The following is a 71516-nucleotide window of genomic DNA, read 5'->3' as shown; positions in this document are numbered from 1 at the left end:
TTCACAGGACCACCCGTTGCAGTGTTGTGACTTGTACCGTGAAACTTTTTTTTCTCATGATTGACAAGACATCTTTTTGGACGTTTAGGACGGGCACTTCTGCCGGGAAGAAGTAATCCGGGGATAATCCCCAGCTAACAATTCGCTATTATGCGGATATTATGGTCGTCTTAGGGAGTCAAGAAGTCACTGGGAATTTAGTCTGGGAAAATTTATCAGTTCTAGGTGAGTGCGGAGTGACAGGGAATGGACGTTATTTTTTTTACTAATTCCGAATAAATGAACAGGAAGTGGAGCACATAGTGGAGGATACAAATAGGGAATCGTCTATATTCCCTCCAACATTTGATCACCAACGAATAGTGAGTAATTAAGGGTGCTGAGTGAATTTGGCGATGACCTTGAAAATTGACATTCACCAACAAAGTGATAATTTTTTTAATTAATAGTATTAGATAGATAGTGAACATCGGTGACAATTTTAAAATTTTAGAACTTATGGATATCGAGAAATTAAATAAACAAAATCAGTCTTATACACGGCCTCTTATGGAGTTTTGATTAAATTGAACGTTTCAACCCCCTAGGAACTCAAGAAAAATTTGAAAAAATTTGAAGATGTGGGGAATGATGTGTTCAATGTGATGGCGACAAAAAACAATGGGGTACCGGGGTGAATAACAGAGATATTTCAACCCCCCGTACCCATTTGATCCCATGCTTTCTCGAGGTTCGTCACGCGAAATAGAGGATTTTCCGCATTTATTTTCTCGATGTCTAGTTCCGGTTGCGAGTTTGAAATTTCGTCGGATGGATGAATACATATTTCTCCAATGATGGAGGGAAAGAAAAAATTTGTTTTGAATCTTTTTTCAAATTCACTTGGCACCCTTAAGACGTTTGGCCGCTGCGTCATCTTGCGGTGGCGTCCCTGTACTGCGCGGTTCTTCTAACCTTTCCAAATCACATCTGATAAGCGATGAATAGCAAAGGAAATAAATACATAAATAATATAATTAGATTAGCGTCGACATCTACTCGAATTAAAATTGCTTCAGGTCCAGTTTAAGTACGATCGGAACTTGATCCAGTTTTTGTAAGGTTTAACTGATCAGGTGATTTCTGATGAAAATCTGACCAAGTTTTGATCTAACCAGTTGGCCGTATTAAATTTTGATCTGGTTGAAAAACAGCCTTCTTTAGTATTTTCACGATTTTTTTCACGGTTTTTGACGATTATTCACTAGATTTTTAATTTTTGACAAGTTTGGAAATCTGCATAATGCCTCGACATCTCACGGCATAAGGGGATTTTACTATAGTCAATTTCATTGTGGTAATTCTGGATAAATATAGATAATAATTTGGTTTGTTGTAATTTTCGAGTTGTCCAAATAACGCCCTGATGAGGAGAACATTAAGTTCTCGAAACGTTGGCGATTGGAATAATAAAGCTTTTTTCTTTTTTCACCTACATTGAATTAATATTGCTGATATTGACCGCATAACGGTCCAGTGGAGGAGGAATGAGTTAAATAAGTTTTGATCTATAGAACGGATCTCATCCCAACTACTGCAGACGAGTTTAGGTCAAGTTCTGGTCAGGTAGGCACGATCAGGTGACGCCCGATGAGCATTTGACCAAGTTTTGATCCAGTAGATCGGATCCCAAAATTTGGGGGCGGGCTCAAAGAGTTCTGATCAGGTAAACATGATCTCAATCTGAGGTCAGGCTGCCTAAACCCAACTTGATTCGATTGGGATTCGATGCACTTGGTTTTCATTTGAACGGGGTCAATTGGAGAAAAAATGATAAGATTCGGATCCGGTTCGTCTGATCTTAATTTGAACAAACGTTTTCCGAGAATCAAATTTTCAATATTAATTCTCAATTTACTTATCAAACATCTTCAATTAAATGCACGGAGGAAGGGAGGGATGACACCAGAAATATATATCGTACAAGTATCAAACTTACAGACAAATTATCTTGAGAAAAAAATTCATCAAGCTTCCACCTGTTCGTTAGTGTTATGATTATTGGAATTATTATTCTCCTAATGAAATGGATCAAATTTTAGCTAAACAAATGTTCTCTTGGAATATATGCGCACATCCGCGAGATCATGAATAATTTCGAAGTCAACAAATACTCCGATACAGATCGTATAGGCAAAACAGTTCACTGAATCATACGTCTAGGTATAGACGTGCAATTCTTAATTCGGAATGAATTCCTGAATTATTATTGTGAATTAAGAAAAATGATTCGAATTTCAGTCCACTTGTGTGGTAAAAAAAATTAGAAATGTTGAATATTTCCAGTAATTATGTTGGAAAATTCTAATACAAATGAACTCACACACGAGAATAGTAATTTTATAATCCCAATGTCGTAATTTCCGTATATATTCCAGTAAAACTCCAAATATTTATGCAAAAATGTATACCAAATACCAATTCTACTACTGAATTTGTAATTTTACTACACATTGATGTAGCAAAAGTGTAGTCATTTTACAAACTTTTTTAATAGTCTAGGGCATAGGATTATAGTAATCGTGGTCTCCAGTTCGATCCCCAGTATATGCAAAAATCATAAAAAAATTTCAGCGTTAATGACGATAGAGATTCATTAAGAGAGGCAATCTACATCCAAAAAATTTAATTATATTTCTTTTTGAATTAATTATCATTCAATAATTATTATTGATTCCGATGGACAGGCCATTCGGTTTGAATACGTTTGGCTTGATCAAATCCACAACCGTTGTGCCTGATCAAGTCTTGTCTTGATTAACAACCACGTTACATGACTGATCAGGACTTGATCCAGTTATCATATTACTTTCTGATCAATCCTCAGGCCTGACCTGATCCAGTCTTGACCGGCACCTGACCAAAATTTTCACTCGGTTAGTGAACCAACAGAAATATCAATATACGACTCATCACCTGAACAAAACAAATTGCGGAATTTAATTTTCTCCGACCAAGAAAGGAATGATTGTCCAAGATAAAGAGAAGAGATTGCTATCGCCAATAACGGACGGATATCACTTTATTATCCATTTTCCAATCGCCACGATTGCATCTCTTGCGCAGTCTTCGGTCTTCTCCGGTATCGACTTATATATGAAAATTAATGTCGATTCCAAGAGTTTTCAAACCGCCTGCACCGGCATGGGTTTTCTGTGGTTTCCCCATGCTACTTCTATGTTATATAGAAGTGCGAACGCGGTACAGTGTAGAATCCACAGCCGCATGCATAGGGTTGGATAGAGTGCCGAATGGGACCCGAAAAAGGGACTCCGAGGCCGTAAAAAAAAAAAAAGAGTTTTTAATAATGTGAATGACCATCTGAGAATTTTTGTAAGTAGGTGTTGATTCTTTTTCTCTCGTCACCCCCTCCTCTCTTTGGAAAGCAGAGAGAAATTTTAACATGGATATGTATATAGGGGTTGGCATTGTGTAATAACCGGTAGCTCGGCTCACATTGATTCATACGTACCTCAGTGGCATTGGCCTGCAGTTGGGCACAGAGCACACACCAATCGAGAGAGACTGCCGGCAAATGATCGATGGCTCCATTGTGACACCAATTCCCCACCTTCTTCTGCTAACCCCCAGTCACGGCCCCTTGTGGACCCTTTTTCCGTGCTACCCTCTCCCTCAGCTCCGGATGTCGCGTGTGTGCGCGGGCATACAAAGTTGGAGGAAAAGATAGTGCCTGACACCATTTCCGAAAATGCCTGGAATTATGGAAAATTCATCCGAGGAAGATCGATTGGGTTTTCTCGTCTGCCATAATAATTTTCATGCTGTTTTTTTATGGGGATTAACTCAAGTTTTCGTCGATGTTGGGGTGACACTTTCTTAATTGAATTTATGGTGGAATTATGTTTTCCTCTCGCTTGAAATGTCTCGATGACCATTGAGAAATCATCGGGACGCGCTGGACCAAAAATGAAAGATTGTTTATGACGAAAAAAACGTTTTTTTATTCATGTCTCCACGATAATTTTTAAAACTTTATCATTTGTTTGAGTAAGCAGCTTGAGGCTTCTAGTTTTTGAATGAGAGTGTGCGCCGTGAAGTGCTCCTATCCTCAAAAATCCATATCTTGAGAACTACCTTTCGTAGAAATTTGAGGTGAAAATCATTTTATTTGTTATGAAATTCCCTAAATTTGTCAGACTGGATGTCTCGGTAAATTCTCAACCCTAGATTGGTCACCCTATGAGGGAAACCCCGCTGCGCGCCGTTTTTCTTTAATTACAATTGGCTACCGAACCTGAAAAATTACAAAAAAGATTGACTTTGCCAATTGAAGTGTCTAAAAAATTATAGTAGTTCTTAGAACAACATATTTCCCAAATTCCTCAAGAAAACAAATTATTTCGAACAGGTGAATTATTTTTTCCCATGTTAGATGAAATTGCCCGTGACGCGACGTTGCCGGAAACTCGCTAAACGCGCGCGGGCAGTGTAGAGTAAATTCGGCAACGCTGAAGCCTAAATAACACGGCAGCGGATCTCCGCCGATGTGACCACGTTGCAGGGTTGCGTTTGGTGACCAACTAGGGTTAAGAGTTTTCGAGATATTTCCATTGACCGCGACTAGGGCATTGGTAGCGACAGCGGTAGTGACTTATTCACTTGGTAATGTTATCCGTGAATGCATGGTACAAATGATTGTGGGCATCGCATTTCTTTCAAGAAATCTTCATTTATCCAATTCCCATATATTATTCCGGATTCCAAAATATACGATCTCGGATTCCGTAATACAGATATTCCTGAAAAATAAAATGAATAAATAAATAATTTTTTTTCCGTGCATATATTATATATGAATAATGAAATATGCTGAATAAAAACTTGATACAAAAAAAAATAAAGCTAGTCCGATAATAAGAGTTGAGATGTTCACACATCGCTTAAAGTATTTGCATTACTTAGAATATTCAGTGATGAACAAGAAGTTGAAGGAATTCAAACAGAAATAAAATTAATATTAATTTTTCTTTTCATTTCTCACTGCATTATTATGAAGTTGGTACCAGCCGGTCCGCATGATTCTGACACGTCCATTCATTAACACTTAATAACCCAACCGACGTGTTCGCACGAGTAACGAGCCTGTCATAATTATCGCTCCAACTTTATTACCCCCGGTTATACTTCTGACATGGCACTGACACAACTCCATTCCATTGAGGGATTAATCCACCCCTTTCTTGAAATTCACTTCCGTTTATTTGTAATTTGTATCAATCAACCAACATAGGATTATCCAAAACAAATCTGTTTATTCTGAAAGTCCATTCAACAATCATATTTTTCATCCACTATAATTATTATCATCCTTAATTGACAACCATTATCATAATTAATCCTCAATTAGCTATCATAATAGATAATAGGAATTAATTAGGGGAGACTAGGGAAAAGTGGAACGTTTTTGATTCACTTTAATTGTTTGATTGTTGGGGTTTAACGTCGCATCAACAGCTAGGTTATTAGTGACGAGCTCTCGACTCTTTCTTGCTGTCAGAGCTCACGACTATTTACTCTGTAACTTGTAGGTTACGATGTTATGACAGTATTTCAAGTGAATGATCAGAATGCAATCACACATGATTCATGAGTCATGAGCTCTAACGGCAAGAAAGAGTCGAGACTAGAGATGCGAAATGACCGTCATTTTTGTGATTGTGTCATATGAACAAAAAATGACAGTCTTGTGTCGGTCATATGACGTCCCGAAATTTCTAATGGCAAATAATGGTCACAATTTTTGTGACCGTCACAACGAATTTTTGACCGTCAAAAGAGGAAAATAGTAATTTCCGTTACCAAACCATCGATATAGGTGCAAAAAGACCGTCGTAAATATATTGCTTTTTGTGAGGATCATATAATTTCTACATAATTGGCATCGTTTATTCGTTCCATTTATTATTGATTATCAATTATTGTTTATTATAAGGCTCTTATGGAAGACTCGAAATGAATGTGTACAACTGTACAACAGCTTTTTTTAATTACAAAATTATGAAAAATGTGCTTACATATATATTTTTACCTATTCATGAGAGAATGATTACACTTTTTATCTTTGGAACAATATAAACGAAGTCAAGAGTTCTAGTTAATTAGAAAAAAAATAGATGAACAAAAAAGTGTTTCATCTGTATAGATGCAAAATGGCCGTCACAGTTTTTCGGGCAATTATGACCGTCATGGAAAAATTTTTTGTGACCGGACCGGCGGTCATTGGGGCCTCGTCATGTGACCGTCAATTTCTTCATGGTGATTCTTAATGGTGTGCTTATATTATTTGACTAAAACAAATAATCCAGAAATAATTCGCCGGTGCCAGGTTGCGAACCCAGGACCTCTGGCTTTGTAGGCGGACACCTTTTTTTTCTTAAGATTGTTTTTATTACTTAATAAATACTATTTACATATTTACATTTATTAAAAATTAGTTTAAAAAAAAAAATAAACTAATGGCCAATTTTCGGCTCTTGAGTTTAAACAGTATCGTGAGAATTATTTCTCTATTGGAATAATTACGAAACTATATTTATTAGCGAATCAAATGTATTATTATTACGGACTTTGTTTGGTTGAGATTATTATGCCCAAAATAAAAGTTTCTTATGATAAGTTGGTTTCATTGTTTTTTTTAAAATAGGCATTACGATATAAAAAAAGGCATTACGATATTGTAGGCGGACACCTTACCGACTCGGCCATACACACCTGACTTCTTTAACTGTTGATATATTTACTTTTAAACAGAGATATTGGGGTTTTGAGTCGATGACATGCGTTCCACTTTGCCCCACCTTTCCCTATATTCTGACAATTTTTATCACGCGGGTAGTGACTTCGAGTTGCACGTGTGCGTGATATAAAAAAATTTGTTCACACACGTAGCACAATTATGGTTTTTCAGTATCTACTTATGTAGATTATGATCAAAAATGGTTAAGGGTATTATTATATTAGTGTGCTAGTTCAAGTAAATGTGACCACAGGTATCCTAATAAAACCGCAACGTCATTCACCAGGAGGTAATAATGCACGGAATTTCGTCTCACGACATGTTTCAAAAAGCTTCATCTAAGTAATGAAGAAATTGTTATTATTATATGGATTTGGGGCGAGCAACAATTCTGTAATTGTATAATTATTTTCAGAATGATGATACATTTTTTCGAATTCCTAATTTTGGATGGAAATAGAAATCATCGTTTTTCGCGTCTCTAGAGTAGAGTGAAATTTGTCAAATACAAAATTCATTTATTCATGATCTATTGTGAATAAAGTAAAACAAATGCTTAACTTTATTCTTTGGAGTGTAACGAACATTAAGAAAGAAACTAAAATCGTACGAAAACTGCGGCGCAAGGAGCATTTTGAAGGTAAAAACGGGAAAAAATGAAGTTTTTCGTGGTTACACCGGACAAAATCGATCGGGTCCGCGATTTCCCCTAGTTATTCCCACATTCCGTCATATATCACAAACTGTTCAACGGGTCCCAAGGCCCAGTGAAGACTTAAATTTCACCGACGTATCCCTTTAAGAGAAAAAAATTTGCGCATTCACATATCACCGTTCATTTTCATATCAGAATAACCAAAAAGGCCATACAACCTAAATAAATAAAAATTTTCGATAAATAGATAATAATAGATAACTACCTTGGTTATGAAATATGAGTGGGAGCGCGTACGAAAAAATTTAATAGAAAAACCTAGCGCTTTCTCTAAAAAATGTTATTGAATTTCTATTGAAATCTATAAGAATACTATCAGAATTCTATTAGAATTCCATTGACAAATTCTATTTGTTTTTTGCGCCGATTCTATTAAAAATTATGCAACGTTAAATAGATGTTTGTGTGTAGAAAAATGTCTATAGATCTTGATTTTTCTATATAACTTAGTCTGTTGGGATTTTTTCTATAAGAATTCTTGGTTTTTATTATGAGGAACAAATAAAAATATAGCGGAAAAAACTGAAAATTAGTACCCAAAAATTTCTATAGAAAAATAAAAATCCGTTTACGTTTTTCTATCAACTATCTCTTAACAAACTGACACTATAAGGTTGCATAATTTCCTATAGAAATAGCACAAAAAACAAATAGAATGTTCTAAGAGAATTCCAACAAAACTTCAAGAGAATTCTTAGATTTCCAATAGAAATTCAATAGAATTTTTAGAAATTTTTTTCGAAAAATATAAGGCTTCAATGGTAGTTTTTTCTATAAATTTTTTTTTACGCGAGATTGGCTTCAATTTTTTTCAAAAAATGGTAATCCTCATGCGGTCAGTTTTTGAAAACATTAATTAGGATCCATTCCGAAACCTACTACCAATGTAATTGGTACACTGAGAGAAAAATATGATTCTTCTGACTATATTCCATCACCATCGAATTATAGTTAAAAAGTCCTCAACAATTTTTCATGGGTTACGGTAACTATGGCCGAAGAAGTAATTACTACAATGGAATGTAGTCATCGCAACTATTTTATAGTTCTACTCACGATAGATTTGTCGTGGTTACTTTTGAACTTTGGTTAGTTTAACTGCATTTTGATTTGCAAAAATTACGTTTGTGAATTTACTATAATGTTATGTGCCGCATACAAAAAAAATCGTATCGTTCACTAAAACTGCCTCAACTATTTTCTTATTGTAAACGAACTTCAGATTTTTCTCTCAGTGTAGAAATGAAAACAGAAGAATAACAGTCACCGCTTGTTTTATTCATATATAAACGAATTCAATAGGGATAGTGTGTTCATTATGCGTTGAATAAGAACAATGAAATGAAAGGGAAAACATTTATCAACAGATCTGCAATATACCGGCAATGGCATTGATCGAACACCCGATAACCAATCTTCGTCGAAAGGTCAAGTTTCGATTTTTCTTATCAATTCAATTTTATTCAATGTCAACAATAGCTGCCAAGTTTATTTAATCTAAAACGAAAAAAAATTATCTCATTACTGATAAAACTTTGGAGGTATCCAGGGATATTCAACCCAGAAATGTTAATTTTCATATCAAGAAGTGATGACAAGGAGAACAGAAATGAGGAAAATTTTTGTATCGAAAAATGAATATTTCGTAATATCCAAAATGTAAATCTTATCCGAGAAGGATGGAAAGAAATGTTGGGACTCGCAGGATGCAACCGACCGAGGAATGATTTTCTTGACACGAAGAGGCATATCTGTAGGTGGCCCTCCGCCTGTGACTTTTTCCCAGGGCTGGGAAGCGTGTGTCCCGCTCGCGACGATGTAAATGAGGCTGCTGATACAGAAACATCAGGGGAGAAGGTGATCGTAGGTGATTTTGTTCTAGTAAAAATAATCATATATTGAGGAGCAATTTTACATTTTAACACAGCAAAAACGAATGGCTGAATCACGTACGAAAAAATTTGATAGAAAAACCTATCGAATCCGTTAGAAAATTTTATTGAATTTCTACTAAACTTTCTATTAGTTTTTGGCTGATTCTATTGATATGTTCAATTGGAAAAATTTAATAGAAAAAGTTAACAGAATTCGATTTTTCTATATAACTTATTCTTTTCATATGTGGACGTCCGCATGAAAAGGGACCACTTTGTCGATTTTAGTTTCCGAGATATTCACGTTTTTGTCTCAGCAACTCCCATTTACACTCATGTTAAAGTGTTTTTTTCATCTACTCCGGCGACGTCATTTTTCACCCTATGAGGATCATTTTGGGCTCAAAATGTGCGGAATGTTATAAATATTATCAGAGTATACATAACTCCATATCGACAAAGTGGTCCCTTTTCATGCGGACGTCCACATATATTTTCTATAGAATTTGGTCGACTCAAATTTTCTAAGTTTTTTTCATTCTATTTTTCTTTTCTTCTCATCAAGAAAATCAAACGAAAAAACTTAGAAAATTTGAGTCGAGTAAATTCTATAGAAAATATCTCAATAGAATAAGTTATATAGAAAAATTGAATTCTATTGACTTTTTCTACTGAATATTTTCTATTGAACATTTCAATAGAATGGACCAAAAACTAATAGAACAGTTCAATAAAAATTCGATAGAATTTTCTAACGAATTCAATAGGGTGTTCTATTAAATTTTTTCGTCCGTGATTTCACACACCTTTTGTAGGCATTTTTCAGACATTAAAAATCGTCTGAATGAACTGAAAATTTGTCTGAATTTCAGACGAATATGTGCCTAAGCATCTTAATTCATGTTGAAAATTCAAAACAAATTTTCATTTTATTCAGACGCTTCTTGGTATCTGAAAAATGTTTACAAAAGGTGCGTGAAATTCAGACATTCGTTTTTGCTATGAAGAATATCCAAGCACTTTAGCTATGTTTTCTCCAGTGAAATGCTTTTATACTTTTGTAGTCGAACATCAGACCTTTTATTTGAGCCCCATTCAATCCCAAGTTTCCCGACATTTTACAATGATTTTATTATTTCAACTTTGCAGGTTTGAATTTGAATCTCGATATTAAACCGCTAGAAAACTTAAAAATCTGAAAGAAATTGGAAAGTTTACTTTTGAAAAAATTGCCATTTTTGACAATTACGAGCATATTTTATAAATAATCCATAAACAATCAATTTTCCGCCATAAAAAGGATCTGTTCAGAATTTTACCAGAAATTGATTTCATGCCTAACAAAATAAGGGTTCCAAAAGTTTAAACAATTTTAATTATTTATTTATAAACAACGAATATCTAAAAACATGATAATTCTGTGCAAACTGTCATTTGAATGAGGCTGAATATTCATAATTTTTTTCAAATTTTTCTCATGCAATTTAATTAACAAAATTGCTGATTGAAAATGGTTGAGTTAGTCTGGTCTGTATCAAACTGTAAAAGATACTTTCATATCCTCAAAATACTTAGTATTTACACTTTATTTATTTCAACTTTAAATATTTCAACTTTGGTCCTTTTTTTATGAAAATTTATAAAAATACATTCACACATTAAAAAAAAAAAAAATCATATCTTCACGTTTCATGACATTCTAGTTCATTTCCACGCAAAATTAGAAGATCGTTAAAATCACCGATTACACAGCTTCCATCCGGAAGCAAAAATCACTTAAAGACAGTGTTACCAGATCGTGACGTCACCCCATTTAAAATTGTACAGGTTTTGGCTATAAATCGCCAAAACCTGGCGACCCTGTTTAGAGAGGAGATAATGACGTCACACCTCTCTACACTTTGGAGTTGACTTACTACGAGGCGCTACTTCCGCTCCAGTGACGAGAACCAAGTGAGGTGAATTATCAGGGTTACTAAACCCATATTTTATCCATCAGCACGTAAATTCAGTGAGAGATGGCTTTGATAGTTTCTACTCAAATAAATAACAAATACAAATATAAATCTAAATGCATTGCCCCGATCCACGACACAAAAATTGGAATCAGTTCGCCAAACGGTCTAACACTTAATTTTTGCAAAGTTCGTGTTACTTTTCTCAGGGGTTCAAATGATTCTCATCCTCCAGACTCAAATAAAAATCCCTCTAATCCTTCTCAATCCATTAATCATCCTCACATCCACTCGATGATTTGTCGATTTATAGGTGCCTCCGTCAAAAATGTTCAATTCTTCCCACACAAATTTTATTTGAAAAATTTCGTTGAAAACGTAAATTTCCCGGATCGTCGTAGAGTATCCTCCAAACTAATTAAATTCAGCGTGTGTTGACAGGTAGGCATATTGGCAGACGAACAAGACGAAAACCCGTCGCGATACACATCCTCTGCGCCATCAGTCTGGGGTTCAGTCCGGCGGCGGCGGGAAGGGACTTGTGTGTGTCAGATCAGACGATATCGCGCAGCCAAAACCGAGGGCCTTCGAGAAGACCATGTACCTGTCATTTCTACGTGACCGTGTCATTCTCCTCTCGTCCTTGTCTCACGGCCTACCCACGACATTCATATATTATATTATCTATTCTCAACTCTCATTTTTTTTCTTATGAATGAATTATTCCATTATTTTTTGTTATTCGATCCGAATTTTTGCTCTGTCATTTCATTCTCGTTATCTTCGGCCTGAAAAAAATACCGGGGCACAACGCGCCAATCAGTGGATGGCCCGTGACAACTTTTTTTGAAGTATTCTTTTTCGAAACTATAAGAAACAAGTAGAATGGCATTTTTTTTAAAAATGAGTATAGTAATTGTTGCTGATAAATGAACAATTTGTTTCCGTATGAATTCTCTTTTTTTTCAATTCTTATTTTACTATTCTCTTCTTCTATTTTTTCATGTCATAGTACTATCATCAATGGAAATGGCATCAAAATTTTGGGTATTATTACGTTGTGTCAAACAATTCTACATTCAGACCCTCTCAAGCCTCGAATTCGTTTTCAGTTCGGTTTTAATCAAGATTTAATTAATGTTTAATCGGTGTATAGCCGGAATTTAATCAGGGTTTATTCAGGATTTTGCTAGAGATTAACCCTAGTTGGTCACTATATGAGGAACCGCTGCAGAATATCGTTTTTTTCTTACCATTGTAGTCATTCAGATATATTATATTATCTATTCGCAACTCTCATTTCTTTTCGTACGTATGAATTATTCCATTATTTTTTGTTATTCGATCCGAATTTTTGCTCTGTCATTTCATCCTCGTTATCTTCGACCTGAAAAAAATATCGGGGCACAACGCGTCAAGTGGATGGCCCGTAACAACTTTTTTTCAAGTATTTTTTGAAACTATATACGAAACAAGTGGACAATGGCATTTTTTTATAAATGAGTATAGTAATTGTTGCTAATAAATTATCAATTTGCTTCCGAATGGGTTCTCTTTTTTTCAATTCTTATTTTACTATTCTCTTCTTCTGTTTTTTCATGTCATAGTACTGTCAGTTGAAATGTCATCAATATTTCACGTATTTTTCGTTCTGTCAAATAATTCTACATTCAGACCCTCTCAAGACTCGAATTCGTTTTCAGTCTGAGTTTAATGAAATTGATCGTTGAAAACTCGATTTTTGTTAAAATATTAATTTTTTCAAATCCGCATGAAAAATCCAATGCTAATTGGTGTCAATGAATAGAGCTAATTAAAGTCTTTATATTCTTCAACAAATTCACGAAATTCAATTGATCCCTTATAAGAAAATTTTGAGAAAAAAATTAAGAACAAAGATCACATACATACATACACCATCTAAAAATCTCATATTCGGACTTTTTAAACCATATTTACGTACCCTAACACAAAAAATTGGAGACTTTAATTTGAGCGATTACAAAGCTTCCATTCAGAAGCAAAAACAATTTTGATTTTTTTCAGTGGAAGGATAACCTTTTTTTCCTGTGGACAGAAAAAAATTTTTTAACACGGATGTCGTGCGGTCGGAGGTGAAATATCTGAGGGGTCCAGGTAATACAACCACCGGGGATGCCCCTTGGGGAATACGGAAATGCTCTTGGGATACGTCAAGACGTTACAGAACTATGTCTACATGGACCCACACTTTGTGTACTCTGGACTCCCGAAAATATCTCGTAGTATCCCAGAGGATTCGTATTCCGAGTCACGTATTTAAAAATATTGTATTTTTTCGGGATATTAGTTCTGCTATTTGTCATTCCCAGCGGTCCTAGAACGATGAAACATCGGACCGAATCCTTCTTTTCATCAGATTAAATTGGATTCCTTCAGTTTAAGATTGTTCAATTTTTGAGACAATTTTTGCAAGTCGTAGTGAAGATATTATGTAATTATGTTGATAGAAAGTGCAAATAACCGCTTTTTTGCTGGACTCGGCCATATCTTTTCTTCCTTTAGTTGTTCTTACTCGTTGTTGTGCGAAGAAAATTCGTTTCCTCGGGGACAGATACATCAATGTGAGAAGAAAAAACACAAAAACTCGTCTCGCCTGTGCCCCTTTGACCAAGTTAAATCAGTTATTTCGTTTCGCATACGCCTTTTAAGGGAGCCTCGTAATAACCCCATCTTATGGTGTTTTATCTGAAAAGTCAAATTAATGAAAAAAATGGAAAAATTCAGGGAAGAAGTATCTGAGTGATGCACACTGGCAATTTTCTCAGATTTTGCGTTCGAGAAAAAAAAATGATGAATTTTCAATGTTTTTGTATTCTCCCCAGCTGTAAGGCCGAGGTTATCGCACTCTAAATTCGTTTCGCGCAGCGTGTACTTCTGCACAGTATGACATAAAATATTATAGATCACTCGGGTATAAACTTCGTTTTCAACGAATGTGAGTACAGGTCTCGCCTTCGGCTCGACCTGTAAACTTCACATTCGTCGATAACGAAATTTGTGCCCTTGTACTCTAATGTACTATTATTAAAATAAATAGGGACGATAGAAAATAAACCGTCAATACAATTAAAACGGCAGAAACGAATAATGATGAAACAAAAGTACACTGAGATAAGTATCGTCATAGTATCACAAAACTAATTTCTTGCGCCAAATATCTCATCTCTTGAGGATAAATTTGTTGGGATAAGAATTCCGGATAATGCGTCAGACGATGTCAGATTTCGGTTAAGTATTCATGACTTGAACGTGAACATTTCATGATAAAGTGAGAATTTCTTGCCACAAGAAATCGGTCTTTTCGTGTCAGAAGATGAGAAAATGACTAAAAATATTAAAAGCTTCGATTCAGTGAATCATGAATCAGAGACTTTCATGTTAAATGAATAGAAAGTTTATGCAGAGGAAAACCTCCAGATCAGTAAATTGTGTTACAAGTGCGTAAAGCAGTGTTGCCGACTCGGGTTTATGAGGTGTCACCAGTGCTATGCGGAAAGACACAATTAGGGATCAAAAGTCACCAGATTTACAAAACAAATCATAACTATAAACATTTTTTTATTAATTCTCAAACACCCAACGCAATGAAGATACGGTACACTTGCTTAGTGAAATTATCTAAAATAATGCTCACAAGAAGCAGAAGAAACTATATAAAAAATATATATATGTATCATCATATAAGATGATGAATAGTATTTTACATGTCACAATGTATTTACATTTCACACATTTTTCTTATTGCTACCGTAAATTTTCCCAATCTTCATATTCCCCACAAAAAAAAAATACTTTTGAAGTTATTTTTCAACTGAATAAGTCATATTTCTTATGTCACCAGATTTGTTACTGGTGAGAATTAAAAATTTTTGTCACTAGTTGATCATCTAAAAACACTAGATTTAGTGACAAAGTCAACAAATCGGGAACCCTGGCGTAGAGAACCACTTTTTCGCACGCACGCGTAACACGTCCTATTTTTGCTGATACCTGCCAAGTTCACTGTTCGGAACGGTAGTGGGGATAAAGTGGTTGTTTTTGTGCATGAAGTGTATAAAGTTCAAGGTCGTGCGTAAAGTGAATTTCGAGTGAATTTCATGAGTAAAGCTTCGCTTTACGCACGAGAATTTACTTCACGCACGACCTCTGAACTTTACGCACACTAGACAGTTTCGAGAAGTCAACTTTTCAGGCAGGTATCACAAAAATTTAAAAGATATAACCGTCGCTTACGCTCAATCGCTTTGAGTTCAAAGGGAAGCAATATGTTCTTTTCCTTCTGTCAAACTATTCTTGTCTTTTAAGAAATATTATCTCATTTCGAAAAATGACATCACCTTTTCATTCAGTAACTTCCTCCTTAGCCCGAACAGCACCGACTTCTTGCCTAAAACCTACCATAAATTGATCAAATATATGTATGCGATGTTTTTTGCTCAAGAAATAATTTTTGTGATATGATGTTGATTTTTCTCTTAGTGTAATACTAACTTCAGAGGAGATATTCAGATGAGAAAAGAAACGAATGCATACCTGACGGAATGCATTCAAAAGGGAAAAATAGACATTCATAACAATATGAATATCAATATTTCAGTGGAATTTTATCACGAATGAGTTTCTCCAATTCAGCACAGACGAAAAAATTTAATAGAAAAACCTATCGAATTCGTTAGAAAAAGTCAATAGAATTCAATTTTTCTATACAACTTATTCTATTGAGATATTTTCTATAGAATTTCCTCGGCTCAAAGTTTTTTCGTTTGATTTTCTTGATGAGAAGAAAATAAAAATAGAATGAAAAAAAATTAGAAAATTTGCAGTCGAGCAAATTCTATAGAAAATATATGAAAAGAATAAGTTATACAGAAAAATCGAATTCTGTTGACTTTTTCTATCAAATATTTTCTACTGAACATGTCACTAGAATCAGCCAAAAACTAATAGAAAGTTTGATAGAAATTCAATAGTTTTTCTATTAAATTTTTTCGTGCGTGAGTTTCTTTGAAATAATTGAATTCTCCAAATAAACGAGGAAAAATTCTAAAATTACATCCAGCATTTTGCAAATGTGATTACTCCTTTCACCATGAAACGAGTTCATCCCCTTCGTATGATGCTCTGAGCACTGTTGGTGTACGGCTGAGTTGGTTGGGAAAATGCCGTGGTGTTTCAGGAATGGTTATAGAAAGTGTGCGGTGGGACGATCCATCAAAACTGCATGTCAGTAGCCATTAGCACGCTCCCACTGCGCCACCATATAATGCTATTTTTTTTAATCCGCGACAACCCCATGGTATTACTCTGAATAGCGGACCATTTCTACTCTAGTCGCGTATGGCGGTATGGCAGTTCCGTTCCACCTAACCCTTGACTGGTTGGGGTTTTGCTGATGGAGGTAGATGAGAGGAGCTATGCAAAGCTAAGCAGCAATGAGCGGGGTTATTAAATGGATGGGTGACCACACATGGTGAACGCGCAGAGTATTTAGAAAGTGATGGTATTTTTTTATAACTATCAATTATTATCTCTTTCAATGAGAGGTATTGTCTCTGTGGAAGCAAAAGAGGGGTATGAAAATGGCAAGCTACATGGAAATTGAACAAAACGGGAAGATTCGTATTTAAATTGGGAAAGCTCGAAGAATATTCAGTGAATGTGAAGGCGCTGGAATACTACGTGGTGAGAGTGAGGAGATGCATAGAGGCGGTGGAAGCTGTGGAGGCACCTGGAGTGCCAGGGATCTGGACCAGTGTCCTGCCTCCATGACGATCAACCCACCCAATATAAAAAATTTGTCTCTTTGCGAAGGAAGTGGAAAAACTCTCATCGGACAACTATAGGACTTTCAGTTCGGAAAAAGTGTCGCAATTATCAATGTGTGTGATTATTGTTATTACTGCCACTGTGAGATCTATTGTATGTTGTCAACAAAATATACCAAAGAAGAAATTCATGTACTTGAGGAATAAATTATTATTATTATTATTATTATTATTATTATCTCTCAATATTTATTGCAATGTTAGAAAAAAATGAAATTTGATGAACAGTTGATTACCAATTTTCAATACATGCGATTTAGGGAAAAAAAATCATGAAATTTCAGGTTTCACTGAAAATTCAGTAAAATTTTAAGGGGCATAAAGACGAGAATTCGTTACTTTATTTGAATTTCCAATCTAGTAAGAATATTCAGTGTCAAATTCCATTGAATTTCCAGTGAAATTGAAACTTCATGTTTGTTTTCTCCCTAAATCGTATTCAGTATCACTAGCCTGAAAATTCAAGAATATATTTAGCAGAATTTTCTGATTTTCTATTCATTTTCGGGGAAAAATGGAACGGATATTGACAGTTCTGTTTGATTTTTCCACGAAATTCTGAATTTTCAATTACAAGATTTCTTGAAATTTCAGTGGATTTGGAACTCGATAACAATTTCCGGAATTTGGCACGGACAATTCAGATAAAAAAATTTAAGAGTGTGTATTGAATTGAAAATGATTTTTGATATGTCGGAAACATCACATCGCATAATTAAAATTTTATGGAAGAGTAATCTCTGAAAGGTCGCATGTTACAAAAAACCGAATGGAAGTTGCGCAGCTGACCACTGCGCTTAGAGGATTACGACGCCCACAGTCATGTAGACGCGGACTGAGAGAAAAAATACTTTTGGCAAAAATAATTTCATTAATACAAGAAAATATTCTCTTGTCAATTTCTAGAATCGTGAAATCTCCTGGTAAATAATTTTGTGCTCACACTAAGAGAAAGAAGTCTTTCCACAGGATGAGATTCTCTTGTCCCGAGAAAATTTTCAAGTGTTAGCATAAGTCTTCCCATAAGTTCATATAGTTGGCGTTATATCTAAAATTTAATAGATTGTGAGGAATTCGTGTTTTGATTGTACGACGAACACGTTCATTATCGCGAATCAAATGTATAGAAAATTGGTAGTGGCCCATTTCTTCGCAATGAGAATGCATTTGCATTTTTTGCACACCCAAAGATAAATGTACTTCTCACCAGTATTGACCGGTACTTGGGGGAAGTTCACTTGTGAGAAGTTCGAAAAATACTTGTCCCAAGTAATTTTTGTAACCTTGAGGGAAGTACCACCTTCGCCGATCAAGTAGAAATAGTACTAGGAGGAAGTAGCTTCACTACTGTCTGTTAGTACTTTTAGTACTTTTTACAAATACCAAAGTTACTGGTAAAGTAATTTTTGATCTTCTCTCAAGTACTTTTATGGCTCTTTATTACTTCATTGAGACAAGCGAATATTATTGATGGATAAAATGAGCTTTCTTGCGCATTTTTGTAAATAGATGTATTTAGGAGATATTTTGTACGACAAAATCAGTAGATTGTGATTTTTATGGGTGCTCCCCAAACTGAATTGATTTCCAATTCGGAGAATCATGATTCACGTTCTTAATCTTGTAATTCACGTTATTCTGACCATAATTTACGATCTCAGGAAATCGTAAATTCCGTTTTTGAAAACGTGAATTACCATTTCAAAAACATATTTTACCTTCAGATTTTTTTGTGTGTTCACTTGTGCTCCAACATTTGAATCTTCATTTGTAATCTTGAATGAATTGCTGAAAAAAATTATGATTGCTGAATTTGAGTACTATTGCTACTTATATTGAGTTATGTTGGTACTTTTGAAAATAACCAGTCAGGTACTCAGTGCAAGTACTTTTTTCACTTGTCCCGAGTAACAAAAGTACTTGTGACAAGTACCGAGGTACTTCTCACCAGGACCCAGGTACGTGACGTATGATGCTTGCATCTAGTTCTTTTGTGACTTCGAGGAAGTACAAAATTTGCCTGTTCCCCAAAAACCCCGTGGTACTGGACAGAAGTACTTTTTCTACTGATCAGAAGTAATTTTTGTTAAGTGTATTCGTATTCGACATATGAATTTCTCAGACGTGTGACCCCGTAAGTGACCCCGTTACAATTTGATTATCGTCCCGATTCCATCCCTCCAATGACCGAAATATGGATTACACGTACGTTATGTTGAGAAACAGCAGCATGAGCAGAAAACGGCAGCAGCCAGCCGTCGTGGACCAACCGACGATCCATCACCGAGGTGTCAGCCACCCCTCCTCGTCCAGAAACAACTATCTATGACATTCTTCTCGATGCCACTGCTCATACTTTCTGTTCTCCTTTTTCGCGTTCCCTCGTGCAACCCATTCCGGGTCTTATCCACGCATAGCATTCACTGCGGATGCATCCACAGTATACGTGTACATGGGCGTATCTTGAAGCAGGAAGGAATTTCTTTTCCCTCTTTTGTGTTGAATAATCCAGTGAGGTCTTATTTGGAAAGTTGAAAAATTGAGTGATTGGAAAAATTTATGAATTTTGGGGCATTCATTTATTGGGGCATTCATTTATAGTTAACCAACCGATTCATTTGAGTATTGTTGCAAGGTCTATTTGTTAATTAGAATACGTAGCTCATTTGAAAGAAGCGTCAGCTCTGAAAAAGACTTCTTTTTTACAATCAAGTGAAAATTTCACTGCAGCAACTCATGATTCGTTAAATATTAATAAATGGTGTATTTTTCTCAACGTCTGTCTGTCAACTAAATCATTTGTTGACTATCAAGAAATATTCATTTGTTCATATTCAACTCTACCATTCGTGAATGCTTACCAAATATAGTTAACAATAAATTGATCGGTCTATCAGTGATAATTTATTGCTAGAGAGGTACTATATTTATAAACGTGGAATAATAAATGACTCCACATTATTCCAACGTGTTACAAAATGTAATTGAAACCGGACGGATTGTGGACAAACATAACAACTAAACACCAGTAGCTAGACTCACCTAAAATCAATCATTCTGAGTACGCGTTTCGTGTCACTCCATCTATGTTGCGATATCAATCGATATGGATTAATCCATAAAATAGTCAATATCAATTCTCCAACTGTTTAGTACTGATAAATAAGCAAATATAACATTGATGAGGAGAATCGCCAGTGCCGCTGCAAAGTCAAGTATACACGTTTGAGATGTGTGCACGGAGAGAAATGTTCAGTAAAAATTACGGAACTCACAGTTCGCTCACAGATTACAGAATCGACTCAGAAAATTTAAGTGACGGTATCGTAATTTTTCACAGGAGATTCAGGTAAAAATTACGGAACGCGCTGGAAAAATTCCGTGACACTTCGGTAAAATTTCCTACAGTCACATTTCGCTTCGGAATTATGGAAAAGGTACGTAATTTTTATTGATTATTTTTCCAACCCAAATATCGGGCAATATAATTGGCCCATTCGACATCACGTGGTACAAACTACAGGGTTTTCAACTGGTCATTTTTTGATAATTTTCTCTGGTAGTTGCTATATAAAAAACAAAACATCATGCAGTCGAATTAACCCCTCGTCAAACTGACAGATTGAATTCAATTGTGGTAATTCGAGGATTTTTATTCGAAATGAGTGTTAATTATACAATTTTCGTTTCTCAATTGTGAGTTTCGTCTCATGGTCCAATTATATTGTCCGACATTTGGATTGGAAAAATAATCCCCCGAATACCACACGAGCTTCAAAATTAATCGGGCATTTTTCTCAAGGTTCCCCGCATACAAACGAACCCATCGGAAAATACCCGATAATTTTGAAGCTCTTGTGGTATTACAAGTGAATATTTCTCTCCGTGTGTAATTTCGTTTAGGTGTGTTCCTTTCGTAAAAGTGTGTACAGTCGAGCACTAAAGTTCGTAAAGAATACATAGAATGCAAGTCCAGGTTGTTCACGAACCTTAGCGCTCGACACTAGTGAGTTGAAACTACACACCAATATATATTATAAAATATACTCGCCAAAACTGTGTATATTTGAGCTACTCGTTACAATGCGCGTTCCAAAACTACACACCAGAATGTATGAACGTGAAATATGTGATGGCTATTCGGGACCACATGTTTTACACGTTTAAATTTCCTAACGCACTTGACGGTTTACGCACGAAGCCTGGTTACACGCTCATAAATTACACCTTTGGTAATGTATAAGGGCACTTGGGAAAATTTCGTCGAATGTGATTGGACTTGAATTTTTTCATCACTGAGAACTTGAACAAATTTCTAGTTTTGGATTCACCTGAAGCTTACGAAATAAAACATGTCAGTGATTTCTATTCAATCGTTTGATGATTATCTCTCCAGCGACTGTGCCCTAACGATTCTACAAATCTGTCTGCAGTGTTTGATAGCAGGATGCTAAAAATCCTAATGAAAAGAAAGAAAGAGCATTACTGCGTGGCGGATAACCAGGGAATCGTCGGAAAGAATTCTGATCTCATTAGTTGTGACCGAGAAGAATGACAAAAATATAGATTAATCGTAAAAAAATTATGTAGATAGTGAATTTAAAGAATAAATAAAATAATTTATGATACACACTAGAAACGTGTAATTTTTACACGCATATGGCGCGTAACAACTACACACTTTATGTGAGTTGCATATACAGACACTTTAAAACATGTAAAAATTGTCTATACGATTTTACACATTTAAAACGCGTTAAATTCACACAATTGACTTTGCAGTGTGAAAATCGTCTGCTATACTGTTTTACAAAATAGGTGTGCTCGAAAAAAATATTTTAAAAAATAATAAAATATCTTTTTGTTATTATTTACATAAAATCTAAACACGAGGGTGATTTGTAAAGCCATTGAAAAGCCGGATAAATTGACAAAAGCCTTTCTGATTTAGACTGTAAGTTCGGCATAGTCCGTGTATAAGGGTCTGTTGACAACGCACCGCCAGTTGTCAAGATATACGGGGAGTGGAAAAACCGTTCTAGATGGGGCTACGTACAATTCTATTTGTTGGATTATTGTGTAGCGCGCTGCGAAATCAAGTCTGACGAAGATCGATCGACAAACGTTTCAGGCGTCAACACATATACGCGCACAATATGGGAAGGGAAAAAAGCCCACTCTCTTTCAGTATTATTGTCCTTCTTCAGCATCGCATGGTACTCGAAAGAGCCCGAAGAATTCTATTAAGATGTCTCTAGGAGGAAATGAGAAAAAAAATGGAAGTTTTCTAACAGAATGTTCTATCAACTTTTGTATAATTATATTTATTTTTCGAAGAAATGTGCCAGTCTTACTTGGAATGGTTCTATGACAATTGAAATGGTTCTGCACTCGTACCTCTACGATGTACTATTCTCGAGACGTTGACATTCGTTCAAGTAGTTGACAGTTGGAGTATGGACATGAATGAAGATCTAGAAATCTATAATCGATTGGATCTATTACAGATTTCTAGAAATTTCAGCAATCTAGAAGGAAGAATTTTAAGAAATACAACATAAGCATAATCTCATCAAAATGCACCCCAAAAAAAGTTCTGATTCAAGTCGACGCGAAGAAAAAACTTCTTATTTTTCCACTTATTATTTTCTTTTCCTTTCAAAAGTCGAATAAAAAACAAGTGGGATATGGCCCTTGTATCGTATATAGTATAGTTATTTTTACTAATAATACTAATGCTTTCGAATGGTTATTTTGCACATCATTTCCATCTATCATGTATAATTCATTATTCATTTAATTTTATTAAATTGAATAAGATTTCCTTTTACGTACTTTCGTCAAATTTTCAATTTAGTTGAATGTTATCTGGATCATTATTCCCATTATCTCTTTTCTCCTAGACAACCGATTGTTTTTTTACAGTTCTATCTCTCCCCTCAGTCCTTCGATAAAATGTTAATAGAAAAATTTTATTTATGCGTACTTGAATGAATTTAAAACATCACATTGGAAGAACCCATCAAAAAGCTCACTTTCAGGAAAGTTCATAAAAAATTCAAAATTCTCAACAATCATCATAAAAATCAAATCAACCAATCTATCGTAATCATCTTTCAATTACGACTTAGTGGCATTAAAACGAGCATTTTAAGATATAATTGCATTCACTTAAAGTATCAAATTCAAAAATATCTTCGAAATTCAGAGTTTTTAAAAATACAAAATTTTTGAAGATTTTCGAAAAAATCAAAATAACGATTATTGCAAGGGAAAAATCGAAATAATATCTCAAAAATCATTTCTTGAGGGAAAAACATCAAATACATATTTAATCAATTTATGGTAGGTTTCGGACAAGAAATCGGTGCTCCTCGGGCTAAGGAGGAAGTTACTGAATGAAAAGGTGATGTCTTTTTTCGGAACGAGATAATATTCCTTAAAAGACAAGAATAGTTTGACAGAAGGAAGAGAAGATATTGCTTCGCTTCGAACTCAAAGCGATTGAGCGTAAGAGACGATTATATATTTTTTTTGGAGGTTTTCCTCTCCATACGCGGAGAGAAATATTCAATAAAAATTACGTATCTTTTCCGTAATTCCGGAGTGAAATGTGGTTATAGGAAATTTTACGGAACTGTCGCGGAATTTTTCCGGAGCGTTCCGTGATTTTTATCTGAATCTCCTGTGAAAAATTACGATACCGTTACTTAAATTTTCTGAGTCGATTTCGTAATCGGTGAGTGAATTGTGAGTTCCGTAATTTTTACTGAACATTTCGCTCCGTGTAATCTCTCTATTCATTCAATATGATAATCTCTGATTCATGATTTACTGAATCGAGGCTTTTAATGTTTTTAGTCATTTTCTCATCTTCTGACACGAAAAATCCGATTTCTTGTGGCACGAAATCTGACATTGTCTGACACATTATCCGGAATTCTTATCCCAAGGAATTTATCCTCAAGAGATGAGACATTTGGCGCAAGAAATTAATTTTGTGATATTATGACGATATTTCTCTCAGTGTAGGGTTCTCTATGAAATGTTTTTACCTTCTAAAAATTATTCGTCTATTAATGATGACAGAAATTTCCACATTATTACTTTTAATTAAGAAACTGTGCGTCATTTCAACGAAATATTGGAGAATTAGGAAGAGATTATTTCTAGGGGAGGGTAGGGCAAAACGGACCACTGACAGAAAATTGGTAATTTTTTTTTTCTTTCCTTCAAATCAGGAACACTGAATCTGTTGAATTAAAAGTGAGTTTCTTGGATCGTAACCGTCACAGGGGTTTTATAGATAACGAGTGTCGTTGAACCGCAATTTGATCAGATTTGCTAATTACCTCAAATCACAAATGACTTTGAATTATTGTTTTCGCTTCCATTCGGAAGCAAACACAAATGACCAATTTTCTGTCAACGGTTCATTTTGCCCGCCTGGTCCGTTTTGCCCTACCCCCCCCCCTTCTTCTTATTTGAATTCTCAATTCACGAAGGTGAAGTGAAAAATTCATTACTAGCTCCATCTTTCAGAAATGCACCCGAAGGATTTCTGGTGTTATCCTGTTATCGACCGAAAAAGGGAACATAACCTCAATTTTCATTTTTTGTGTCAATAGAACAAATTTTGAATATTCCTCGTAATGTTCCACACGTGTTTATCTCACTAACAAACATCGTCCATAAATTTTTATGAATGTGATTTCTGGAAATTCGTTGACAAATTTAATTCGTGAAAATGGATTCGTTGACTCACGAAACCGAAATTAAGATCTTTAAGTATTTATTGGAGATTGGGTGCTGCATAAATTGCTGCTTACGACTAATTTCTGTTCACAATCCTGAGTATTATGAGAATCCAATTGAAACTTCCCAAAAGGTTAAATAATCCTATTTAAATAACAATCTCTTAGGGGGGATGTCATCGAACGTAAAACGTCAATTTTTGTTTCCGAATGGAAGCATTAGTCGTTCAAATTTAAGTTTTGGATTTTTTGTGTTATATCGACGCATTATGATCCGAAAATGCAATTTTTAGAGCATGTCCGTACGTATGTGTGTGGTAAAGTTTTTCTTCAATTGTTCGCTAACGAATGGATGGAACTGAATCTTTTTTTTCCTTCAACCATCCGTGTTCAAATGTAGATGTTGTTGAGCCCTATCGATCGCCGTTAATTACATGATTAAAATTAATTAAAGTTAAATACATCGATTTATTTTTTCGATTTTTAAATTTTTTCGAAAATCGGTTGTCCCACAATAACAAAAAAAAAATGTTCTGAATTGATTGAATGAAGGCCTGAAAAAATTATTTGGATGTCCCTTTGACTGAGGTCGAAAATGAAGGCGATAGCAATAATCGTTATTTTGATTTATTCGGAAATTTCCCAAAATTTCGTATTTTTCGAAAATCAGAATTTCGAAGATATCTTCGAATATCATGCTTCAAATGAACTCAATCATAGCTTAGAATGTTTGTATTAATGCCATTAAGTTGAAGTTGAAAGATGATGATGATAGCTGTATAGCTATATTGGTTGATTTGATTTTTATGATAATTGTTGAAAATTTTGAATTTTTCATAAATTTTCCTGAAAGTGAGCTTTCTGATGGTTTCTTCAAATGTGATGTTTCAAATTCATTCAACTATGTGCAAATCAAATTTTTCTACTAACATTTTATCGAAGGGCTGAGAGGAGAGATAGAACTGTAAAAAAGACAATCAGTTGAAATTAGCAGTTTCCGGCTGCATTCAATTATTTCTTAATTTAATTATTCTTTGTTCTGTTATTTTCAACTCAAATAATTTTTTCCTGCTAATTAAAACATTCTTGAAGGTATGGAAGCCATCATACTCCCTTTTAGGTGATTCTTTTATTTTAGATTCTACCACGAAACTTGAATTTCCCTTAACCGTCTAGCAATTGGCCTGTTCACCCTATCCATTTGAAGTAAAAAAAACTCGTATTAACATCACAAATCGTGTATAAAAACAACGAAAATGCGATGACTGCTTGCTCTGACAGTTATTACCCCCAAAAATATTATCAAATTTTCATTTTGGCAGAAAGAAAATCTGAATTCCTCCACAGCTTCACTAATTCTTCTTCTTGTTGTTTTCCAGTTGAAATACATCGAGGAATCCTTCGAAATATCTGAAGAATCTCCGTGTATTGCTTGCCTTGGAATACTCCAAGAGAATGTCAAACACCAAGTGTTAGAACAGGTAAAAAATCGAGTATACCTAATTACTTCTCAATCGTGAACATTGGCAATAAAATTACACCAGGAAAATTTCACGCGATTCATACCAACCTCATTCAAATTCTATTCTCGAAATAACTATATTCTTCCAGAGATTCTCTCCTTATGAATAAATAATGTAAATTGTTCAAAAGCGTTTCAAAAAGAAAAACAACTTCACTACTGATATGTGTTGATGGATTTAGATAAAAGGCATTGAAACGAATATTTTGAAAACAGAAAAATTGAAATCGCTTCATTAGCTTTGAAGATATTTGCGGAAAGCGATTTAAAAACAAGTTGCTAAACAACTAATAATTAATAGTATTCAAAATATAAATAATAATTTATAGTATTAATATTATTAATAGTATTTAATAGTATTTTAATAGCATAGTATTAGTTAACTTTGTCGCTATAATCTGACAAAATTTCAGATTTTTTGGAATTACTTTAGCCACTTGATTACTCATTTTTATGAAAATTGACCACTGAGAAGGTGGCGATGGACGTGTTTACATGGAGACATGGTCACCAAACTTCGTATTTTTCCGTTTCACACCATTCTACGTAATTTCCAATCGAAATTAGAGAAAGTAAAAATTGTATGATTACAATGCTTCCCCTGGGAAGAAAAAAACAAAATTCTTCGGTATCCTTGGATAAGTTCTTTACAACACCTCAATTTTCTCAATTTCAGGTAACCAAAGTGATCACTTCGGAGGCCAACGACTCCCCCACCTTCACGTGTGCCCTCTCAGTCCCGATGTCCCTCACCCTCCGTGAGAAGTCCCTCGACATATCAATCCGTCAAAACCTTGACCTTCCCCCGAACGATCTCGCCCACTTATTTCTCAAGATCGAGTCCATCAAAGACGTCTGGAAGATCCAGATGCTCCCAAGGATCGAGGCCGCAATCTCCAAGAGATCCATCTCTGGTCCCACTCCCTCTCCTTTCCTCATCGACATCTCTTTGATCCACGATCGCGACGAGAGTGACTACGAGTACCTCCTGAAAAAATGCGATCCAAATTTCCACGAACGACGGAATCGAAACGTCAAGTACAGCAGAAATAACATCGAGAAGGTCCTCTCAACGATTGACAAGGAGAAATTTGCTGAATTCTTCGCGATTCCCCCAGGAAAACCGATGGGACCGATAGTACTGGACAAGATATCCTGCTCTCATGCTGGTGTATTTATTGGCGGGAGGTACAACAAATTATCGAGAGAATTGAGTCAGACCCCCTGGTTCATAAATGGAGAGAAGAAAATGGAATCTTCTGTTCAGGAACTTCTCTGTGGACCTCTGATCGAGGCCACGAGAGCTGATTCTTTGAAATTCTTGTCGTCAGGTAGGGAAGATGTTGATGTGAGGACAATCAACTCTGGGAGACCTTTTGCCGTCGAATTGATCAACCCTAGGAGGACAATAATCGCTGATGACGAGATGAAAACGATTTCCGAGAGGATCAATTCGTCTACAGAACTAGTTCAAGTGACTTCTAATCTAAAATTTTTGGATGCAGGACATTTGAAAACACTCAAGGACGGGGAGAACAAGAAATCTAAATTTTATAGGGCTCTTTGTACAGTGAAGGATGAATCCAAAAAGGGTATGATGGATTTGGGGAAGTTAGAGGGGATGAGAAATGTGAAGATTATTCAGAAGACACCCGTCAGGGTTCTGCATCGACGACCATTGGCTGCACGTGTGAAGATGCTGTACAGGATGCGTGGAAGGCGGTTGACGAAGAAGGAGACTGAAGAGTTGAGAAAAAATACTCCGGATGATCTGTTGGATAATCTTTTTGTTCTGGATATTAAGACACAGGCAGGAACTTATGTGAAGGAGTTTGTTCATGGGGACTTTGGGAGGACTAAACCGAGTCTCTGTGATCTACTGGGCGAAGAGGTGGACATTGTGGCACTGGATGTCACAGGGATCAACCTGCATTGGCCGTAAAATGAAATTAATTGTTTCTTGTGCTTTTGGTTGAATAAATACAATTTTCATTTCCAATTGAGGAGTTTATTATTTAAGTAGGTTTTAGAATCTTTAGAGACAATTCACGGTGCCATTAAATCAATCCCAGAAGGGCAATCACCTCTGGGGACGAGGTAAAGAAGATTTCAGGGGGAAGCAATTCGTTTACAGAACTTTAAGTATTTTTTCCTCTGAAATTGTTGAATGCAGGATATTTGAAAACACTCAAGAACGGGGAGAACTAGAAATCTAAATTTTATAGGGCTCTTTGTACAGTGAAGGATGAATCCAAAAAGGGGATGATGGATTTGGAGAAATTAGAGGGGATGAGAAATGTGAAGATTATTCAGAAGACACCCGTCAGGGTTCTGCATCGACCACCATTGGCTGCACGTGTGAGGATGTGTACAGGATGCGTGGAAGGTGATTGATGAAGAAGGAGACTGAAGAGTTGAGAAAAAATACTCCAGATAATCTGTTGGATAATCTTTTTGTTCTGGATATTAAGACACAGGCAGGAACTTATGTGAAGGAGTTTGTTCATGGGGACTTTGGGAGGACTAAACCGAGTCTCTGTGATCTACTGGGCGAAGAGGTGGACATTGTGGCACTGGATGTCACAGGGATCAACCTGCATTGGCCGTAAAATGAAATTAATTGTTTCTTGTGCTTTTGGTTGAATAAATACAATTTTCATTTCCAATTGAGGAGTTTATTATTTAAGTAGGTTTTAGAATCTTTAGAGACAATTCACGGTGCCATTAAATCAATCCCAGAAGGGGAATCACGTTTGGTGATGAGGTGAAAAAGATTTCAAGGGGAATCAATTCAGTAGCGAAGTGGTATAATGATTTAAGTCGACTTATCTCTCAGCTGAGTTTTCGAGGAATACCTCCGAATCTAAGGGAGATAGCGAATTTTTCGTGAATATCTTGTGTGAAACGTAGCTATATATCTATCAGTTGAACGGTCGGTCCTACCAACAATCCTTGAGCACCATCGGTAGCCTTTGGTTGAACGGTCAAACGATCGCGAAAACCTCAAAATTCAGTACATCATCAGCGTTTATAGAGTCAACGTGTCGTATCGTTCAAAGTACATCACCGACACATCACGTGGAAGTACATCACCTTCTCAAATTCAGTGAATTATCAGAGACAATTGTCAAGGACAATTAACAATTATTTAACAATTCAATACATCAACCGCGGTAATTATAATTTGAGACGCTCAACAACCAAGTTCAAACCAAAGTGTAAATTTTACAGTTAACGAAGTGGTTCCATTCCACTAAAATGTAGTGAAATTTTATAATCCAGTGCTTTAATTAATTTCCGGCCTATCCCGAAACATCACCTCCCACATCCACCCTAAAATTAGATCCTCATCTCAAACATATCTTTTTTGCAGCTCTCAATTTGTTCTACAGAAAAGGTTCCAACAAAAAATTGGCTATCGGCCTTAGATTACGAGATATTCATTGAAAACTGACGAATAGTCAAAATCAACTTAAACCATTTACCACTTCGCTACTGAATTCGTTTACAGAACTTTAAGTGTCTTTTAATCTGAAATTTTTGGATGCAGGACGTTTGAGGATACTCAAGGACGGGAAAACAAGAAATCTAAATTTTATACGGCTCTTTGTACACATGAGTAATGTGAAAGTGGTTCAGAAGACACCTGTCAGCCATAGACTGAAATAACTTGATCCCTCAATTTTTGGTTAATTAAATACAATTTTTATTTACATTTCACGAGTTCGTTATTTAAATAGTGTTAAAAATCTTTTGAAATTAAAATTTGACTTTATTCTAGATTGGTTGAATGTTCTTAGTACGTGGAGAGCATTTTTCGATAGAACACTCATGGAAATGTCTTGATAGAATTGATAATTCCATGGATAAGTGATTTGTAGGAATTTTTTAAATCCAGGAGATAAAGTCAAAAGAAATTGTTTGTTGAGAATTTAATTGTCTACAAAAAAGATCTTTTGATATTCGCTCCTAAAAGCACTTGTTTCCCAGGTGAATCAATATTTAACAAAATCATTTTTCACTTCCCTACTAAATCATTCTCGATGCTGTTAAAGCATATTCTCTTTTGCGCTGATGCAATACTTGTTTAAAAATATAAAATGATGAGATTCGATTGTAGATCTTTCAATCTTTTGATCACTCGAATAGAGAGCGAATTCTAAATGATTCATTTAGTTCTCTAATTCATCTTAAAGAACAATTTTCGATTTGTTTGGATTATTGTAGAGTGACGAGACATTGGAGCGTTCGTTACCTATTTGGTCGTTGTTCTTCGACGATAGAGATAAGTCTCTGGCGTGATTTTTTGTTGTTCTGACAGGCGCAGGAGATGAGACCTATTAGATGTTTCACCGAGTATTCCTGAAAGATAATTCAACCATTGCAATCATACAAATTACAAATCTATTTTTGCTTCCGATTGGAAGCATTGCAATCCTTCAATTTTCACATTTTCTAATTTTGATTGGAAATGATGTAGAATGGTCTGAAAACTAAAAATACGAAGTTTGGCGACCATGTGTGTATGTGACCAGGTCCATCGCCACCTTCCCAGTGGACAATTTTTAGAAAATTGAGTAATTAAGTGGCAAAAATAATTCCAAAAAATCGTTAATTTTGTCAGATTATAGGTCTTAATGAGGACTAATTCTATGCAAAATTTCAGCCCGATCGATCTAAAGAAAAGTCACTCTTAAAAAGTCATACAATAAAAATTTATGTTCTTTTTCATCTTATATGATGTAAAATTAGATGAAATTACGATGAAACTGGAATCGGCGTGGAAAAAGAATATGGGGACCATTTTTCCGAGGAACAATTTTCCAAGAACGATTTTCCAGAAAACATTTATTCTAGAACCATTGCTGCAAATTCATTCGGAAGCTTATTACCAATGGATTGGTAGAGAGAGAAAGGAAAACACTAATAACGCATAAAACAACGGTCACATGGTTTCATTCAGAGAATTTATTCGTAAAAAGTAATGTTGGTTGAATACCTTGTGTTCCTTCACCCACTCCTCGAGTATATTCTCCGCTATGTAATACGCCTTGATGTAGGTTTCCACGTACTCACTGTGTGGCATTGGTCTCACGGACGTTAGTATCTCGAAGTTGGATTTCAATTGAGTGTAGTCGAGTTGCATGAGCCCACGGCCTCCATTCGAACACTTTTTAGCATTCGAGAATCTATAAAATCAAATAATAATGCACATTAAATAATGCAAGTTATCATCGTGACTATAAAAATTCATGATATTCAACATCTCATGCACTAGATAATTATTGAAACTTTAATAAATCAAAGAACTCACAATTTCTTGGATTTCAATATTTCATATTTTTATAAGTGTTTTTCAAGTGTGAAAATGTAAGCTTTTGCGAAGTCCAACGATTTTCGTATCATTTCTCTACTAAAAAATGGGCGAAATATTTTCGGTCAGCAATCTATTTCGCCAAGCTTATGCTAGACTTAGGAATATTTCAAGTTTATCTTAGTTTCTGAATAAAAAATACTTATTTATATATAAAATGTACAAAATGATAATACATTATATACATGTATAATAATACATTTTATTATTATTATTAATAACATTATCATGATTTTATACATTGTATAATATATATTTATTTATTGATATTATATATAAATAAGTATGTTTTATGCCTAAGCTAAGATAAACTTGAAATATTTTTAAGTCTAGCATATGCTTGGCGAAATAGATTGCTGACCAAAAATGTTTCACCTGTTTTTTAATAGAGGACTTCTTAATTTAAAGAATATTTCATACCAGTCGTCAGTTGTCAGAAAACTAAACCACTTATGGCTTTGCGAATATTCAATCAATTTAGTAATTCAGTAGCGAAGCGGTAAACAGGTTTAAGTCGACTTAGCTCTTCGCTGAGTTTTCGAGGAATGTCTCTGAATCTAATAGAAATAGCGAAATTGTCATTATGACCTTGTTTGGTGAATGACTAGATTTTGGGTGGATGTGGGATGAAAATGTGGAGGGAGATGTTGGGAAAATTACTGCTGAGCCGGATTTAAAATATCACACTTTATTTTGTGGGATCGAACCACTTTGTCAAAACTTATGTGCACTCTTTGGTAATTTAATTGTTGAATGTCGAATTATACTGGTAATTGTCTTTCACTGTTAATTAGTTGAGTCATTGAATTTAGACTGAATTTAATCAACAGAGGTGATGTACTGAACAAAACGGTGATCTTACAAAGACCGGTGATGTACTTGATTACTAGTGAGCTAGATGAGGTTCAAGAAGCTACTGTACTCGGTGAGGTGCGATATAAAACTTGTACAGGTGATTTGCCCGAGATAGATTTGTACGGTGAGAGGCTAAGCCTAAACTGATTCGCGCGTGTTTCGGTGACTTATGACTGATGACCCGAAGAGTCCCGGAGATTTTCGAAGTAGGCCGATAGTCGACCAGAATGTTCTGGAATTTTAGTTGCGTTTCAAACAGACCTTTTTTGTAGCTCTCAAATCACTCTACAAAAAAGGTTATAACAAAAACTGTACTATCTTCCTTAGGTTCCGAAATATTCATTAAAAACTGACCAATAGTCTAAATCACCTTAAATCGGTTTACCGCTTGGCTTACTGAATTGGTAAATTATTGTCATCTCATTTTTCGTTCATTTTATATTATGAAGATGGAGAAAACAATCGAGATAACGTTCGAAAGAAAATCCGTCTGGGCCTTGAATCTTCAAAAATTCAAAAAAATCCCAAATCCCCACTCACCCCTCCACAAGCGTATGCGTCACGAGATGCCCCACATTTTCCCAGATGGCAGCTTTGACTTCTTCGACCAGTGGCAGTATTCCTCCCACCTCCTCCAGCCTCCTCTTCATCTCCAGCACCTCCTTTAGAATCTTATCCACATACGCACTGTGCTGGGACATGACGTCCCTCACCTCCCAGTTGACCTTGCCCATCAGATTCAGCACCCCAGCCACATCAAAGGCCCTCGACACCACAGCCATGTACACCGGCTTCCTCAGATCCACCGCAGAAGCTATCGTCTGCCCATAGAACTGATTGAGAAACCCCCTCTCCTCCTTTTCCTTGATCAACCTCTCCAGATAGCTCTTGAGACTCTCGTACTGGGCCCCCAGGAACACAATCGACTCCACCGCGACGATCCTCTCAGCCAGCCCAAACAACCTCTCCCCCCTGGACAGATCGACTGTCATCGACAGCATCGGCTGCTGAATCTTCAAACTCCTTTTCCCCTTCCCTCCCTCCTCCTCCCCCTCACCCTCCGCCAAAATCAAATTCTCACGAATTCTAGCTAGAGTCAGCTTCAATATTGGACTGTAGAGAGAGTCACTCGCGATTTCCAAGTCTGAAGTAAAAAAATTATGAATAGCGTAGAAATAAAGTTCGAAGAACTGAATCATGCTCTGAGTGACAGTCACCGCAATCGACCTGAGTAGCCTCGACATCTGGAGGTACCTTCCACAGACCCTCAAGACACTCAGGGTCGTGTTGGTGACCATCGGTCCAGTGACCCCCCTCTTCCTTTTCCTTCTCTTGGACCCCTCCTCGATGACTTCGGTCTCTTCCTCAGAGGACACCTCAGAATAATCCCCACCTGAAATATCAAGACTCATGTTGTTGGCGAGAATGTCCTCATCCATGGTCTCATCCATGCCAACATCGAATGGAGAGACATCGGTCTCCAAATATCTCTGGATCCACCCGAAGACTGAATTGTCATGATCACTGGAGCCGTCCGGGCTCCTGCAGTTGATCAGCGCTGGTCTGAGGCTCTTGAACTCTTGCAGCTGAGTCGCCACGAACGTCGACTTGACTGGACACAGCTCCCAGCCGTCATGCTCGAGAAAGATCCTCAGTTCGTCGAGCCTGCAGACGTGGTAATGGGAGAAGTACAAGGAGCACTGGTTTCTCATCGTCTTCTGGAGATTTTCAGTTTTCGAGCCGCAGAGCTCTTCACCGACTTCCATCAGGCGATTGATGATGCCGAGGACCTGGACGAACTGCTCGAACTTGAGGGAGGTCAGGTCTGTGGCTGTGAGGAATGTGCAGATTTTTATTTCTACGTCGTGCCATATCCTCGTCATTCCGTTTTCCAATTTTTGTTTGATGTACTGATTGCTGAAGGTCTCCTCGAGGTTCTTCGAGGGGTCTGGAGCCTCCGGGGATGAGGGATTGGACTTGTGCCAGGAGAGGACCTGGTGGTACGAGCAGACGATCCGCCAGAGGGACTTGCTTAGGTCGATGAGGCAGTTGATCTGGGAGTCTCGTGGGATCGACTGGCAGATTTGTTTGTACTGACGCTTTATGTCGCCCCCAGCGTACGAGTGGACTGCGGAGAAGGCTGTGTTATGGATGGCGGCTGTGAAGTGCATGTGCAGTTGGTCGATCGCTGTCTGGGTCTTCCCGAGGAGTTTGTAGGCTTCCTGGACTGAAGTGTAGGTTTTCGTGTCGAATTGGAGGCATATCCGGGAGAGCGTGTGGTCGAGGGTCTCTTCGGTTTGCTCGAGGGTGTCTTGGAGCTTTCCGTGGAGGGCTGCCACGCAGTGGAAGTGCTTGTAGGTTTGGGCGGCTGACTGGCACTCGAGGAGGAGAGATATTGCACCTGTTGAAGAGAGAATGTTGACGATTACGTTTAAAGAATAAGATGTGACGACAATTTTTGGTTTTTAAGGGGAGACTACTATGAGTTTTAAAAGTCACAGGGTATTGGAATGAGATTTCTCATACATTGAAGGTCGATTATATATGTTTAAAAACGAATAATTATTGCAAAAAATAATTGTTTATTGTTTGTTTATCCGGAAACGCTTGAAATGTTGAAAATAGTCCAGGGCCTCCAATTTTTGAGCTAGCGAGGTTTTCTTTTTCAAAATTTTTGAAAAAATGTGTGCAATAACAATTACGAATTAGTTTTTTGAAATCCAAATCCTATATAGGAGTAGGAGTTGAATTTCCATAAATTATTAAGCTATCGATTAGTTAATTTCACTTTTCAATTTTAATTATTGAAGTAATCGTCAATTTAAATAGTCAAATTTTGAATTATTCATCAATCAGTAATTGAGTTAGAAAAATTGACGATTATTTGAATAATCAGAAATCGCTTATAAGAAATTTAGTATAATCTACTTAACAGAAAATTTATAGTTACATTTTTAAAAATATTTAATTGATCATCAATTGGAAATTTTGATTATCAATTATTTTACGATTTTTTAATTTCAATTAGTAGGGGAGAGGGGGGAAAATGAAACAGTCAAGAACGACTGTTTGGCGCAATTCAAGTAAAAAAAATTGTTTTATCAACTTTTTTTTATTCTTGGGAGTACTGATGATTTTCCATTCAGTAGAGATATGATTTTCCACTCATAAGTTTTGACGAGCGATGATTTTGTAAATGGATTACTTGAAAAGAAAATGAAACAGCAAAATCCAAAGTGCAGAGCAAGGCCCAGGGGGAGACCCAGAGGGAGCAAAAGAAAAATGTGATGCTGAATTTCAATCGAATAATCCATTGACAAAATTTTCGCCCATCAAAACTTCTCAATGATTTCCCATTCTACTGAATGAAACATTATTATTCTCATCAGTACTCCCGAGAATAAAAAAAAGTTGACAAAAAAAATTGAAAAAAATTTTTTTTTTGATTGAATTACGTCAGTCATTTTTTTTACTGTTTCATTTTGCCCCACTCTCCCGTATATTTAAACCTTAATCAATGTAAGTCGGAAATTCGTTTAATATTGAAGAATCGTCTAATATTAGGTTATTAAAATGAAAAAATTGAAATATGGTTTAATATTTAGTTGATCAACTTCACCCTCTTCCAAGTATTTAAAATCACCTGGATAATTCTCCTCTTTCAGCAGCTCCTGCAGACGATCTTCTGTCTTCTGCAACGTCTTGATAGTATTCAAGCTGTTCAAAAGCTGCTGAACCGTCTGACGCTTTCTGTAATTCGCCAAAATGCCCAGGCTTGCAGTGGTGAACTGCTTCTTTGCCAGATTGAGATCAAACCTCCCCATCCTACATATCTCGAGGACATCTCGGAGCTGCTCCAGGAGCTTCAGAATCTCCTGAAACTCGTCATTACAGGCACTCTGCTGCTGCAAGATCAACTGCAGTACCTTCTTGGACACCACTTGCTGCTGCTGCTTCAGCCTCTTGTAGTGCCTCTCGATGTCCTTGCAGTTCAATTGATCCGGTAGTTTCTTCAATTCGTGTCTGCACGAGTCGAAGGTACCGTCTGTTTCGTAATACGATGATTCGATCGACTCCAGGATGTCCTGGTCTGGGACTGCTTCACCCTCCGTTGACTGACTAGCCTCTGACTTAACGTCATCCTGAAGATCATGACGATAGGAGTCGACTGGGTTCAGTAATTCTGGGTTCAGTCCCATCGATGGAATCTTTGGCTGATTCTGAAATGAATTACATAATAATAATATAATATAATTTTTCATCACCGATTTGAATTCTTTGCTATTTTTTTAGATATTCTATGAAAATGTGAGGATGGGAATTGAATTTATGAGTATTAGTTCATTATTGAAAAAAATATATCAATTTTAAAATTTTCCCTACAGTGAGAAAAACAAAGTTTTTTGGGAAGTACATATTTACTGATATAAAAAAACTCGGGGCTTAAAAATTTTCAAGAGCAAAATATCTTGCGCTGAGAAAAAAAACTTTCGCCAAGAAATTCTGTACTCGTCCTAAAGACGAGGATAATTTTTTGATGACAGGAAAGCGATTTCTCATACCAAGTAAAACTGAATTAATTCATTTAATAGTTTTTTAGCCTCAATTCTAGAATATTTTGATGCAAAAACTACTTGAATTGATTTGAGAACTCGTTTTCTTGATACGAACCAATTGCCCTCATCTATCGGTCAAATATTTTCTTTGCGTAAGTTTTTTTTTCTTAGTGTGAGATAATGTGCGCTTGGTAATTTTCAAGCCATGAATTCCTTGATACAAGTAAATACGTACATCTAAAAAAACTCTTGTCTTCTCAGTGTAGACATTGAAAAATAAAAAAATCAGTTTCCGTGTCGATCTCGTTTCTCTTTTTTTCACTCCCTTCCGTCAGAATGAGATAACAGAAAGAAAATACATTGATGCCCCTTCATTTTAAAAAAAAATCGTAATCCCCCTTCATTTTCTAAGAAGACAAAAACAATTTGAAAAATTTCGAAAAGACATGGAAGAATAAATTTTTTCATTTTATTGATACTGATTGACGGTGATCGATTTCGCTTTGCAATTTCCTTCTTCGGTTCCATTGAAATGAGATCAAAGGAATGTAAAATGTTCATATTCGTTCACATTTTCAGATCATTGGTACTAATTAATTTAAAGAAAAATAAAGAAATGAAAAATTTTAGGTATGATTATCGAAAATTGTTTGTCGATTTATATTCTCACATGATTTATGGGGATTTCCTCTTCATTCAATGTTGCAACTTGTGAATTAAGGTACATAAATATATATAATAATAAGAACGAATAAAATTAAATTAATCTAATTGTGAAGACGGAAATGGAAAGAAAATAAAATGAAATAACATAGTATAAATTGATCTAGTGCGCTACTTTAATTCATAAAAGCAAAATTTTCAAGTTCACTCCTACCTCCTTAAATCGTCAATATCTCATAAACAAATAACCCCTTTGAATATTTTAGTCATTTTCAAGCCCAGAAAAAAAACTTGAAAAAAAACTTGTCAGCCGTTTGCAAGTTATTGACGATTTAAAATAGTTCACATTTCCTGAATATGGAAAAGGAGATTTGACCATGTGAGTTTATTTGTTGATATATTCTTGGGAGCTTCACCTGTTTATTTATGAGGCCCAAAAATTTGAATTTCAGGTCCTCCATCATGATGGAGTTTTTGACTGACAGTCCGAGTTTATTGCGATCCATTATCGATCATCTAACCTTTGATACGAGTTTTAATTATATAAATGCGATATATTTTCACGGGATATATCGAGGCACTTGTAAATCTGTCATCGCTGATACGTCAATCGCAGGCCGTTTGACACATATTTTGTTGGATTTTTAACGCCTCGTTGGGTGGAAAGGAATGTTGTGGGAGTCGGTGACGTTTTGAGTGGTTTTGAGGTTGTGTGAGGACTTTAGTAATAAGATCGTATCGCGATGCTCCATGTAGATGGGGCAAGAATCAATTTCTGCCGATATATTACCATCATTAGATGCAGTTGGTTAATTTCAAATTACAAGAATTTTTTTTCACCCTAGAAGAATAATTTTACTGGCAAAAACATTTTTTCCGAAATAAGAATAATAAAAACAAGTCGACATATCGATTTTTGCACAAGCTAGAGTGATTACAAAGTTTTTTATGAAAAAATAGAAAAACGGGAATATCTCGAAAACTTTGTATGAAAATTTATGGCCCATAAATGGTCGATAAATAATAAATTTTTAAATTAAAAAATGAAACATTGAAAAAAAAATGAAAGAGGCGAAATTAAAAAAAAAAATTTGGACAGAACAAATCCGAGTCCCAGTCTAATTTTTTAATGTTTTTAAAATTGGAGGATGTGCAAATTGGACGATAACAATGCTTCCATTCGAAAGCAACAATAAAACGCCACACATTTGAATAGATTTATAATTTCTATATTTATTTTTCTTTTTGAAGCGATCGATTAAAGCAAAATAATTCAGAATCCATGACTTAGATAAAACAACAATTTTTCTGTGGAGGGGCATTTATATTATACTTAGTCAAACAATCACAAACAATAATAATTCATAGATTAACTAATTAACTAATAGAGTCCATTTATGTCTATTCCATGTCTATTCAAACACTTATAAAGTCTCTCTAGAAATAGGTATTCCTGTAAACAGTGAAAATGTACTGATTCTATCCCATCCAGACGAAATTAATTTTCAGCACATTAATGAACAGGGTTGAGCATATTTCGCAGAAGAGGGTTTTCGACATGACACAGTCAAATATTGGTAATTTCCCTGTGCAGCATCAAAAATGTAAAAATGTTCAAAAGGCCCGGATGGGGGTTCCAGCACTCCCCTTACCGCTCCTCCGCAATTTCCAATCTAGATATGGCGGATAATGGTAGATGAATACCTGCACTTGTTGTTATTTATTCCACACAGGAAAGAATGAATAAACTAATCCAGGGATCAGGGATTTTGGAGAAATAAAACACTATGATCTAATTGTCAAGGATACGATGTTTGGCTAAATATGTTTCAGCTTCATCAGGCTCTAAAATATATATTAAATATATATTTAATATGTTTCAGCTTCATCAGGCTCCAAAATATATATTTAGGAAAACGTCGCACCCTTGACAATTAGATCATGGTGCTTTATTTTTCCAAAATCCCTGATTCCTGGATTAATTTACATCGCTCACAGATGAATACGTTTATAGAATGAATAAATCCCGGAAAACGAAGTCAAGCGTCAATTCTACATTATTATTCTATTTTCTAATTGCACTTTCGTTATGATTTGATGAGAATTGGCGAAATATGAAGGTCAGAACGAGCTGATGGTCAGCTGTTTTGATAGTGTCGCCGTTCATATTGCAAAAAATCGTTCGCTGACTTTCGTCTTATTTTTTTATGCAGTCCATCATGTGAATATTGGATAAATATGACTCATAACTATTATACACTGAGAAGAAAACGACAGAGTTCTCAAACAAGTCTTACTTGTGCCGAAAAAATGGTTTGTTTTAAGATTTAGTAGTTGTTTTACAGATTTAGTAGTTTCCATGAAAATTGTATTCTCTGTGCAAACAAAAAATGTCATTTCTAGCACTACTTCTTCACTATTCGATACTCCCATACGTATTTTGCTCCCGGAAAATGTTCGTTTTATGCAAAACAAGAAATCGTAGTTTTTCTGTTCTTTTGTTCAATAATCACAAACAAGAAATTCAGTAGCGAAGTGGTAAATCCGTTTAAGTCGACTGATCTTCTAGTTGAGTTTTTGAGGAATATTTCGAACACGGAGGGAGATAGCGAAATTTTCGCAAGTACATTTGTTGTAGCTCTCAATCGGCTCTACAAAAAAGGTTGTAACAAAAATTTTGCTATTTCCCTTAGATTCCGAGATATTCATTGAAAACTGGTCAATAGTCAAAACCGACTTGTACCGTTTTACCACTTCGCTACTGAATTAATCCTTAAATGAAATAATAATTATAGCAATCTTGTAACTTAGGGATGCAATATTTGTTGATAAATTTTCCACTATACGAGATATTTTCATCCTGAAAAGGCACCGACTCGTGTGAATTATCCGCGTCTTGAGCCAAATATTTCGTTGTTATCAAAAGAAAAACAATTTCTTTTTTGGCAATTTTCATCTAGCGATTTTGTTGGCCCAAAAAAGACTTGATTGATTTTCCCTCAGTATAGTGATCGTAATCAGTAACAGCTTTCCGAAGAATGACAAATGTTGGAGTTGACATGGAACCTCTCACAAATCGATCTATTTACCTAAAACGATAAAACTCTTTGGAATTCAATATTTGGCTTGGAATGTAAAAAATACTATCAGCATTTGGAGTAGCCGAATGTTACTTAAGATCGTTGAACTCAGGCATGAGTAACGAAGGTTCACTCGTATCCAGCATGAACACGTCATTACTAGGCTTTCCCTCGTTTTTCTCCTCAGGATCGTCCAGGTACTCATTATCCTCATTATCCTCTAGGGTCTGAGGCCCCGAGGACTTGTACTGAAAGGCTGACTGTGATAAATCTACCTCAACCGGAAATAGGGTAGCTGAGTCCAATAGTTCTTTTGTATTGGCGTAATATTTCGAGAGTCCAGAGGCGAATTTCTGGAGCTGCCAGACGACGTCCTGTACGTGCTTGTTGTCCAATAGCTCCAGTTTAACGAGAACGTCTGACCTCAATTTCGCAAATCTCGATCTCGCTTCCTGTCGACATCTCAGAACTAATCGATACTCGTAATTTCCGGTTTCAACTCGGTACAGGGGCTCCTGCAGCGCTACGAAAGTCTGTTCTTCGTCGTCTAGCTCTTTGACTTTGAGACAGTAAGACAAATATTCGAATTTTGCGTCGGCGTATTTACTGATTGTTAGACGAGTGTCTGGGATGGCTTTGTGGAGGTATGTACCCAAGTCACTGAGGATGGGTTTGAGGGCTTTCAACATTGTCACCCCGAATTTTTCCATTTGACGGTGTTGCTCACCGAATTGACGGAAGGCTTCACTGGCACGAGGCTGGGGTTCACGAACCCCGATTGCTGCAAAGGCATCGCCGAATACTGGAATGATAAATGAGATTGGATACTGGAATAATTACATAATAATAATCGCATAAAATTTTTAGTTTCCAATTCTTATTTTTGTCATCTCTCTATATTATAAAAATCCAAATCGACTTCTGGTGATAAAAATTTGGTGCTCGAAATTAAGACTCCATAATAAAGGGTCACAAGGGTCAAAATAGTGGTCACGAGGTTCAGAATAAGTGTCACGAGGGTTGGAGTAAGGGTAACAAGGGTCGGTTTCAGGGTCAAAGGGGTCAGATTAAGGGTCATGAGAGTCCTAATAAACATCACAAGGGTCAGAAGGAGTGTTACGAAGGTTGGAGTAAGGGTCGGAAGGGTCACAGGGATCAGATTAAGGGTCATGAGGTTCCAAATAAATATCACAAGGGTCAGAATAAGGGTCGCGAAGATCGGAATAAAGGTCACGTGGGTCGGAGTAGAGGTCACGATGGCTGGATTAAGGGTCACAGGGGTCAGATTAAGGGTTATGAGGGTCCGAATAAGGGTCACGAGGGTCAGAATGAAGGTCACGTGAGTCGGATTAAGGTAACCCTTACAGGGGTCAGATTACGGGTTATGAGGGTCAGATTAAGCATCATAAGGGTCAGAATAAGGTTCACGAGCGTCCGATTAAGCGTCACGGAGGCCAGCATAAGGATCACGAGGACCAGAATAAGGGTCACAAGAATCAGATTAAGGGTCATGAGGGTCAGATTAAGTCACAAGGGTGAAAATAAGGGTCACGAGGGTCGGATTAAGGGTCTCAAAGGGTTCAAATTAAAGGCCATAAGGGCCAGATTAAGGGTCACGAAGGCCAGATTAAGGGCCACAAGGCTCAGCCTAAGGATCATTGGAGTCATATGGGGGTTGGCGACCGGAGCGAGCAGGGGGCGTAGCCCCTTAGTCTCGAATATTTTTTCCATGTCAGTATATTACGACGTGGATATTTTGACGTGAAAACTTAACAAACTGAAAAAAAAATAAAAAAATTTACTGTAAAATACTCGTAAAAGAATCTACCTTTGTAAATCTGCGTAAGATCGAAAAAGGCATGTAGCATAGATTTGGCATGTGACACGAGACCTCTATACAAATTCTCTGTCCTTTGCAGGGCTGTTAATCGTTGTACTAATGCATCATTACATAAAATCGCTCGTGAAAGGCCAAGGGCATCGGCTGTTGCACTTCCCATTCCCTCGACTAGCCTATGTTTCACCTGACATTGAAGAAAAAAATCCGTCATTATTTCGTCATTCACCCATCATTATTTCGTCTTTATATTTTCACCTTCTTCAAAGCAATATCTAGAGTTTTCCCCTGTCGAGGATCGGCGTGTAGTTTATTGTAGTTGATACTGACTTGAGTGTCACAAGCCTGAATCATCTTGGCCACCTCGACTTTGGTTTTCCCTTTGACTGAGGCACCATTAACTGCGCAGAGTTCATCTCCGGATTGAAGGGTACCTTCCAGAGCTGCTGGGGTATTGTCGAATACTTGGACTATGTACAGGCAAGGGCAGTAGGGGCCTCCGCCCCCAATACTGATGCCTATCAGGTTGCTACTATCTTTGTGAATTACCACATTGCCAGAGGTAATTACCATACCCCTAAATGGTCCAAAATTAATATGAGTGAATCAGTCTGGTTGGACGATTAGGAAGTACTTACAGCATTGTTGAATAGTATATTTCGTCATTAGGCCGAAAAAAACTTTTCTGGCGAATATGAGGTTTGCAGCACCAGCCGAAGGCGAGGGCTGCAATCATATTTGTCAGAAAAGTTTTTTTTTGCCGTATGACGAACAATATTTTGAAACGCTGCCTTACGGCCGGAATGACAAAAAGAATATTTAATATTAGAAGTGTTTAGCGTAAAAGCTGAAGATATTTAATTGCAAATGAAGGAGGAGAACATACAGTGAGGAAAAAAACAGGTCTTCTGATGATTAAAAAAATTGAAAAATATGAATAATATGATTCAATAAGTGCCCGATACATTATGTAGCCAAAAAACTGATTTGATGCGGAACATTTTGCCAATAGTCTGTTCACAATTCGGTCAAGATTCGGAAGACGCAGCATAGAAATGTAGATATTTTGGCTCTACTTTCAACAATGAAAGATTTGGTTGAAGGGACTGATCATTCACGTGGAGACCATGACATTTCAGGATGACAATTTCAGAATACCTTTCACAAAGTGAAGATGAATTAAAAATTGATCGTTCTAAGTTATATGGTTGCTATCCCATCGTCATTGTTGTTCTATGGAAAAAAATTTCTCTTGAATTTAAGTATTGAATAGCCAAAACACTAAGCAAATAACAATCCTATTGAATATGAATTTCTCGACCTGAAAATGTAGCCATTTGTGCAAATTGCTATTTGAACCTTCTTTCCCAATCGGAGGCACTTTTCAAATATTCCGAAAATTTTCGATTTCCTGGTATCACTAAGATGGTAATATGTTGGTGTAAGTTTTGACATGATTACGATTCCTATGGCGCCACGATTTAACATGTTTTTTGTACCATTCTTCTTCATGATGACGGAAAAAATAGTGAAAAAATTCCATCTCCATTATTGCTCCTGAATAGAGAACTTGCATGAAGCTCAATTCATTCTAATTCCCCTATTCACACATTCCTCATAACATATGGATAGCTAAACGGCAAAAATTATAGCGAAATATTGCCTAAATGTCTTATAATAATTAATTGCAAATCAGTCGTTTTCGAGGCCAATTTTTTCATTAAAATTAAAAATTAAAAATTTTCATTAAAATTCAGTTTCGTTGTTTTGAAGTTGTAAATATAATCATTGAATTCAAATGTGGGAATGTCAGTGCATGAATTGGTATCTCAAATATAAGAAGCTTCATGGAAATATCTTGAAAAATAATGATTGAAATGCCCATATCCCAAAAAATAATTGATAGGGATTTTTTCCTTCATTTTTCTAAATAGTGGCACCAAGGAAATCGTAATCTTCCCCATTTAAATCGAATAAGAATCAAAACCAAATGGCTAAAAAATGTAGAGAATTTACTACCTTGATTGAATTATCGAAGGAGCTAGTAGACAAACTAATCAATAAACTACTTTGTAAAATGAATAATGAAATCCTGTAAAAAATTGTATTAAGAGTCAAGAAATAATCGACCACAAAAATGAACAAATAAGAGAATTCACAGGAATGTTCAGGATCTCCACTGAAATTCCTAAACTTACGTTTGCAAAAGAAACAGCTGATGTTTAGATGGTGACTTTTGTGCAACCAGTGATACCTCTGGACTGATCACATCCAGAGCAGCAGGCAAAGAAAGAATGCGAAAAAGCCACATGAATGTTTCAAGACATAAATTGCATATTGAAAAAAAAAATAGAACAGCATACATGCGATCTTCCATCATGATGAGCTCCTCCGACTCAACGTGTTCAGTGAAAATATCAAAATCTCCTTTATCCTTCTCCTCAATCCTCGTATTATCACTCAGATCGTTCTTACTGGTTCATGCCAACGCAATAACGCATGCATGAACAAAATAAACACGACGAAGCACATCAACAATTCCGTGGATATCAAATCACATTGAAACATCGACATAAACATCAGGTATTAATTGTTATTACTCAATCAATCAATCGTAACTAACATTTTGTCCTCCTCGAAGAAAAAGTCGTCGTCCAATTCCATTCTGAGTTTAGTCCCTTGTTAATCTACAAGAAAAACATTCACCAAGTCCTTAAGGGTATACGTCAGTGAAATTTAAATGTCTTCGCTGGGCTTTGGGACTTATTGAACAGTTTGTGTATATATGACGGAATATGGGAATAACTAGGGAAAATTGCGGACCCGATCGATTTTGCCCCGTATAACCACGAAAAACTCATTTTTTGCTGTGTTTACCTTCAAAATGCTCCTTGCGCCGTAATTTTCATACGATTTTAGCATTTTTTTTCAAATTTCGTTACACTCCAAAGAATAAAGTTTAAGCACATAGATCGGCATCAATCATTACTTCAGTAGTATAATGAGAAGTTGCGCCTTACTATTGCGCCTTATAATAATCAAGTGTTTACGTATCTTTATTGAAATTTGAAAAATAATATAATGATTGGTAATTCAAATTTCCCGATTATTGGTTAATAAAATAATTCAGAATTTGAATATTCAAGTTGATGATTGATAAAATAATTCGGAATTGGAATATTAAATTGCTGGTTGATAAAATAACTCGGAATTTGAATATTTTAATTGATGATTAATATAATAATCGAAAAATTGGCGAGTAATATTTACAATTGACTTGTTCAAAATTTAAGGCCCGACTGAATTATCTTTCGAACGTGATCTTGGTTGTTTTTTTATTTTGATCATCGGGAATGATCTCCAATTGCTATTGTTTTACATAGCTCTGGAGTCTCCAAAAACTATGATTGTACAATCAAAAAAACGTTGAGAAAAAGCTGAATATTTTCAAAGTGCGTTTTTTCAATAATATTCGAAAATAAATCCAATAGGGAGGAAATTGCAAATTCATAATTTGATGTATCTAATGGTTTGTAGGTCATCATTTGTCACAGTAGTCAATGGCTTTATTAAAAACGCTCTTTGATACTGTTCGTTTTTTTCTGCTTTTTTTGATTGTACAATTATAATTTTTAAGGGCTCCTACGTGATGTAAAATCCAATGGAAATTGTGATATATTTCACGTTATGAAGATTGAAAAACAATCGAGATAACGTTCGAAAGATAATTCACCCGGGCCTTAACTGTCATTAAAAATTATGATTATGTCTGGTTAAGCATCCGTTTTACTTTATTCCCAATAATCATGAATAAATAAATTTTGAATTTCATAAATTTTTCGCGTCTCTAGAGTAGGACTAAAAATTCATCGTTTTTCGTAATTGAACATTGTAATCATGCACAATCTAATTTTTATGAACAAAAAACAATGCAAGTTTGAAGCGAAAAGGCGAGTTCAAAAGAAAATTTATGAAATGCAAAATTTATTTATTCAGGATCTATTGCGACTAAAGTAAAAGGAATGCTTAACTTTATTGTTTAGAGGGTAACGAACATTTAAAAAAAGCTGAAATCGTATGAAAACTACGCTGCAAGGAGCATTTTGAAAGTGAAAGCCGGACAAAATGAAGTTTTTCGTAGTTATACGGGGTAAAATCGATCGGGTCCGTGATTTTCCCTAGTTATTCCCATATCCGGTCACATATCTATCTATCTGTCTTTATTATATAGACGCCAGGTTAAAAACCCATCGGAGCCTACTTAGCAAACAAAAATACAACACCGTTACAATGCATATAATAATTCAAAACATATTATGATAGCCTCATTCAACTCTTCCTGTATTTATCACTGCACTGCACATATCACAAACTGCTCAATGGGTCCCAGTATTGCGGCCTAGTGAAGACTTAAATTTTATCAACGTATCCCCGTAACCTCATGTACAAAATAAAACCTTTCAACACTTGTAATTTTTTTTTAAATATCTGTAAATCCAATTGAGATGAGGAAAAATTGGGTCTGATCTATTTTTGAAGGAAATTCCCCTGCCTGCAAAAAAGGTCTGAACCAAAACCTCGCTATCTCCATCAGCTCTAGAAATATTCGCGATTCCCTCCGGCGCAAAATAAATCCTTGCACTTACCAATAACGCTATCCGATTCAAGTTTTCCAGAATTTATCGAAATTGGGAGGTTTTCTGGGTTTTATTCCCTCCTTCTCATGCCACGAAAACAAACATCCGCCATTCTGTTATCTATCTTAATCGACAGATAAAAGATGGCGCCAGTGAGGCTTTCCAGCTGATAAATCTCAGGGACAAGTCAGACTTACCGATTTTTTTTATTTTGGTTTTCCACTTCCACGTTGTTCGCTGGTCCGATTGACGAGTGCAGCGGTTCTTCCACGTAGCAGTAGGTTGGAGAGGATGATATTGGAGTTTTTACCAAAACCGTTGTGACTCGTGTAACAGTTTACTCTTGACAATCGGGCTTTGGAGTTTGTGGTGAAGTAGTTGGATTCATCTATCCACTAGGTTTCAAAATAATCTATTTGGAATTGAGTGTGGAAATAGATTGAGAATTTTGCAAAGTTATTTTTGAAAATAATAGTAGTAAATATGAAGGGTTTGGTGTTTCTCGTGCTCATCGCACTGCCGGCGTTGATCTCCATAGTCAATTGTGGTAAATTATCTTCCTTTTATTGTGAAAATATACCGGAAATGTGGGAGAAATATTTTGGAATACCTCACGACGTTTCTGCTCCATTTCAAATGATTTTTCAGCTGGTTTTTCTGTTATGAAATGAAGAGTTTGTGATGGAACTTGATATTTGGGGGCTACGTTCAGGGGATTATTGCCGAGTTTATCATATTTGCTGTAGATTATTATAGATTATTGAAGATTAGTGTTGTTGGGGAGAGAGACTAGATATTTTTATTCATGATGATTTTGGGGTTTTGGTTACAGGGGCGAATGTAGCATATGCCCAGGAGGATGAAACTGTTGACGATATGGTAGACGTCGAGGAAGAGAGCAGTGTACTTACTGAGGATGAATTGGAGGAGGAGGCTCAGACGGCTTCTGCCGACGCTGATACCACTATTTTGTTCACGAAACCTGTTCTTAGTCCATTGTCGAGCTTAGGTGAGAGAAATTTTTTATTATTATTTAATTTCTGCATTTAGGATACATAGCCCCATTCCAGGGTGAAGTAATATAGGGGTAGAGTGGGGTAAAATGGACACATGACCTTTTTAACAATATTCATAACTCAGAAACAGATTTATCAATTGAGCTCTGTCTAAGCTCATCACAAAGAGGAATCATTGTTCTTTCAATTGAAAAATAAAATTATTCCATTTCATGAACAATTCAACACGTCATGAATATTTAAAAAAAAATCAAAAGTGTCCATTTTACCCTGCCCTCCCCTACACATGTCCAATAAGTATAAATATAAATGCAGTTTCAACATTTGGCAACGCAAAGTGAAGACAAAATAATAACTGGTAAAAAAATCCATCGATCAGCTAGTGCTCTATCAAAGGAATTCAGTGATGAAAGATGGAGACAACTGCTCCATTATGCACTAACAGTGTAACAATCAAGAGTAATTTGCTAAATGACTTTAATCTCTAATTTGAATGGTACTAATTAGATATTAATCTTTGGGAAATTTCTGTCATGCAATTGAATTGAAAAGTTTAAAAACGGAAAACATGGAAATCTATAGCGCAGAGTTCCGAAATGGTACACTGAGAGAAAAACTTCAGAGGTATCAAACAAGTCTTACTTGTTCCAAAAAAATCGTTTATTAAAAATGATCAAAAAGAATTTTTTTGTGCAAATATACGAAGCGTGCGCCAATATTGAAAATTTCTATTGCAAAAATAGATTGTCTTTTCAAAAAAAAATTATTCTCTGTACAAGCAAAAAATCTCATTTCTAGCACTACTTCTTCGTTATTTGATGCTCCCATACGTATTTTGCTCCTGGCAAATGCTCATTTTATATGAAACGAGGGATAGTATTTTGTCGTTTTGGCCATTCAATAATCACAGACAAAAAATGAATGCTTAAATGAAACAATAATAATGATATGACAGCAATCTTGTAACTTAGGGACGAAATATTTCTTGATAAACTTTCCCCTATAAAAGATATTTTTATCCTGAAAAGGCACCGTCTTGCATGAATGATCCACCTCTTGAGCCAAATATTTCGTTGTTATTGAGAGCAGAGTAATTATTCATGTCTGAGTTTTTCAAATTCGAACCTAACAATTATTTTTTAGGAATTTTAAACTAACGAATTTGTTGGCCCAAAGAGGACTTTTCGAGAACTTATTCTTTTTTCTTGCAGTGTAGAGCTATTTTAAATGTTTGGAATCAATTTTTTAAGTATAACTTTCTCTATTAAGGCCCGGGTGGATTATCTTTCGAACGTGATCTTAGTTTTTTTCTTATTTTGATAATCTGGGTTCATGTCTAAATATTTTCCGACAAAAAACACCGTCAAAACAATTTTACGTCAAAAAAACTTGGTTAAAGAAAACCTTCGTTAAATAAACCCAACCCAAAAACAACTTCTCTCATAAAAAATTCCAGGAAGAAACAACACAAAAAACCACCTGAAAAATAATCAATGATGAAAGAAAAAAACCAACGACTATCAATGAAATTGAAAGAAATTTTATTAACAAAATAAAAGAGTAGTAGACAAAAAAAAAATGCAATTAAAGGGGGATATTCAGAGCAATTCCTTTCAAATATTTCATGTACGAACGATTAGCGTAATCACGGACAATAGCACTCAAAGGCAAAAAAATATTCGGGTTTTCAACAAAGTATTTCTACAGAAGTTGTTTTTAAAAGAGTTTTTTATGACAAACGTGGTAATCGAAAAAGTTCAAAAACCCGAGTTTTTATGACGAAGTTGTTTTGACGGAAAATATTTAGACGTGCTCCTGATAATCTGAAATGATCTCTAATTGCTATTCATTTTACATGGCCCTAGAGTCTCCAAAAATTATCATTCTACAATCAAAAAAACGGTAAAAAAAAATAAACATTTTCAAAGAGCGTTTTTGAATAATATTGGGAAATAAACCCAATAGGGAGGAAATTGCAAATTAATAATTTGATGTATCTAATGGCTGTTAGGTCATTTGTCACAGTAGTCAATGGCTGTCAGATCGTTAGTTACCGTGATAAATTATCCATTCACTATTTCCTCTCTATCGGACTTTCAAATTTCAAATTTCACCGGTTTTTAGTTGCAAGGGTTAACTTGCCAACGCGGCCATCGCTCGAGGGCCTTCAGCCAGGGAATGTAATAATCAATAATAAACAAATGTAATTACAAGCGTGGAAGCAATCAATGGAATTTATTTATGAATATAGAACTTCCTGGAGGACATGTGGTTGAATTTCTCGTCGGCTTCACCAACAAAGGAAAGACAGACTTCACCCTGGAAACTCTGGAGACATCCCTCCGTTATCCCATGGACTTCAAATTCTACATCCAGAATTTCACTCACCTCGCTGTCAACAAAGTAGTCAAGCCTAATCACGAGGCCACTCTTCAATACTCATTCATCCCCTCTGAGACATTCGCCGGAAGACCATTCGGTCTTAATGTCAACCTGAATTACAGAGATGCTGTAAGAATCTTCTTACGAATCTATTGAAATAGTGAAACTAGAATTATTTAATTATCGTTTTAAAGCCCGCATGTATTATCTTTCGAACGTGATCTTGTTTGTTTTTTATTTTTATTTTGATAATCTGAAATGTTCTTCAATTGCCATTTAATTTTACGTAGCCGTGAAGTCTTCAAAAATTATGATTGTACAATAAAAAAAATGTTGAAAAAACTGAACCTTTTCAAAAAGCGTTTTTGAATATTATGTGGAAATGAACCCAATAGGGCAGAAATATTTACAATATCTAATGGCTGTTCAGTCGTCATTTGTAAATTATCCATTTACAATTTCCTCTCTGTTGGATTTATTTCCTAATTTTTATTGAAAATGCTCTTTAAAATCTTCATTTTTTTCTACTTGTTTTGATTGTGCAATCATAATTTTTATAACATTTTAGATTTTGAAGATGGAAAAACAATCGAGATAACGTTCGAAAGATAATCCACCTGGGCCTTAAATTATTTAATGATTCAATTTTACTTTGGGATCGACTCTTGCTGAAAATTCTAAAATTATTTTCTGATTTCATTTTGTCTTCTCTTCCTAATGATTTTTGGTATTCTCTTAGAGCGGAGCTGCATTCAGTGAAGCTGTCTATAACGAAACAGTTCAAATAATCGAGTTGGACGAAGGTCTGGATGGTGAGACTGTCTTCTTATACATTTTCCTCGCTGCTTGTGTAATTTTGACCCTCGTGGGTGGACAGCAGTTACTTTCATCTCTTGGAAGGAAGTCGAGATCTTCGTCAACGAGGAAACAGGCTGTGGAGATGGGTACGTCGAACCCCAACAATGTTGATTTCGACTGGCTGCCAAAGGAGACTCTCAACAGACTCAGTAAGTTGATTATCAATAGCTCAATTTCACTGTCCTGATAAGTAAATTTTTCAGATTTGAGGTTTTTTCTGAATATCTCGAAATATAATTTTTGTAAGTTCTTATAGATGGTTCTAGAATTTTTTTCCCTGCCTCAAATTCAGAAACATCTATCAAACACTAATACTCGTTTCACGAAATTAGTTTGAGAATTATTTAAAAAATAGTAGTGCTCGGATTTGACCTCAGCAGTTACTAAACATCTTGTTTTTGTTTTCTTTTTATTGCAGACAAATCCCCAAGAACGCCGAAACAGAGTCCCAGGCAAAGGAAAGCGAAGAGAACAGTTGGGTCTGATGATTGAGTGTGTGTTCGTGTTTAATTATTTAATCTAGGAATAAATTCAAGACAGAAAACTAAAAACGATGTGTTGGACGGTGGTGTGAGTGATGCACAGATGAGATCAATCTATTTACCTTTTTGTTTACGAAGTAATTTAAGAGCCGTAAGAGTTTGTATTCGAAACAGAAATTAAATTTTTTCCATAAAATGACACATTCCAAGTTATTATTTCATTAAAAAAATTACTGACAAATTATAATTTTGTTATTAACATTTTTTCACACAATCTCGACAATTAGGAGCATCGATAACTCGTGCATTTCCTCTACATTGAGAGAAAAACAAATACGTCAAACAAGTCTTGTTTGGGCCAACAAAATCACTCGTTGAAAATTGCCAAAAAAGAATTTTTTTGGTTCGAATTTGAAAGTCTCAAACATGAATAATTGTTCTGCTTTCGACAGCAATGAAATATTTTGCTCGAGAGGCGGATAATTCACACCAGACTGTGCCTTTTTCGGATGAAAATATCTCATATAGAGGAAAAGTTATCAAATAACAAAAATTTTATCCTTAAGTTACAAGATTGCTATCATATCATTATTAGTGTTTCATTTAAGAGTTCATTTCTTGTCTGTGATTATTAGACAGCCGAAACGAAAAACTACTATCCCTTGTTTCGCATAAAACAAAGATTTTTCGGGAGCAAAATACGTATGGGAGTATCGAATAACGAAGGAGTAGTGCTGGAAATGACATTTCTTGCGTGTACAGAGAATGCAATTTTTTTTGAACTACTAAATCTATTTTAGCGACAAAAATTTTTCATTCCGGCGCACTCTCTGCATGTTTGGCACAAAAAAATTATTTTTTGATAATTTTCAAAAAACTATTTTCTTGGCGCAAGTAAGACTTATTTAAGAAATTTGTCGTTTTTCTCTCAGTGTACATTATCGACCAGTCGGCAATGTGGAAAAAATACTGAAATTATCGATGACTCATTTAACATCATGTATAAGCAGCGACTTTAAATTAGTATATTTCGTAACGAGTGCAAAAAGTTGTTTTCTGGCGAGTGGGAGGTTAATCCCACGAGCTAAAAAACATTTTTTCACGAGTTACGAACAATATTTTTCATCACAATGTGGCGGAAATTGGACTTTTAGGCACGCGGAGCGTGCCGAAAAGTTCACTTTTCGTCACAGCGTGATGAAAAATAATTTTTGTTGTTGCTTGCTTCTGGGGTTTCTCAAATTTTACAAACGGTGTCGAAATGGATTCAATAATGTGTGAAGAAATCTTCATAAAAGTGACTGCATTTTTTGAGCTAATAAAATTGAGCTGCAATGATTTACCAATTACTAAATTGATTGAATATTCGCAAAGCCATAAGTGCTTGGTTTTCTGACAACTGACGATCGGTATGAAATATTCCCCAAACGAAGAAGTATATGAAAATTTTCGTAGGAACTCTATCCGAGGAATTAAAATGAAAATGGTAAATGGCTCGAGCGAATGAAACGGTATTTAATCGGAGTTACTGAGTCACGTTTTTTGGAATTTTCTCTGAGATACTTGGTTTCTGCCATCTCCTCTGAAATACAAAGTTTCAGTGAATATTCTTGAGATGCTCAAATTTAGAACGAAATCTTGAGATACTTGAGTTTGGAAATGTTTTCTGAGTTACGTACTTTCCTTTAGGAGTCTTTGAAATGATAAAATTGAAATATTGCATAGGATTTGAACGAAAAAAAGGAATAAATGAAAATAATTATATTAAGACGAACGAAGAAAACGGAAATATAGCCAAAATTATTAGTTATGAATTAATAATTGAATTAATAATAAATTCAAAGGAATCTCCGGAATTTTGATTTTCAAAAAATACAAAATTTTTAAAAATTTTAGAATAAATCAGAGTAACGATTATTGCTGTCGCCTTCATTTTAGAACTCGGCCGAAGGGACATCCAAACAAATTTTCAGAAATCAGAACATTTTTTTTAAGAACAAATTTTCAGAAATCAACATTTTTTTAGTTATCGTAAGACAACCCCCTCACCGGGGGCTTCGCCCCCTGGACCCCCCTTTTCTCGTGAGGGGCCTCGCCAGCCCTCCCCCCCCAAACTTCATCACGCACTTATCATATAAAATAGTATACGCAACACGTGCGGACAGCAGGCGGTATCACGGGCGGCTGCGCCGCCCTCGTGAGTAACCGCCTGCTTTCCCCACTAGTTGCGTAATGTACTATTTTAGGTACGCGAACGTCCCTTTTCCACACATCATGATGAAAAATATCATTCGATACTCATGGGAAAAGTGTTTTTTGGCTTGTGGGCAGGGTTGGACATCTGTCGATGACGGAAGTTTTTTACAATGAGATTGTAAAAAGCCCGTAATTTACGTAATAAATGTAAAAAATGTAAAAAACTAGCCGACGTTATCTTTTATCGGAAACGGTGAAGCTTCGCCAAGATATACTTCGCGAGGTTGATAAAAGTCACGAGGTTCATACCTCATCAGGCTCATACGTCTTGGGGGTCACGCCGTGTAAGGGATGAATTTTACAAGGGTCAATCTCATTATCATTAATCTCTATTGAATTCGTCGCGTCATCATCTTTTGCCTTCACATTAACCTATTTCATTCAGCATTCTTAAATGACAAAACTATTCAACTGCTTTGGTAGCTTTTTTTAACGCTTCAGAACAAAATGGTTTTTTTCAGGGACAACTGAACTTTTCCAGGGCTCCAAATAATAAAGAGGAAAATCCAATAAAGCTCAATAGATAATGAGATTGACTTTCTCACAATGGAGATGATTTGTGACTTTGGTCTTTTGCAATGTTTGACCCCCGTGAAATTTACTCTTTATGAGGTATGGGGCTCATGTTTTTGAGTTTCTTAAAATGCCGTGAATCATACCACGTGAGGTAAAATTGTTTTATCGCCGTGTGGCATACAATATTTTATGTCTCTGTGCCCGGAAACCGCGATTTAACCGAGGGAATCGATGTTAGAATCGCAGTTTTATGGACCTGGGGACATAAAATAATTTTTTATGCCTCAAGTACCGACAACTGCGTTCTAACCGAACAAAGTGAAGTTAAAATTCGCGGTTTATCTGTTCTCGGGACAAAATATACTGTTTTTTATCATATTTATGCGTCCAATACTGCGTCATCGACTGTCGGAATAACATAAAACATTCTAGTAACCGAAAAATGCCAGCTTTTCGAAGTAATGTAAAAAATGTAAAAAACCCGTTGAGGTAATTTACGTAAATTACGTCGGTTGTGGAGTTATATCATTCGCCTTCGGCTCGTATTATAAACCTTCCATGAGCCAAAAAACGCGTTTCCGCACTCATATCGAAATATACTAATTCGGACTTTTTGAACAATACTGGGTCGATATAACACAAAAAATCCAAAACTTAAATTTGAATCATTACAAATCTTTCATTTAGAACCAAAAATAGCCAAAGTATTTGGCCATCCTTAATGAAAAATTTAATGCTTGAAAATCCCTCGAAGAATACAGATTACCTAAACTTCATAAAAAATCCTAAGCCTCAAGTGAAGTTTCTTTTGAATTCGTCCTTGAAAATAGTATCAAGACTACTCGCCTAATCCTCTTGGCGCTGGCGTCGAATTCCCAATAATTTTTGTTTCTCTCTCCCTCCTGAATTCACTGCGTACTCCCTGACGTTTGCTATCGTCTCGTGCTCCCTGTGTTTGTTGTTGTGCGAAAAGTCTCAGGATAATCCTCCCCGAGACAATTCCCATGAAATCAGCAAAAATCACGTGAATTTTCACTCGTCCAGAGTCTCCTGTTGATTGTTGTGAGCATACCTTAAGAGTGAAAATTTGGGATAAAATATTTTGGAGTAAATATTGTCCAAATGTTCGATCAGTGGTAGTACAGAGCTACATCAACATCAACACTCACTCGCCTCTGAATCTCGTCATTGTTTGGTGGACTTTTTTATTCATTTTTTTTGTTACTCTAGAAGTGGAAATATGAGTGATGATGACAGGGACATTGATATCGAGAGTGACGTGAGTAGAAAAGAACATAATTGTTAATTATAAATGAGTAAATTATTCATTTGTCAATGATTTTTTAATCATTTATTATGCATTTGTTAATTTACCCATTTTTTTTTGTAAAAAAATAAATAAATAATTAGCTCCGTGTAATTTGCTTTTATAACTTTATTTTTAGGAAGGCGACGACTCCGATTCGAGGCAGAGACAGTCGAACAATCCCCAATACTATTCACAGGTAGTCATTTGATGGAATATAGTTGACGAATTCTTCAACGGAATTGTTTAATTTTATTTCAGGCTGAAAAGAGGGCGCACCATAACGCATTAGAACGTAAACGAAGGGACCACATCAAGGACAGTTTTTCGAGTTTACGCGATACTGTACCATCACTTCAAGGTGAAAAAGTTGCCAGTAGAGCGCAAATACTGAAAAAAGCTGCTGAGTATATTCAGCAGATGAGACGCAAGAATTCCTCACATCAACAGGACATTGAGGATCTCAAGAGACAGAACAATCTGTTGGAATCGCAGAGTATGTCATGTTCCTTGTAATTTTTGTTTTTAATGAGTTGAGCTCGACCTGTCCTAATTAAAAAGGCACGTATCGGGCGAAAATTTTTAAAGACTTCGTCTTGGAATTCAAATTTGCAAAGATTTAATTCAATGTTCTGGCTTAAAAAGATGTATTTCAATTCGTCCCACAAGAAAGGACTATCTCAGCTGAAATTCAATGAGTTGTCAAATTTGATACTAAAATAATAAAGCTTTCGTATGGACAGAGTATGTGAAATATTTCAATTTCACTACTACATAGATATATTTTACCTTTTGCCTTTTTAAATTTCCACTGAAAGAGTACTTTCCTGGGGGAGGCATTGTGGTGCAAATTTTATTATGCAAAGAAACTTACTAGTTAACAAACGTAAAAATGAGTAATATCGATCACATGAACACATAACTCGACTTTCTTCGTATACACTGAGAAAAAAAATATTTTTGCCAAATATTCATTTACTTGAGAGAAGTATTTATTTTTTGAAAATCGTATTTCTCTAATTGAGTAATTCCTAGGCGAGTCTGATTAGGTTTCAATTATGGCCATCATATTGGTCTAGAGGATGACTATGTTGCACATGATCTAGGATGAACTCCTCGAATTATTATTCATTCTTTCTAAACTTCTTTTATTCTAGAGGGAAGTATTAGGATTAATTTTTTTAATGTTGATGATTATTAAAGGAGTTCACTCAAGGTCATTGCTAACATGATCATCTCCTGGAACAATATAATTGTCATAATTAAAACCTAACGATAATTGCCTGGGAATGACTCGATTGGAGAAATATGATATTGAAAAAATAAATACTTCTCAAGTAAATGGATATTTGGCAAGAATAATTTTTTTTCTCAGTGTATGAGAATTTATCAGAACAATTTAACTAGCAATACAAACATGAATGCCATTATATTTTCAACTTATCAATTATTTATACGAGGTATTCCATGTCAAATGAGTTAACGGCTGACTCTCACCCTCTTGGAAATTGATCTCTATTTTTTCTACGATTGAGGCACTAGAAACAATATCTCTCAATTTTTTTCAGATTTTTTTAACAGCCCATTTTGGAGATATGATTGTTTCTTCAATTTTTCGTTTTTTTTTTCGATAACTCCAGTTCTGTTCATCCGATTTTGATTTATGTCACGTTTTATTTCTCTCGTTTTTTTTTCTAGAAATTCCACGAATTTGGTCAAAATACCCCAAAATGGCGTTGATTGACTTTGATTATCAACAGTATGAAGTGAATTTAAATGCATTCCTATATTACATTTCCTTTTTATACATAATCGATGTCGTTTTGGGGTGTTTTGGCCAAATTCGCGGAACCAGGACGAAACTCAACTTGTATGACAGCTCAAAATACTTGTTTTGATTATAAGAGTTACTACTGAAAAAAAGATGAGAAAAATAAAAGGCGGCATAATTTTGAAAATGCGGTATTATGAGCATCTTGGGATTGAAAAAAAAATACCCAAAATCCGAAAAAAATTGAGAGATAGTTTTTCTAGCCCCCCAATTGTAGAAAAATCGAGATCAATTTCCAAAAGAGTGAGGGTCAGCCGTTGACTCATTTGGCATGGAATACCTCATATACTTTTAACTGAACTACTTTGGCACGTGCCAGACGAAAAAATCAGTGTTCCGTCAATTGGAAATGCCATGGAAACCCAACCCAAATGACGGAGTACCCATGTATTGGTAGAAATAATAACTTTCGGATAAAATGAATGCAAAAAAAAGAAGCTTTCGGGTCAATATTAGTCTGGCCTTACGACATTTGATGATTATTAACCCAAGTAACTTCGTTCGGCACGTCAGAGATAATTCAATATTTGATTAAACTTGAATGATATACTATTGTTATATTTTTCTTTCGTTGTCAATTATTTTCTGTACACAATGTTCTTTTTTGCTTTGAATTATTGTGGTTCAGCCTTGGAGACACTTTTTTCACATTTTTAACTCTCGTTTCATGAATTTTTCTGTTGAACTTTTTTTCCTATTGTTATTAGAATAATTTATTAATAGGTCAGTGGATATTTTTTACAATATTGTTACCAAGGCAATTTTTTTTTTATTGGTTTGATGTCTATTTTCCTCTCTTTGTTAGTTCGAACCCTCGAGAAAGCAAAAATAACGGGAAACTTTGCTGCCGAATCGTGTGAAGTTGTGAAAGCAGAGTCCGTTGGAATAGGTAACTACAACGATTCTGAATCAGAATCATCGGACAGTGAAACTGGCCGCGCTATTCGTCATCCGAAGAAACTTAAAATAGCAAGTATGCATCATTAAAAATGAAAAATCATCAACATCCCATGATTTTTCAAAGAAAAAATGTGAAAATATGCAATGAATTATGTGAATTTGAGAGTAATTATAATATCTCGATCTAACGTTATTTTCATAACTTGTTTCTGTAAAGAAAACTTTTGAAATTCATAATCTAAAACCATGTAATGTAGATAATAATTTAAGTGGAGAAATTAAATGGAATCAATGTTTGGTTAGTTGTAGATTGAACCTTTTACTCCACCGATTGACAACCAAAAACACTATTTTTGTACTATTCGTCTCAAAAGCATAGATCAGCATCAATCATTACTTTAGTAATATTTTGAGAAGTTGTACCTTACAATAACTAAAATTTACTTATCTTCATCGAAATTTAAAAAATAATATAATAATTGGTAATTTAAATTTCCCAATTATTAGTTGATAAAATATCTAGGCTCCTATCATGAAGAAAAAACAGACCGTTCGAATCGCATGATGAGTGAAAAACAAATAGAAAGACCATGTATTTTAAGAGGCCTCGGGAGTGAAAAAAAACTACCAAAATGCGGGGAAAACTTTGCTCCCTAAGGTCTCCGCCAATAACGGATGAAAAAGTATACTAAATAGCTCAAAAAATTTGACATTTTTTAGTTTAGAGCATGGGAAGCAATGGATATGATCCGAATTTTCTGAGTGGGTCAAATTATTTTTTAATATATGAGGTAATTGACAGTTCTGAGGGGATTGCCATCTTGCCTAGGAGTGCAGGTGGCGCCGCCTTGTCTGGGGCGGAGAGTCGAAATCAGCGTTTATATTAAAAAATAATTTCAACCCATTCAGAAAATTCGGATTACCCACATTTCTTTCCATCCTCTTAATTAAAAAATAACAAATTTTTTGAGCTATGTTTTATACTTTTCCATGCCTTTTTGGCGGAGAACTTAGGAAGCAAAGCTTTCCCGGCATTTCAGTAGTTTGTTTTTTCTCCCGAGAGCTCTTAAGGATATCCAAGTACTTTGGCTATTTTTTCCAGTAAAATGCCAAAGTGCCTGGTTGGAAATCCCAAGTTCCCCGTTATTTTTTCCAGTAAATGCCTCTAAAGTGTTCTAACTTTTATAGTCGAACATCAGAGCTTTCATTTAAGCCCCATTTGACCCTAACAAAGAACACTAGGTAGGTGTTCGCCCCCGATTGTGATGAAATTTATATATCTTATAGAGGAGGGGTGGGCAACCTCAGGTAAGCTCGGATCGCTAGTCATAAAATCATTAACTGCCCCAACTGCAGGGGTCCCAATCTAATTAGAAGGGTCTCCGTAACCAGCGGTGGTAGGGGTAACGTTGGGAGGGAGTGCATGCAAACCATTTGAATGCAAGTACACTGTATTCGTAAATTTATTTTTAAATTATTTTTCAAAAATTTGGATTATTTATTTTATTGGATTGTTGCCTACTCTTGGCCAGCTTTTTACACTGCACCCGAACAGCGTGTCCTTGATGTTGGAATCAACTAGTAGTGTTCGCTCAAAGTTTTGACAAAAATGAGTCACACGAAATACGCAGCAACATTACTCGACAGCTTGTAATGCCGTTTGAATATCCAAGAAATACAGATAAATGCATTTCAGAGTTCAATTGGTTGAAATGTCAGAAAAACAACTCAATAACATATATTTTTAACAATTATAAACTTAGAACAGTTCTATCATATTCAATTTATTCAAATAAAATTATTCATCAATTGAATAATCATGGAACCAATTAAAAATTAAAAGGAGTGAGTTGTTGAACTTCAATTTCCAGATAAAAAGTTTAATATTTGTTAATTTTTGTCCCTGGAGAACTGGCGATCCATCATTCACAGAAAAATAACTATAATAAAAGAAATATCTTTCAATTGAAAAAATTACAATAAAATCATGCTTTGACATTTCTTAGTTTTTTAAAATTGTTGTGGTTATTTTCAGGGGAAAAAATTAAAAATATTTTCGTTGCAAAGTTGAAAGAAACGCGGAATTTTTATGGATTAAAAAAAAATGGTTTCTCCTCTATTACGATTACTTATTTTTCAACTAAGCTCCTATTAATATTCGAAATATCAAAAAATTCATTGAAATCCGAAAAAAATAGAAACGAACGAAATGGAGTTTTAAATTAATTTGCAGACAATGAAAATGGGTAGTTTACATGATAACGAATTCTTCATATTAAAAAAATGATTATCCAGGAGGAAAATATAATATTCAATAGAGAATACTAAATTCCTAATAAGAAAAATTATTGCTCAAAATTTTATGAAATCATTTCGATTTGAAAGAGGCTGAAAAAATACGAAGTGTCATACTAAAAAATACGTCTGGATCTCTCCTGAAAAAATTTTGTCCTGTGGTCGATAGAGGTGTAGAGTATAATGAATTGAAAATGGAAGATGTCCCCTGGAGTTCACCAGACTGAAGATGCAAGTGAGAATGGCGAATTCACATATGAGATACTTCATCATCATTGGTATCCTTTACTGATTCAATCCTACGCAATTATATACCTTTTGTTTCCAATTCTCCAAGGAAAGCCTTGCCCAAATCCTCTTCTCCTGCTCCTTCTACCTTCTGCTGAGGCTTCACTTTCTTCCCAACTACCGATCCATATCTAACCACCTATCTCCCTCTGGAATCTCTGCTTTCCTTAACAGTAGTGATTTTTCTGCCACGGGATCTCTGTATTTTTTTTTGCAAACAAGTGCTTTCAACTGCGTGCCCTGAAATTGAATGATTAGGGCCTTCCGAGTTAGTGTTAATTGAAGGGGATGGTCATTTGGTTTTCTATAATGTAGCCCCACCACTCATATCGCCGCTGGCTTGCTGCTTATCACTAAATTCCTGATTGGTGTTGTCAGAAGTTAATCTAACTTAATTTAGACTCGGCATATTTTGTTATTTTAATTTCAAAATCTTATTCTGTTTCTTTTCTTATATCCTTTTTCTTTTTCAACACTTGCTGCACACGATATCTCATGCAATGTATTACGAACCCTCTCTGTACTAATGGTACCATGTACCAAAGGCAGTAATAAATTATATAGATATAATGAATTGTAAATAACATGTAAATGAGATAATCTTACAACTTCGATGCTTATATCGTATTTAATGAGATTTTAGTAAGGACATATAAAAATGACATTTTTCGCGATAATAGAAAATCAAATCGGAACAGTAGGCGATAGTGATAAAAATATCAATCCGAATCACTTCTCTTATCTAAAAATAATAATGTAAAACAACATCATAACAGTAAGCGATAGTGATAAAAATATCAATCCCAATGTTTCCTCACTTATTGTATTTAAAAATAACATTTGGTTTTGCAATGCGATTTTTCTTACTGCATCTTTCGATTAATCATTCCCTGAGCTTTTTATGGTTATAATAATGAGTGAACACTTGTAATTTGACCCTGAGTATTCCTCCGAAACTACTTCCGGTCTATTCCTTATCCGGACTCCTTCAACCCCCCAGGGTTTAACCCATTGCGCCACCAAGCTCACGAAAAGTATCGGTGGTGAGGAAAAGTGATGGTGGTGGGGGACTAACCAACGAGTACGCGCAACATGGCTGTGTGCGACTGCGGCCGAGTGTTGGTGCGTTGATGAGTTCCTCACCACACCGACTGTCAGGCCCGTATCCACCTTTTCACTGCGACGGGCGTATGGCTGTTTTTTGTGTTCCATAATTGTTTTTCCTTCAAAACTCATTTCTACTCTATTATTTATTTCTTTTGTGAATTGATTCGTGATCAAGAGTTATGTGAACAAACTAGGAAGTTGGAAATCTAGTTTTAAGGTTACGTTAGGTAAGTCTGTTGACATGGTTCGAGATTTCTGTCTTTCGTTTGCTTCTTCCAAATAGAAAATTGAACTACAAATCAACCAAATATCATAGTCAAACTCAAATTGTATATGTATTGGATATTGTATTTTTTTTTATCATTCCGAGACATGGAAAACGGTGCAAACATTGATACTATATTCTTTCTCTCGCTCAGTTCATCTCTTCCCCTTTATTATTATCAAATTGATTCCCAATTATTCTTTATCTGATTATTGAATATTTCATATTTTTGTCCATTTGGAGATAGTCAAAACGCTGAAAACGTTGACGTGGTTTTTTTCCCTTGTACGGTTGTTTTTTTCTCAAAATTATTAAATTATCATAATTTCAAATGATGGAAAAAAGAATNAAAAAAAGAATAATTTATTTTTTTTCGCTCATAACCATTATATTAATTGTAAATTATTGTTCCGCAGTTGAGTTTAGTCATTCCATTCTTAGATTTTCCTACTGATTCATAGAAAAGAAATCACTTTTGTCAATTTCGTTTTGCAAAATTAAATTTTGATGATCCCAAATACTGAGGTAACGTATTTTTTTATTGTTGTATTCAGTGACTTNTTCCCGTTTTTCTCTCTCAACGCTAGCGCCTATGATTTTTGAACGGTACCGCACATACGTGCCTGGGCGCACCATCCCCACCTCTGTCGCTCCGCGTGGAGCTATAGAGTGGAGACAGACGATGGTGGCGCAATGGGTTAATATTATTTTGGGCGCCAAGTGATGCTTTTGTTACCCAGGCATCACCGGACTGGGCCTACCCGGGATTTCGCGCCCTCGGGTAAGGATAAGGACCCTCCTGACTCTTCTTACCGGATTTTCATGACCAGATCCAGGCCTGGCGCACGGACTAAGCGATCTTTTCTCTCGGTTTCTGGTACCCAGGTCCGTTACTAGGATGGGCTGGTGCATCGGCACCTGGTCCCACTGATCTTAACTCTACTAGCCTAAACTTTGGGTGGATTGGAGAATAGGGGAGCAAGGTTACGAGCCGCGGCTGTTCAGTGTGTGGGTTTGGTAGAGATGGCGGGGTTCTGGGGTCAACTATCGCTACAGAAACTACTCTCCAACCCAGATTATATATTAGATTTATTCTTAAGCCCGGTGGCTTGGCGCAGTGGGTAAGTTCGTTGCCTCACATGCGAAAGGTTCCGAGTTCAAATCTCGGCCGGGTAGAATGGTGCGATATAACCATTTAAAGTCTTGATCATCATCGCAGTATACCCTAACCGGGCCGAAGCGATGTAAAATAACGATAAAAAAAAACATTCTTACATTCCGGTATTATCACAAGGCGGTTTTCTATTTTCGTATATTCGCATTAAATTTCTGGGACTCGGGGATCCGTATGACTCGCACTCACCCGTTTATTGTGCTCTGGTTTCGGATGGATTTCAGCCGCAGGACTTCTAGTTTGTCTCCTCTTGTAGCACATTCAATCAATTCTCACTCGCGAATTGTCCCTAGCTTGTCCCGACCTCGTACTGGTGCGCGACTTCTAGGTACAGACTTGGGTATTTTCTAGGGCGATAGTAGGGCTAGCCTCCATATTCTCACTGACTCAGGCCATAGGGCATGCACCGGTCAGGGATGGCCGGGCCTTACGCTCGGGGCAGGTGCCGCTCAAGCGTCCCAACCGCTTCTCTCGGCTCTTCGCACTCGACTGCCTTCCTTTTCTTTTTTTATCATTTTCCTTTCGTATCATTTTTCCCTCGTTGCAGGTTTAGGATGAGGAAGGGGATTCGTGTTTTACCCCGTGATACTAAGACACTTTACTTTTCCCAGGTACCCCTGAATTGAGTCCTTGAGTTATTGCAGGGCTTCCTGTATTTCCCAGCATCACTAATGTGTAGGGCGCGGGTTGTCGGTCCGACCTAAGCACTCATCCCCTTCCTCTCAGATCGATGCCTGGTCCAGCTTTCTTCCTGCCTCATGCATCGTCGCCGTCCGATAACTGCGGTTATGCTGATGCGGGGCTTGTTTCTGTGGAGTCCCTCGCCTGCGTTCCTTACGTAGATTCCCTGTGTCCTATCGTCCCTGTTCTTTTCCTTAAATTTTCCCTATCCTTATTCTGGTGACTATAAATAGACTATAATTTACTAACCTGTTCGCAGCGGCCATCCTTCTTTACCTGAGAGAAGATTCCAGCATGCTTTTTCTTATCCTTCAGGCAAATAATCATCAGCGCGTAAGGTGTAACTGCTAGATTCTGCGTCACCTTTTTTCTATTTTGGGATGATTTTTGGGATTGTTGCGTAAGTAGGCTTCTATTTCTATTCTATTCGTAATTGGTTATATCCTCTAACAGCAGTAGAGGCAAGCACCATTTCTCCTCCAAGTAATTGATGGTTATGGTTACACCCCCCAGGGGGCAGTACCGAATAGTTCAAATTCTCAATTCTTTTCTCTTTCAAATTCAAAATACATCACAGGTGAAACATGATCAAAACAACACCATCTATCCAATGCTTCGGGAAATCCCGAAATCAGGATATTTCATTTCAAATATTTTTCACTCGGTTTGATAGAACCTTGATGATTGATGTTTACATTCGTGTGTCCTTGGTGTAAGAATAGATGTTATTCAATGGTATCCGCGATGTTTTGTGTCCATTATATGAATTCCGATCGATCTTTCCCGAGAATTAAAATCCAAAATATTGTTCTTTCACCAAATCTCCAATTTTAATTCCGCAAAAAGTTGAACTGAATTTACAAAATTAAATTTCCTTCAAAGATAATTCCACGGCTAGTATAGAAATCTTGAAAGAATTTATTCGGAACTTCCACTTTCAGCACACTTTAAATCTGATCTTCGATTTTATTTCCACTGATTCTATATACTGCGGAGTTCGTTGGTAGTCTTTAAGACTACTATTAATTCTCGGAGAGCCAAAAAGAAAGGAAAAGAAGAGGAAGGAAGGAAAAGAAGGAGCAGAAAGGAAAAGAAGAAAGGAAAATGGAAAAAAAGGAATAGATGTTAAAGAAACAGGATATGTTCCCAACTCGGGCTAGAATATCCTGTAGTACGGAGCGACCGAGTGAACCGCTCCGCTTGGCGTCTCCCAACGAACTCCACGTAAGTAGGCTTTTCCTTCTCTTGCCCTTTATTTGCTCCCAGTCCGGCGGTTTGGCAGGCAGCTTGGTAGGTGTCACTACCTTCGCCGCCACCTCCTGCTGCTTTTGCTTCTTCGGATCTTGGATGCCCATCCCAGGTGAGCGTTTCAAGTTTCGCTTCCTCCGTTTCTCTGTCCGGATTTTACGCTCAGTCTGTTCGGAGTCCTACACCGTTGTTTCGGAGTCCGTTCGTAAAGACAGGATTTGTGATAGTGCTTTCATCTCTACTCGCAACGACTTAGTATTGGACCCATGCCACTTTACGGCACCGGAGCTCCCTGAAGCTACCGATGAACCTTTCTATCACCCCTGCCTGCTGACGCTACTGGGTATCCGACTCCCTGCACCGTGATCGATTTATCTAATGCATGTAATTGGTATTTTCCATTTTTGTGGTAAAGTCAATGTATTCGCGATAACTCAAAAAAATCGAGACAAAAATTTGAAATTGGTAGAATTGTAACTATTGCTATATTGAAGGATGGGATTGTGAATAGGCGAAATCGATTGAGAAGTTTCGGAGATAATGAGATTTTAGTAAAAAAACTGTTACAGTCAGGTTTTAATTTTTTTTTCGAAACACTCATTTAAGCCTTCAACAGGCTGGGCCGTCTACTTGAATACAACACCCTAAGAGCTCATGTGAAAATGAATTGCATTGCATGAAACTTTCATGTTAAACAAAATAATGAAATACAAAAATCGACTCATGTGTATCTTTCGATCTCGAAAAATAATGTAAACTCAAGAAGTTGAACAATTGAAAATGTTTCTGCCTTGTCACTTTATCATGAAGATTCCTTCAATGGCTCTTCTGGCCGATTTTTCTCGATGCTGTGAATTGATTCCTTTCGAAAAAACATTGATTATTCTTACCCTGGTAAAACAGTCCGATTATTTCCGACTGGGTGATGAAAAATGAATCGGCGTTAATGATGTTTCCGTCTTTGCCCGTTAAATTCCGATTGGCTGGTAGGTAGAGTTTGGAGTTTGAGAAAATTATGAGAATTAATGGGAACAATCTAGTGATCGGAGGCAGGAGGAGGGCAGAAGCGTGGGAATATAAAGGAGAAATGCTGGAGGTAGTACATAAATTCAAATATTTGGGCTTTTGGTTTACGACAAGAAACACCTACTTAAAGCACTCAAGGAAGCTGGCAGGGAAGGCGCAGAAGCTAATAAATAAGGCGTGGGGGAAAATGACGAGGAGAAGACTGGAGAGTTTGAGGAGGCTCTACTTCATGGGAGTGACGGTGAAGGTAGCAGCGCTGTATGGAGTGGAGCTGTGGGGATGGAGACAGGAAGGAGTGGAAAGGGTACAAAAGAAGTATGTGAAGGCTAGCATGGGGTTAGCAAGGAACACACCGGATTATATTTGGAAAGTGGAGGCAGGGATAAGCAGCATAAAAGGAAGCAAGGAGGAGAGCGGCGACATTCTTAATCAAGGTGGGCAAAATGGAGGACAGATGGCCGAGGAAGTGCCTGAGAGAGGAGCTGAGGGACGTGAGGAACGGCCAACCTACGAGGTGAGGAAGAGAAGTACAGGCGAGTTCGAGAAGGTTAGGAGAGGGCGAGTTTATGGAGCATCTATAGGCAGGTAATTTGGAAGAGGCAGAAAAGCGGGTGACGGAGATGGTTGAAATAGGGGAAGATCAGGAGAGGTAAAACGACTGGGAGAGGATAGAAAAGTCGAAATACTGTGATTACTACAGGGAGATCAAAGAAGACATACCGATGAGTGAGTACTGGCCAAACAGGAAGCTGAAGGTGGAGCAGAAAATGGTGTTGGCAAGGTGGAGGTGCGGAAACGCATTAATAGGAGGAAAGAAAGGAATGGTAAAGGACACCTGTAGAGTATGCGGGAGGGAATCAGAAACGCTCGAGCATGTGGTAAGCTGTAAAGAGACCTTGAAGAGATTAGGACCTGAGGTTGAGGAATGGTGGAGGAAATGGAGGAAAGGTAGTAATGGAGGCAATGGAGGAGAATGACGGAAATGCTGAGGGAGCCACCTACGAAAAAGTTATGTGATAGACTGGGGAAGATGGAGAAGGTGCTGAGAGAGGCAGGAGAGAGAAAGGCAAGTTGAAGGAGGTAGTTAAATAAGTTGAGGAGAAAGAAGGAGTCGAGAACAGGCGACAGAACAAGGAGAAAACGAAGGAAGGAGCTCGGAAGCAGGAGGAGGAAGTGATTTTAAAATCCAAAAACTATGCAAATGTGATACAAGAGACTTAGGTGATATTAAACTAATAAAAAATGAATAAATATATGAAGTAGACTATAAGTGAGTAGGTAAACAAGAAAATAACACGAGATTAGAGATAAAAAAAAAGAGTATGGGAGGCTTGTGTGGATGTGAAACAAAGAAAACTTTTGTAACATCAAGGAAATAAATTGAAAATTTTGATTAAAAAATATTTAAATGAGCAATAAATATTAAAGATTGATATGAGCAATATGAGATTTATCAACCACTGTTTTTAAAAGTAATCGGACGATAACGGCCACATACCCTTGATCCTATTAATTCTCACAGTTTTCTCCAACTCCAAACTCTACCTACCACCCAGCGAAATTTAACGGGCAAATACAGAAACATCATTAACGCTGATTCATTTTTTATCACACAGTCGGAAATAATCGGACTATTTTACGGAATTACAAAGGAGTTGGTGATAGAAAACGATTAGACGGATCAAGCTATCACAAGGATCAAACAGAAGCAATCACAGGAGTCAATCTATCTTGAGGATCGAACCGGAAGCCACGTAAATTAACAGAAAAATGAAATACTCATAAGGGGCTAGCAATCATAAGGGCCTTACAGTAGTCATAAAGGTCCAACGGGAGAGGCAGGCATAATGATTAGTAGGTCAAGGTCAAGATCAGACTGAACTTTCTACATAATCATTATTAATTCATGAGTTTCAGAGATGAAATGGAAAATATGTAGAACTTTTATCGTTGATTTTTGTATTAGACTACCATTAAAGTTCTTTGTTGTACACGAAGTAACATGGAACTTTGAAGATTTCATCGACCAGTGGACAAAACAGGAAAACCAAGACCACTGTTGCTGCATGCAACTTCCTGTTATGAGAAACTTCACTAATTAATTAAATACTTGAATCAACGATAAAACTTCTCTCCATTCCTTCGAGAAATTCTCTTATTCATCAACAATTGTTTTTAAATTTAGTTCTTCGTCTTTCCTGCCTTTCCCTTTTGGTCCTCGAGATGCATTATGATCTGGAAATAACTTCTTTCGAAACAGATGACGACCTTAGAGGTTAATCTTGAAATTTTTTTCTTTCTAATTAAATTTTTTTTTTCAAAATGGTGCTAAAAACATTGCTCATCGCTAGTAATGACCTTTCCCCCCACAATTTTTTGATGATTTTCACATAAAGGGTCTAGCCAGATAAGCATGGTGAATCTGCCGTCAGCGAATTTCAATGCGGCAATTTTTTCACATATTAATCACCTTAAAAAATAATTCTGTGCAAAATTTCAGATCATTATATATTGATTCTCTGAATTTTATGGCCAAAAAAGCCTTTTTTTCAACTTCATTATTTTTTGTGTACTTGAAAGCTATTTAAAAATCTGAAAAAATTCTGGAAAACCAAAAACATCTTACAATTGACGGGACAAGTTTCTATTATATTTTTTATTGCTGAATTATATTTTTAATCGACACTTCTTTCTTTAAAAAAATAATTCTCATAGGTACAGATTTTTCTACCACTTTGACAAAAATTGATGAAATTCTAGCTTCAATTCCCTATATTTAAAAAAAAAAGTTCTAAAATTCCACTTGCAACTCATTTAAAAATAAAAAAAAATAAAAACGATGAATTTTCGCGATTTTCACTAGAGATCTTTCCATGAGTATCTCTACAGATCTGTTGTTTGATTATTATGACTAGACTAGTATTGCGATATATCATATTTCTATAGGATAGCAACTACGGGGCCAAATAACTAGTGAAGCGGGAAAACGATTAAAGTCGACTTACAGGGTGTCCCATAGGAATGTGTGAAAACTAAACTCATCTGCTGACTCATCCAAAATAACCTTGACTCTCTACGTTTGTGTTACGTTTACTAGGGACCAGTCAGTTTTATTTCAACTGTGGCAGGAGCCTTAGTTTGTTAGCAGTAATGAGTGATTTGACAATTCAAGAAAAAAGATATCTCATCGAGTGCTTCTATTCGAGGGAAAAAAAATTGTGAAGCTTTTAGGGGGTTCCGTACTAAATTTGGATCCAAACGAGTTGCTAGCGAAACCACTTTGAGGAGGTTAGAATAAATTTGTTTTCATATTGAGTGTGACACAACAAAACACATTACAGATTTTCGTAGAAATCCCGTTGGTTTCTAGTCATGATAATATTCTTTTTCTAGAATAATTGAAAATTTCGAGGAATACGGCACTTTGGATGATCGTAGACCTACTCTTCCAGATCCCTCATTCTGTGCTGCAACAGAGGAAAAGGTTGATGAAGTTGAACAGTATTTCAAGGCAAATCCCAACTCATCCATTCGGAGAGCCGCTCAAGATTTAAAATTGACCAAATCAACGTTGCATCGGATCCTCCGTTTTTTTGAAACTTCATCCATATAAAATATTGATGTATCAGTGTTTGACAGAGGAGGCGATTCTGAGACGAAAGGAATTTTGTGAAAGAAGGACACAAATGTTCGAAAATGGCGAGCTGCATGAAACAGCAATTATTTTTTCTGACGAGGCACACTTTTGGCTAGACAGCTACGTGAACAAAAATAATTTGAGATTTTGGGGATCTGAAAAACTAATTTTTTGGTTACGAAATCTGCTCATCCACAGAAAGTCACTGTTTGGGCTGCTCTGTCCATGAAGGGTGTTTATCTACATTTTTTCGAATCTACCATTACCGGGAATGAGTACAAAAGAATGTTAGAAACAAAATTCTTCCCTCATGCGAGAAAAAGAGGGCTTGTCAATGGGTTTTATTTTATGCAGGATGGAGCAGCTCCCCACCNGAAGGGTGTTTATCTACATTTTTTCGAATCTACCGTTACCGGGAATGAGTACAAAAGAATGTTAAAAAGTAAATTCTTCCCTCATGTGAGAAAAAGAGGGCTTGTTAATGGGTTTTATTTTATGCAGGATGGAGCAGCTCCCCACCACGAAGTTTTTGAAATTCTTAATACAGTTTATCGCGGTCGAGTTCTTGGTTTGGGATATCCAAAATTTTGTGGAGGGGGAATAAATTGGTCACCCTATTCACCAGATTTGAATCCGTGTGATTATTTCCTGTGGGGTTACATAAAAGATTCTTGTTACGCAAGCAAGCCAAAAACAATCGAAAATTTGATAAAAAACATTAAAAAGACTGGTCACGGTATTCCACAGGAAACATTAGAACGTG

The 71516-nt window shown here is 36.1% G+C and overlaps 5 protein-coding genes and 1 long non-coding RNA gene across 12 annotated transcripts; 3 read left to right on the top strand and 3 right to left on the bottom strand.

The window, feature by feature from the left end:
- The first annotated feature begins 24816 nt into the window (after window positions 1-24816).
- On the top strand, window positions 24817-29149 carry LOC107042744 (putative tRNA pseudouridine synthase Pus10). The gene is made up of 3 exons (XM_015263920.1): window positions 24817-25095; window positions 26341-26442; window positions 27160-29149. The coding sequence occupies exons 1-3, from the start codon at window positions 24955-24957 to the stop codon at window positions 28423-28425; spliced, it is 1509 nt and encodes a 502-aa protein (XP_015119406.1). The 5' UTR covers window positions 24817-24954; the 3' UTR covers window positions 28426-29149.
- A 1016-nt stretch (window positions 29150-30165) lies between these two features.
- On the bottom strand, window positions 30166-38632 carry LOC107042742 (syndetin). Its single transcript, XM_015263919.1, has 5 exons — window positions 38348-38632; window positions 36356-36932; window positions 33253-35113; window positions 31483-31672; window positions 30166-30845 (listed from the first exon to the last, which is right to left on the bottom strand). The coding sequence occupies exons 1-5, from the start codon at window positions 38435-38437 to the stop codon at window positions 30735-30737; spliced, it is 2829 nt and encodes a 942-aa protein (XP_015119405.1). The 5' UTR covers window positions 38438-38632; the 3' UTR covers window positions 30166-30734.
- A 2204-nt stretch (window positions 38633-40836) lies between these two features.
- LOC107042739 (PRKCA-binding protein) lies at window positions 40837-48492 on the bottom strand. Of its 6 annotated transcripts, XM_015263912.2 has the most exons (8): window positions 47683-48492; window positions 47495-47605; window positions 45212-45535; window positions 45047-45109; window positions 43107-43425; window positions 42840-43035; window positions 41105-41813; window positions 40837-41020 (listed from the first exon to the last, which is right to left on the bottom strand). In XM_015263912.2, the coding sequence occupies exons 3-8, from the start codon at window positions 45226-45228 to the stop codon at window positions 41017-41019; spliced, it is 1308 nt and encodes a 435-aa protein (XP_015119398.1). In that variant the 5' UTR covers window positions 45229-45535; window positions 47495-47605; window positions 47683-48492; the 3' UTR covers window positions 40837-41016. The 6 variants fall into 6 exon arrangements, with proteins under 6 accessions (XP_015119398.1, XP_015119401.1, XP_015119399.1 ...); XM_015263915.2 differs by lacking the exon at window positions 45047-45109 and having other exon boundaries at window positions 40837-41813; XM_015263913.2 differs by lacking the exon at window positions 45047-45109 and having other exon boundaries at window positions 40837-41813; window positions 45472-45535.
- Window positions 47702-52424, top strand: LOC107042740 (translocon-associated protein subunit alpha). The gene is made up of 5 exons (XM_015263917.2): window positions 47702-48032; window positions 48318-48494; window positions 50753-51012; window positions 51623-51890; window positions 52160-52424. The coding sequence occupies exons 1-5, from the start codon at window positions 47969-47971 to the stop codon at window positions 52231-52233; spliced, it is 843 nt and encodes a 280-aa protein (XP_015119403.1). The 5' UTR covers window positions 47702-47968; the 3' UTR covers window positions 52234-52424.
- A 2910-nt stretch (window positions 52425-55334) lies between these two features.
- Window positions 55335-66058, bottom strand: LOC107042738. The gene is made up of 4 exons (XR_001461181.2): window positions 65092-66058; window positions 64351-65035; window positions 61643-61855; window positions 55335-56067 (listed from the first exon to the last, which is right to left on the bottom strand). It is a non-coding gene; the product is annotated as an uncharacterized LOC107042738 (long non-coding RNA).
- On the top strand, window positions 55903-59340 carry LOC107042737 (protein max). 2 transcript variants are annotated; one of them, XM_015263909.2, is made up of 4 exons: window positions 55903-56274; window positions 56441-56500; window positions 56563-56797; window positions 58938-59340. In XM_015263909.2, the coding sequence occupies exons 1-4, from the start codon at window positions 56236-56238 to the stop codon at window positions 59117-59119; spliced, it is 516 nt and encodes a 171-aa protein (XP_015119395.1). In that variant the 5' UTR covers window positions 55903-56235; the 3' UTR covers window positions 59120-59340. The 2 variants fall into 2 exon arrangements, with proteins under 2 accessions (XP_015119395.1, XP_015119394.1); XM_015263908.2 differs by having other exon boundaries at window positions 56441-56503.
- Window positions 66059-71516: the final 5458 nt, after the last annotated feature.

The sequence above is a fragment of the Diachasma alloeum genome, unplaced genomic scaffold (genome assembly GCF_001412515.2).
Source record: "Diachasma alloeum isolate Michigan unplaced genomic scaffold, Dall2.0 Dall_scaffold_00513, whole genome shotgun sequence".
Taxonomy (NCBI): domain Eukaryota; kingdom Metazoa; phylum Arthropoda; class Insecta; order Hymenoptera; family Braconidae; genus Diachasma; species Diachasma alloeum.
This window is presented reverse-complemented; position numbering and strand designations above follow the sequence as displayed.

Excerpts from the sequence above, each read along its gene's own strand:
- LOC107042744 (XM_015263920.1), top strand. The coding sequence starts at position 24,955 with ATGGATTCGTTGACTCACGAAACCGAAATTAAGATCTTTAAGTATTTA. Across the intron at positions 25,096-26,340 it reads CAATTGAAACTTCCCAAAAG|TTGAAATACATCGAGGAATC; the intron begins GTTAAATAATCC and ends GTTGTTTTCCAG. Across the intron at positions 26,443-27,159 it reads AACACCAAGTGTTAGAACAG|GTAACCAAAGTGATCACTTC; the intron begins GTAAAAAATCGA and ends TCTCAATTTCAG.
- LOC107042742 (XM_015263919.1), bottom strand. The coding sequence starts at position 38,437 with ATGGATCGCAATAAACTCGGACTGTCAGTCAAAAACTCCATCATGATG. Across the intron at positions 35,114-36,355 it reads GAAAGAGGAGAATTATCCAG|GTGCAATATCTCTCCTCCTC; the intron begins GTGATTTTAAAT and ends TCTCTTCAACAG. Across the intron at positions 31,673-33,252 it reads ACGCATACGCTTGTGGAGGG|ATTCTCGAATGCTAAAAAGT; the intron begins GTGAGTGGGGAT and ends TTGATTTTATAG.
- LOC107042739 (XM_015263912.2), bottom strand. Across the intron at positions 43,036-43,106 it reads TAGATATTGCTTTGAAGAAG|GTGAAACATAGGCTAGTCGA; the intron begins GTGAAAATATAA and ends CTTCAATGTCAG. Across the intron at positions 41,814-42,839 it reads TCTTACGCAGATTTACAAAG|TATTCGGCGATGCCTTTGCA; the intron begins GTAGATTCTTTT and ends TTATCATTCCAG.
- LOC107042740 (XM_015263917.2), top strand. The coding sequence starts at position 47,969 with ATGAAGGGTTTGGTGTTTCTCGTGCTCATCGCACTGCCGGCGTTGATC. Across the intron at positions 48,495-50,752 it reads TAGTCCATTGTCGAGCTTAG|AACTTCCTGGAGGACATGTG; the intron begins GTGAGAGAAATT and ends TTATGAATATAG. Across the intron at positions 51,891-52,159 it reads GGAGACTCTCAACAGACTCA|ACAAATCCCCAAGAACGCCG; the intron begins GTAAGTTGATTA and ends TTTTTATTGCAG.
- LOC107042737 (XM_015263908.2), top strand. The coding sequence starts at position 56,236 with ATGAGTGATGATGACAGGGACATTGATATCGAGAGTGAC. Across the intron at positions 56,275-56,440 it reads ACATTGATATCGAGAGTGAC|GAAGGCGACGACTCCGATTC; the intron begins GTGAGTAGAAAA and ends CTTTATTTTTAG. Across the intron at positions 56,798-58,937 it reads CAATCTGTTGGAATCGCAGA|TTCGAACCCTCGAGAAAGCA; the intron begins GTATGTCATGTT and ends TCTCTTTGTTAG.